At 37.2% G+C, this 72,089-nt stretch overlaps 1 protein-coding gene across 17 annotated transcripts; it reads left to right on the forward strand.

Moving 5' to 3' along the window:
- The first annotated feature begins 4,252 nt into the window (after nucleotides 1-4,252).
- Nucleotides 4,253-33,644, forward strand: cg (zinc finger transcription protein combgap). 17 transcript variants are annotated; one of them, XR_012408540.1, is made up of 13 exons: nucleotides 4,267-5,157; nucleotides 19,587-19,717; nucleotides 19,786-19,862; nucleotides 19,939-20,157; nucleotides 20,459-20,595; nucleotides 24,107-24,209; nucleotides 24,605-24,929; nucleotides 25,028-25,192; nucleotides 26,530-26,704; nucleotides 26,790-26,980; nucleotides 27,058-27,825; nucleotides 30,589-32,321; nucleotides 32,555-33,644. XR_012408540.1 is itself a non-coding variant. In XM_073956805.1 (13 exons), the coding sequence occupies exons 2-13, from the start codon at nucleotides 5,026-5,028 to the stop codon at nucleotides 30,877-30,879; spliced, it is 2,631 nt and encodes an 876-aa protein (XP_073812906.1). In that variant the 5' UTR covers nucleotides 4,267-4,499; nucleotides 4,663-5,025; the 3' UTR covers nucleotides 30,880-31,288. The 17 variants fall into 17 exon arrangements, 11 of the variants coding, with proteins under 11 accessions (XP_073812906.1, XP_073812903.1, XP_073812910.1 ...); XM_073956805.1 differs by lacking the exon at nucleotides 32,555-33,644 and having other exon boundaries at nucleotides 4,267-4,499; nucleotides 4,663-5,157; nucleotides 19,587-19,723; nucleotides 27,058-27,715; nucleotides 30,568-31,288; XR_012408538.1 differs by having other exon boundaries at nucleotides 4,269-5,157; nucleotides 20,435-20,595.
- The last annotated feature ends 38,445 nt before the right edge of the window (nucleotides 33,645-72,089 follow it).

Below are 72,089 nucleotides of genomic sequence, written 5' to 3' on the forward strand. Positions count from 1 at the left end.
TTTTTTTGTATAACGTACTATTTGTTTTGTATGATGAATTTTATTAATATCGATTTTAATTTAATAGTGTAAGCGCTCTATAATATGTTTGTTATCGTTTTTAAAAGATTGGTATGTTCCAGTACTGCACATTTCTACACATTTTTACTATTTTTTTCGATAACATAAAGGAAAAATCGGTTATCGGAGTAAAAATGTGTGGAAATGTGTAGTACGGGAACAGACCAGTAGTGGGATTCTGTAACTCATTTTTGCTGTTATCGATAATTTTCGGTAAAATTAAAATGCTTATAATTTCGATAATTATCGAAAATTTTCGGTAAGTTAACGATGAATAAAAAGTAGTCGCTAGCCTCTACCGACACAAACAGTAATGCCAACTTTTCATTATGTTTTTAGTCATAATTTTGCGATTTAATTTTACCGATTTTTGTCGGTAACAGCAAAAATGAGTTACAGAATCCCACTACAGATGTGTTCAGTCTTGGTAGAATAAAGTAAAGGTAGGCCACAGCTAACAGCTGGTTACAATTTTTTTCTTTTTAAGGTCTAATCTGTCAAAAGCGGGGTTGACATTTTGTACTGTTTTTGACATTATGCAGATGCATCGCTGAACTGTTCCAACAAAAAATTCTGCTGTAACACTATATCCAAGGCCTACATAAGGTCGGCCAATAGGCCCAGCTGATTGTTATGTTTGATGTCAAAAACATTATTGTGATTTAAAATACAAAGAAACTAAAATCACAATAATGTAAAATCTATTATGTTTGTTGTCAAATGCTGTTAACAGTACTCTGAATGGCCGCTCTTAAAATTGAAAAAAAGTACAAAAAATGTGTGGCAAAATAAAATTGTTGATTTTTTTTAGCAAAACTTACGAATCAACCATTTATCTAATATTGATATAAATTCAAATTTGTTCCAGAAGTACGGGAATGTAAAAATTACAATTTTTGTAAAAATTCTTTTGACATTTATCTGCAAATCGGATGCCAGTAATCACGATGTCAGGTTAGCCAAACTTGTCAAGTAGAAAATAAGTGAATGACATTTTTCACTGTCCTTAGTTTGGGAAGAACTTTTACTATTTTTGGAACACTTTTCCTACAGCAATATTCTGGAGCCTAGCTAAGGAAATTTTTTACTCTATTTGGCACTTTTAACATATAAAAAGTGAAGATCTAAGTTCCATATGTTTTTGTAAAACGGGATTGCTATGCAGATACATCTACCATTATTATTGTACCATGTCATTTGACGTTTTAAGCCAAGGCTGCAGGGTTGCATTTTTCAGTGAGCTGATTCTGTCACGGAATTAAGCTCTTAACACACATCCAACGTTTGAGTAAAGTTGGACGTCATTTCTGATAGAAGAATAAAGAAAAATTCAATCTATGTTGCACTTGCTCCTTTATTCTTCTATAAGAAATGACGTCCAACTTTGCTGAAATGTTGGATGTGTTTAGGGCTTGAGAAACATTGTATACATTTTATCTAGGCGTATACACCAGGCAGTTTGTCTTCAAATACAACTCTGATTTACTAACACATACATACATATGTCGTTTGTCTCCCAGCTGTCCATCATTTTTTCACAGACAGTAAGGAAGACAAATTTTTGGCATTTTTGTAAAAATAAGTGAGATAATAATTGAAACGTGTTGAAAACAAAATAACATGAACAAAAAGAAAATATGTGAACGGAAAACAAAAAGATGTCGATGATTTTCATTCAAAATTTTATAACTGTTTTTGCAGTTGTCTGTACGCCTACGTCACACAGTAGAGCTGGCAAACCATCGATATTCCCAACATTAGATATTTTCGATATAATGTTTTAAAATATCGATTGATATCGATATTATCGTTAAGTTGTCATCGCCATTAATTTGGAGATGAAAATGGCGGAAATGTCAATGATTTTGTTGAAATTATGCAAAAGTAGTTCACAGAAATATAAAGGATAATAAACAACTGTTTTTATTTTATAAAAAATTTAAAAAATACATTTTATTTTACCGAAAAATGTGTACGTGTGACTACGGACTTACTTTCTTACACACACATAACCGAAAAGCAGCCAAATTTCTATTTATTTCAATGGATTTCAGGTTTGGGGTTTTTATTCCGATAATATCGATAGGCAAAACTATCTATTGATATTGAATTTTTAAATAATAATCGATATTATCGATAGTACCATCGATTTTTTGCCAGCTCTATCACACAGGCAAGTTGTGGGATTTTGACAATCAATACATGAAGTCAACTGTCCTGTCATTTGTAACTAGGCGTTTACACAAGGCAGACTGTCTGCAAATACAACTCTGATTTACTAACACATATGGTCTGTTCCCGTACTACACATTTCTACACATTTTTACTCCGATAACCGATTTTTCCTTTATGTTATCGAAAAAAATAGTAAAAATGTGTAGAAATGTGCAGTACTGGAACAGACCAATACATTGATTTGTCGGCTGTCTCCCAGTTGTCCATAATTTGTTCATAGACAGTCGGGTTAACACATTTTTGTAAAAATAAGTGAGATAATAGTTGAAATGTGTTGAAAACCAAAGAATATGTACAAAAACAAAATATGTAAATGGAAACCAAAAAAAAATTATGATATTCATTCATAATTTTACAACGGTTTTTGCAGTTGTCCGGACGCCTACGTCACACAGGAAAGTTATGTGTTTTTGGCAATCAATACATGAACTCAACTGTCCTGTCATTTGTAAACGCAGGGTAAACGCAGGGTATAAATAGGTTGGAAAATGCAATTATATTAAAGTCAATTTACATCTAACATTTTGTATAAAGCATGCGTCATTTAAGTTATTAATTCCATAGAATATCTGTAAAAAATTGTGTAAATTCCCAAAACAATTGTTTTAAGGGCAAGAGTAACTAGGCGTTTACACACAGACAGTATTGGCAAGACAATAGCAAAGTTACAAACCATTTTCACCAATACATTAATATTTTTCTCTATACATATTTAAAATTATAAATGTATTTGTGAAAAAGGTTAGTATTTTTGCTATTGTCTTGCCAATACTCGCATTTGTAAACGCAGGGTAAGATGCGTTTTACTGTAGTTTTTCGTTTTTTACCCTGCGTTTACACATGACAGGACAGTTGAGTACATATATTGATTGTCAAAAACCGAAAACTTGCCTGTGTGACGTAGGCGTCCAGACAATTGCAAAAACAGCTGCAAAATTATGAATGAAAATTATCGATTTCTTTTTGTTTGCGGTTCCCATATATTGTTATTGTTAATGTCTTTTATTTTCAACACATTTTAATTATTATCTCACTTATTTTTACAAAAAAAAATCTGTCAAAATATGATGGACAGCTGGGAGACAGCCGACAAATGTATGTATGTGTTAAGGTGAGAACACAATCAATCGTAGCTTGCTTTGCATGCTACAAAAAATGTCAAATTATAAAGGAATACCAAAGCCTGTTTGCAAATCCGCCTGCGTTCCCCTCTGGCAGGCTCTGGAATTCCTTTATAATTTGACATTTGGAAAGCACGCAAAGCAAGCTACGATTGATTCTGTTCTGGCCTTTAGGAAATCAGAGTTGTATTTCAAGACAGTTTACTGGTGTAAACGTCTAGTTAGCATAACCCTGTGTTTACACGTGACAGGACAGTTGAGTTCATGTATTGATTGTCAAAAACCCAAAACTTGCCTGTGTGACGTAGACGTCCTGACAACTGCTAAAACAATTTTAAAATTATGAATGAAAATCGTCGATTTCTTTTTGTTTTCCGTTCATATATTTGTTTTCTTCATGTTCTTTTGTATTCAACACATTTCAATTATCTCACTTATTTTTACAAGAATATCAAAAATTCGTTAACCCAACTGCCTGTGAAAAATATGGACAGCAGGGAGACAGCCGACAAATTTATTTATTTAGAAAGTGGTAAAAGTCGTAAATGATTTTCATATAAATTTTGTGTACGGGAACGCAAAATGTGTAAAAGTGGTAAAAATTGTAAAAACTTTTTAGTTCTGGAACAGAGGTTTTGTATGTTAGTAAATCAGAGTTGTATTTGCAGATAGTCTGTATTGTGTAAACGCCTAGTAAAGTTTTATTATTTTTTACTTGTGATTGCAACCTTTTAAAAAAGAGTTCCATGGCAAAAACTCGCAATGTCATTATCAACGCCGTCACATAAACAGCTCCGCCGTGTATTGACGCCGTTACATTCAATTCGTTCAACTTTGCCTCGTTTTTGCTGTATGTGTGAACGTGTGTGTGTATGACTTTAAACTAAAATGGCGACGTCAGTAGAGTGATGGAATTGAGGAATTTTTTCAATTGTGTTGATTCTTTTTTATATTCATATTATATATACATATATTGGTGGATATTTTAACCCAATTACAACAATAAAGTGCAGTTTTGAAAACACAAACAAATAATCTAGTGGAAAATGTTAAACAATTTTCGCAAATTGCATCAAATAAAAAGTGAAAATACAAAACAACCTCTCATCTTGATTCGATGAACGAAAAAAAGAACGTCGCAGTGGAAAAAAGTGAAAAAGTTACGAAAAAAATAAAAATGGCGCCTGCTGCGATGATGTCTTGACTTTCTTTTTTATAATTTTTGATTTGTTAATATTTCGCATAGTATACGTCGTTAATTGGAATCGTTGATAATTTGCTAAAATATAAGTTACTATTCCTCTAAGGAATATGGAGTAGAAAAAGTGAAGAAGAATTAAAAGTTATTATTGAAAAAAATATTGTAAAATACGCCAAGCAGGAGCAACATTTAATTCGACGAAGCATACCACGATAGAAGAGGAGGCACACCAAGAAAAAACAGAAGAAGAGAATTTGTTGCCGTTTCCATTTGCCTGCCTGCCCATCACAACAGAGTTTTTATTCGTTTTTTGGATTTCATTCATACGTGTTCGTGCGTGTGTTTTTATTTTTTATATTCTTCATTACTGATTTTACACGACGAACGACGGAGAAGGAGGCCTTGAGGATGTGTGCTGCTCAAAGTAACCCGACACAAAGTTTTGGTCCTTATACATGGGGATTTGCTGCCGATAATACTCGAGCGGATTCCGTATTGGAGATATCCCCGAATATCAACTATACCGTGAGCAGTGAATCTGTAAGTTCCATTCCAACACAGTTCATATAATAGTAATCTAGGGTTCAAATTGGAGCGATAGTGTGCCTAATTTCGACGTGTGATTTTAGCTAGAACTCAGAACACTGGGTTCTACTTTACAATTCATTCGTTTTCAATTTTTGTTGAGTATTATTTTTGCTTGCTTAACACAATACAAAACAAAAATGTAAATACAACACATAAAAATTTTTTTATATGACTGTACTTGTGATTGTCGTGGTAGTTCTCGTTAGCCGTGGTCGTCATAGTCGTTGTCGTCGTCGTTGCTTTGCCAGTGTGTGGTGCTGTTGTTGTTGTTGGAAGTGTTGTTGCTGCCAGTTTAGAGACACACAGAAAAGAGCCAGCAGAAGTTAACACAACAGACAATACAACGACAACGACGAGTACGAACGGCAGAAAGACTGACAAACAGGCAGACAGACAAGCATGCAAAGCAAACCACCAAACATCAAGAAAGCGCGCGCGTGATGATGTATGGCTGTATTGTTGTTGTTATTGGTTTCCTTCCCCGCATTCAGAGACACACACACGCAGCAACTAATATACAGTCAAAGTAATCATGATTATGTAGTATGAAATGTTTTGACTGTTTTTTGGGTTTTTGGACTGTTCAACGGAATGGGAGGGGGTGGCGATGTATTGGAAGAAGGGTTATGCTATGATTTTCTTGGTTAGAATACATCACATCGCATGGTGGTAGTGCGCGCGCCAGACTGTTGTTTATGCCACCAATATTGTGACGCCGTGCGTCGTACGTAGTACACCACTTCGATACATGTTGATGCACAATGTATGTATTTTTTAATTGTTTTGCTTTTTGTTTTGTTGTTGTGTGTTATTTGTTGATAAATACAACAAACGACACAGACACAATTGTACACAAACTTTTAACACACATTTTTGCAAAAAAAAAAAGATTCAGCCTGCGAAGTGTATAGAAAATAGAGGAAAACAAATAACAATATGCTTGTTCTTCTTCTTCATGTCCACATGCATAGGTGTCTAATGGGAAAATACTATTTGTTTGTTGTCAAATACCAAAACATCAGTGAGAATTTCTGTCCAATGTTTTTATGGGATGAAAATGAAGAAGAAAAAGGCGCAACTTTTGTCAATTGGACAATTCGAAGTTTGGTTAAATGGCAAGATCTGAAAAAGGTGGATTTGGTGTTTTCTGAACAAAGTTTTAAATGAAATTAAAGGTAGGGATTTTAAAGCCTATCTTTTGGAATACAGTTCTGGGTTTTCTCCATGCATGTGAATGACCTTCATATTTGTTTAATATGCCTAATAATACGCCAGAAACCACCCTCTATATTTTTGAGTCCATATAGAACTACGTTGAAATCTTTATTAACATGCCAAGCGGGAGAGCAAGCCTCTCAGTTTTCGACAAGGGTATTCATGCCTGAAATATGCAAGAAGTAGATATGGGTTCGTTTTGGAAAGGAAATGCGTTTTGATAAACAAAAGTAATTAAACTAAACTCGAATCTTTAATCAATAGGATTTTTATTGTTAGTTGAATATATGCATATAGGTACAACGATTTATAGGCACTTATTTGGCGTACCATGAACAATACATTGTTAATCGGAATTGGAAATAAGCCGGCCACTATAAAAAATTGCTGGTTGTTAAAGTCCAGTCATTTTAGATCTGTACTTAAATATTTTTACATTTTACAGAGATACTATTATTTCTTTGGCTGATGTTTTTGTAAAAAGTTTTATTCTTGGAAAATTGTATAGTTATTTAATTCCAAACTTTCCTATAGTCCGACTTGACTAGCAACCCTACATTTTGTTCGCTCAACCGCCGGCCTAACTGCAGATTAAATTCCGACCCAAGGAATCCAAACACGAAAAATGACTTGAAATTGGAAAGAATAAATACTAAAATATTAAATATTAAAATGGTAATTTTGTAAGCGTAGCTTATGTAGAAATCGGTCTTTATAGGTATAACCCTAACTGCTTTTAATAGCAAGGACGCGATACAATTTTCCATATTTCCCTGATAGTCTGGTTGTCTTTCAAAGCTTTGAGATAAAATAATAGGAACGGGCTCGGGAAGTATGGACTTTCGAACCAAAAATGTATATCTCTCTAATAAGGTCCATAGGGTCTACCAATGATGTACACTGCACCCCGGTTAACTACCTCCATTAAAATTCCAAAAGAATAAGGCAGTTATGCGGGAAAGGCAGTTACGAAAATCCCGCATAGCTACCTCATATGAGCAGTTATAAAAATGTCATCTCAACCTTACGAAAATGGCAACAATTAGAATATAATCGTCAAGAAACAAAACGATGTATAGTAGAATAGTTAATTTCAAGTCTAAAAATATTAAGTTGTATTATTTAACCAATAAGAAATTTAGTCATCAGTGAGCATAACATAGCACTGGACATCTTCATCACAATTCAGGTACAACAGTGTGGGTAATAAACCGATAAAAGTATTATTAAATGTTCCTTTTGGAGAAAATATTTGACGGGCAAATATCCGAATTGGGTACTTATAGAAAAGTAGTTAACCGGGACAGTTTGAACTCATTTATATGAAAAAACTTTGGGGATTTAGGTTGTGAGGCAATTAAACGGGAAAGGTAGTTAAGCAGAGGGGTAGATAAACGGGGTGAAGTGTATATGACAAACAGATCCCCGACTCAAGCTGAATAAAGCCTTGAGGTCGTTTAGGTTAGGTTTAAGGATGCGCGGCCATAATTCATCATAGCCGCTTCACTCGTAGACCATAGGTCCATTGTGTTCATCCTGAAAGTAGAAAGAAATTGAGGGATAGACACGAAGGTTTAGTAGTAGGAGAAGATAGTGAGGTAGATAGCGTAAATTGTACAGATTGAAGAGAATAAAAAATTGAAAATTTGTAATATTTTTTGTATCATAACACCCATGGGTATTGCACTATTTTCCCAAAGCCATTTGCACGACTTTAAAAAACGGACAAGGGCTGCAGGATCTTCTGATGAGACTCCAGTGAGGGAAGATATTTCGTAGTCACCCAATAGCCTCTGCCTAGTATTACTTAGCAATGACATAGCGACATCGCATATTTTCCTAAGGTTCTCGTGTCGTTTTGAAGTTATTACCACAATTTTTCGCACTTGGGGAAATTCTTCAAGGCAGTGTTCTCGTGGTATAAGTCTTCAAAAAAATTTCTTATGACATCATCTGAAAGTGTTATCTCAGACATTTAGCGGTGATAATGAACGCTGAACCTCCTTTACATGAGGTATTAAGGAAATTTAGGCATTACGTTTAATGATTTGGCCACTTTTGAAACCTTTACAGAACCTTGCTACTATAAATGTCACCACGAAATCGAAGATTCAACGTTGAAAATATGTTTTCAGAACTTTGGATCTTCCATCATTGAAGTAAAAACAAAGTTCCTATAATTATTAATTGTCAATAGCGTAATAAGCAAAATTTATGTTAAAAAATTAATAGCTAATCACCGAGAAGAAATCAATGTATTATTAAATCTTAGAAGGACAGGAATCTTATTACCAAACATGGATCAAGCTCGAATACGCCATGGCTATGTTGTATGTATTCTATGTTCTATGTATTATGTTTTCAACTCTTTCCCATGGACAGGAAAGATCTTTTAATTTTTATTTGTCTCTATATTAGCGGCACTAAGCCGCGGATCTTATGGATGGGAGCAAATCCTGGCTATGCGAAGAAAATTATTGTAAACTTTTAAAGCAAATAGCGGCCCTTCCACAGGAAATTTGAAAATTTCTTCTACATAGAGGAGCAATCTCCGCTACGCCAATGTAACTGTCAGTAAAAGTTTCTAGACGATCTGAGTAAACCCATTTCAAGCCAAAGAACCCCTAAACTCTACTTAAGCCAGGAAACTTTAAAACTTTGATGGCCAAATAGGAACACAAATAACTAACAATTAAAATAACAAAATATGAAACTGTTTTTGAAAATGCTTCAACAATATTGTCAGCTAGCTCTGTGTAAAATTTCATTGAGCTTAGCCCATTTACTACATCGGAATTTTACTTTTTGTTAGTGAGTGTTTTTCACCACAGCCGAAAATGCAAAAAAGCTCTATTTCACTAAATTCGAATTGTTCTCAACTTTTATAAGAAATAATTCAAAAAATTTTTATTTCATTGAAAAGTAAACAAAATTTCGAAGCAAATAAGCTTTAGTTCATAGTTATTTGAAAAATGTACTCGGAATGGGGAATGATTGAAGTTAGGTAAATCCCTAAAGTGCCGACTATTGGTGCACTTACCCTATATCCGGAAGCATACTGACTTAGTAAATGTGGGGTATACGAGAAAAAAATTTAACAAATCGGCCCTACAATTATATGAGGGTAATATCAAAACATAGACCACCTACATACATATACTGTTATTTTTGGGAACATTTTTTGAATTGTCATATCGTTTGTATTTCATTCTCATAACATAACCTATCCAAAATTCATAAACAACGCAGATTAGTCAATCCATACATTAGCTTGAGTGGGTGTTAACTGTGTTTTGTAGAGTGTGGTTTTTATTTGAATTTTTATACAAAAACTGACTCGGCAGCACCGATATTTCCCTGAGGAGTTTTCAACATCCACAAAGATCCTGTTAAATTATGATATTTTTGACACTTCCAATAATAATTGATATTATCGTAGGGAGTTTGCACTCAGAAGGTCTGCGGTTCAATCCCTGACCAGAACACCAAAATCGACGGTGACAAATCACCTCAGTGTTATGTTGGAGTGCATTTCATGAGTATTACAGCCATGAGAAACTTCTCTACAAGTGGTAACGTAAGACACTCGCTACGGACTCGGCCATAGAAAGTAGGTGCCATATCATTGAGCTAATATGAATCGGCGTGCACTCATTGATATGAGAGAAGTCTCCGTTGTCCCTCCAGAAATGTTATGGCAACATATGTATGTATTATCGTCAATTTAGAAATTTAAATTACAAACAACAGCCGTTTTGAATTATTCTAACCAATTAAACATAAAGCAGAACAACTAGTATGGAAATATCTATTCATTTTACCTAATATACTATACCCTGCATCAACCTTATCCATATTCATGTAATTCAAATGCTGTTGGCGGTTGGTACATTATGCTTATTACGGCACTGGTGAATGCTTCAGTCAAAAACCAAACTTTCCGAGAAAAGCAATGTTTTCATATAAAAAGAATACTTTGTGATCACCAACAGCTTCCTGAGGAGAACATTTGAGCGGTGGTCGTAAACTACACTAGACATACAATTGAATTAATTCTAAAATCATGTGAAACTTATACGTTCTTAGTACACGGGTACATATGACGTTGTCCGGACATGACTTCCGTTATTGTTACAGTGACCAACCGTATATAGTATAGTACTCTATTTTAGATGTCCGTACTCTATTTTTATGGTACTCTATTTGCCCTCTATTTTCATCGCAAGTACTCCATGTCCTCTATTTTTGATTTGTTTTACAAATACATGTGAATACATAGACAATACAATGTAATTGTTGAAGCAGCTGGATGAGCCGGGAGTCGAGTATCTCACCAAAGTCTTCAACTTGTCGCTAGCCACCCTCGTTGTTCCCGAAGTCTGGAAAATGGGCAGGGTGGTCCCACTACGGAAGCCAGGCAAGGATGCCAGCAAAAGTGAATCGTACAGACCGATTTCGCTTTTGTCGCCCGTAGCAAAGACACTTGAGGCCTTGATCCTCCCCAGTATCAGAAATAGCTATCAAGTTGCCGATCATCAACATGGATTCCGTAAGCAGCACAGCACGACAACAGCGCTGCACGCCATTACCACATATATCTGTAAAGGACTCAACCAGAGACGGCCGTGCGATAGAACAGTGATGGTGGCTCTTGACTTATCAAAAGCCTTTGATACAGTCAGGCACTCCACGCTGTTTGAGGACATTGAGCAGACAACCCTCCGGCCAAGCTTGAAACGTTGGATAGTCAACTATATGTGTGGACGCCAGTCGTACGTGGAATTCAGGAATAAGAAGTCCAAACCCCGTAGAGTGAAACAGGGAGTTCCCCAAGGTGGGGTGATATCTCCGGAACTGTTTAACCTCTACCTCTCCTGTATTCCACCCCCTCCAGACGGCATTGAGATCGTGACGTATGCGGATGATTGCACGATCTTGGCGTCGGGTACACCTATCCTGATGACATCTGTGAGAGACTGAACAACTATTTAACTGATCTTACCACCTTTTTCCATTCGAGGAATATGCAGATTTCCCCCACAAAATCTACAGCCACTCTGTTCACCACATGGACAGCGCAGTTTGGACGTGAGTTGAATGTCGTGGTCGACGGTAGCAGAATTCCGACCACAAACTGCCCTAAAATTTTAGGGGTCACATTCGACACTACATTCAAGTCGTGCGCACACGCCACAGCTATCTGCGACAAGTTGAAAAGTAGGAACAAGGTCCTCAAGTCCCTGGCCGGCAGCACTTGGGGTGCAGATAAAGAAACCTTGTTGACCACATATAACGCGATAGGTCGGTCTGTGGTAAGCTATGCGGCTCCAGTCTGGTCCCCGAGATTGTGTGATTCGAACTGGAAAAAGATTCAAACTTGCCAAAATGCAGCCCTGAGAACAGCGACAGGGTGCCTCCTCAAATCTTCAGTGGACCATCTACATGAGGAGGCAAAAATTCTTCCTGTAAAGCAACACAATGAGATGCTTTCGTTGCAGTACCTGCTTGGATGTTATCGTGTGAGCCATCCCAATCACCATCTTGTGGGTAGGCCCGGCCCATTCAGGGAGATCAGGAAGGATATCCATGCTCTAGAGGGAGAGGTCCAACGATACAGGAGAGAACCCCTAGATCAACAAGCATATCAAGCAGGATTGAATAGCATTCACACGGACGCAGTTGCCAAGGCCTTAAGCAATTATAGTGTGAATAAAGTACTTGGAGTACATCCTCCATCTATCGCAGCTGAGGAGCGTCAGCTGCCACGACAAACTAGAGTTTTGGCCCAACTACGCTCGGGATATTGCAGTCGCCTAAATTCTTATTGGGCGGAAATCGATCGCACCGTGCAAGACATCTGCCCAGTATGCGGCATGGGCCCGCACGACACACAACACCTTTTTAACTGCCCCGCCAAACCTACCCATCTAACTCCAGTGGATCTATGGCTACATCCCATCGAAGCAGCCACTTTTCTTGAACTGGAGATAGACCCAGAGCCAGATTGAACAGAGGAACGAACAAATAAACATAACAAAAACACTGTTACAACAACAACATACAATGTAATCAGAAAACCCTAGGCACCCAGCTAGCATTTGGCAGATTGCTTTTTCAAAAACCACATTGCGGAGTCTTTTTGGAGTCCTTTTGGTGATCAAAAACTGATTAAGTCGCTTGTATGATCAGAAAGCGACTCGATTTGATTAGCAGTGGTGTTCCCCAAGGATCTGTCTTGGGACCACTTCTTTTTATAATGTATATTAATGACATACCTAATTGTATAACTACTGATAACTGTTTTCCCTTTTTTTATGCGGATGACATGCACTTGTTTTTTAGAAACAACGTTATTACTGACTTAGAATCTGATATTAATTACACATTAGAGTCTATAAGCCGTTGGCTGGCCTCGAATAATTTCACAGTTAATGTAGGAAAATCGAAATCTATGCTATTTAAGCCTATGAGAAGTGCATCTCCAGATATTTACTTATGCATGAACGGATCTAATATAGAACTTCTGGATGAAATGAAGTGTTTAGGCTGTATTCTTGATGATAGACTTAACTTTTCCAACCATATTCAATTTCTTTATTCTGGTGTAGTATCCACCTTGCGCAAGCTGTACTGTAGCAATTTGTATTTGCCGCAATTTATTCGGAAACGTCTTGCATTTGCTTTGCTTATGTCTCGTGTGTCATATTGTATTGAGATAGTTTCTGGCACTTGCCAGGACAATTTATGAAAGATTGAGAGGTTGTATAACATGATTTTGCGTTTTGTTTTTAAGTTAAAGCGTTATGATCATGTCTCCAGCTACTCACTGCATTTTTTGGGAGTTCCCTTTAACATATATATTGAACAACGTTTATTGAAAATGTTTTATTCTATAGCCCGCACTAATTGCCCTGAGTTGTTGCGCATCAAGTTCATTTTTTCGCGTTCAAATCGCCAAACACAACTTATATTTCCTCACTTTTATTCCATGATTTTCGAGCGGTCGTTCATTGTAAGGGTAGCACGGATATGGAACCAACTTCCCGTGCTATTACGTACTTTCGCAATTCCTGTCCATATATTTGCAAGAAAATATGCTGAATTTGCCCTTAATCGAATTTAATTTGCTGTTTGATTAATAGTGTTACCAGAGTAGTTCTTATAATATAAGATAAAATTCATTGAATTTTTTATTACGTTGTAATAATCATTCTGATATTACTTATGCATTTGGGGAACCACTATTTATGCCTTTTGCATTGTTTTTAGGTTTATAATTAATTTTGTATTACGAATTTAATATTGTTATAGTAGTTGCTATTTAAATGGTTAAGTATATTGTAATGTAAATTATGTTGGCTATGTTTAGCTTATGCATTACTATGTATGAAATAAATGAAATGAAATGAAAAAAATTGACTCCCTGTAATGATTAAAAAGAGTTCAATTTAAAATACAACAACAAATGGGTAGCAATCACAAATAAATCATTGAGGCGTTTAAAATGTGACTACTTTTTCGTTATTTTTTGTCACATTTTGATCTTCATGAAGATTGAAAAATGCTTAATAAAAAAGGGTCATGCAGGTGTTTGAAAAATGATTATAATTACATATGTATCTTCAGATAATATTTTGAACAGTTAGGTGATTAAAAACTGATTGTTTTCTTTTATTTTGTTTGGTTGTAAATAATTCTCATATACACTTTCTACAAAAATGTAACGTATAATATTAAGAGTATTAAGAGGTTTTGCCAAGTGAAATGAAGAAGCGCGCAACATAAAGGATAATTAAAAGAAATAACAAAGCAGAAAAGACAACAAAACAAAGGAAAGAAACAAAAACAAAAAAGAATAAAAGAAAATTCCTTTAATTTATTTCGTCTAATAAAAAGACTCATAAATTACTCCCTAAAGACTCATAAACGATTATAAACATGACTCCAAAAGACTCGAAAAAGAGTCCTAAATTATCAACAAATCAGCGATAAATTATTGAAATACGACTCGAAAAAGACTTTCTATGCCATCAGAAAATGACTCGAAACTAACGCAGAGGAAGACTCATTTGTGATTTGTTTAGAAGAGTCGCCTGAGGTTACGTTTTCCTCCCAACAAAGGAGTCATTTATGATCAGAAAATGAGCTCATATTCCAGCTTTTTAATCGTGCAGTCGGATCAAAAAAGACTCGAATTTGATTAAAATTTTCAAAAAATGCTGGCTGGGCAGAAATAAAAACAAAAAATTGTATTGATTAAAATGATTTCAAATCACTGATGATTTTCTGTTGGTTTTAAAATTTTGGCCTAATAATGAAAAGTCGAACAATTATCATCATAAATAGTTTTGTTATTTTCTAAGGTATTCTTCAGTTTGATTTACACATTCTGCATGCGCTCAAACAAATTGTTGAAGCACTTTTTCCACTATCATTGAACACCCCAAAACGTGGATTTTGAACGTTTCAACAGCATGTTCTGGCGATTCCTGCTTAGTTTCTGGCTTAAACGCATAGATCCATGAATCTTCACCTGCGACGATCTATTAAAAGTTTTTTGAAGCACTGCGTTCGTATTTTTTCGACATTTCATGCACCAATCGACAAGGAATCTAACAATAACAAACCTATTTACGGTCAGGTGTTCATGCTGGAGAAAGAAATGTCCATGGATCTCTATCATGGAGATTTTGCACTATCAGTTCAAGCATGATTACCTTTAGTATCTTATCGTAGTCGACCACTATTGAGCCCATTAAATCAGTGGAAGCTATAGGAAGTAGCTTCATCGTCATACAAAGATTTAATATCATAGATGCAGTCTTGCTGTGATATTTCACGACGAAAGTTGTAAAAAATGATCGGACGAAAATGTTCACAAGTAAATTCCATTTTTTGACAACTTGATTTTTCACATCGCAACACATGGTGGCATGTCAAACCGCATTGAGTACGTTTTTGGTAAAAAGAGTTAAACTTTCCAGTTCTAATGCCTAGGCCAGAAACTTATGCAGTAGTCCTCGTATATGTACTCTTTTTATCCAAAAACATTGGTCACCGTAATTGATGAAGATAGATTCTTCACTCGCTTTAGAAATAGACATCCAGTTGCCGATCATCGCAATTAAAGGAAATTCGTGAGAAATAAAGGCTATGCAATTTTTTGAAATAATACTCCCTTACATTCAATTTAAGGTGGAAAAAGGATATTGCATTTTTTATTGATGTGTGTGTTTTTCCGTTGGCTACCTGTTTGGGATGATTTTTTACAGAAACCACATTTATGAGCGGTAATTTTTTGAATCATTTGAAATTTTTACAATGCACACGTGCCAACTCAGGTATCTAGCCACCATAAATAAGCCCATTTATAAGTACCTGTCAGTAAAATATTGAAAAATACGTAGTATAAATAGGTGTTAATTGATCGATTTGTCTCATTCAAAAAGTGCCGATAACCCCGAAAAGAACATTTTTAAGTGAATAGTGAAAGTGGATTAAAAAAGTGTATTATAAGATGTCTTTCAAGAAAAGCGCTTCTAACGCGGAGCAGAACAAGGAAATCTGGACAAAGAACCTAGTCCAGATTCAAGCGCCAACAAGAAGAGGCAAAGTTGCTATTGTAGAAGCACCATTGAGTGAAGTCAGTCACATTCCCTTGAAAAACCAAGTCATCGGACGCTTAAAATTTCTTGAGACCACTGCCAAACAACGGAGAAAGAGGATTGGTCTAATTGCCATAGAACTTAAAGACCTATGGAGTAAAAAATTGAACTTCCCGCATATATCTGATCAACGCATTTCTGCAAAACTAACAAAACTTCTGGAAGACTACGAGCGTTGCAGAAAAAAACAAAGCTTTGATTCATTGAAGGAACTGTTTGACATAACCAAGGTAAAAGGCGATTGGATGTGCAAGGAGTATGAGAACCTCTACAAACAGCAAATTGAGAGCAAAGGTCGCCTTGATTATTCTAGCGGGAAATATGAAGGTGCCAATACCATCATCCAGCCATCCAAGCGAAAGAGGGCAATTTAAGCGACTGATGGCTCCACACTTACCAGCTCAGTGAACTCACTAGGTGGCAGTACTTATATTTCTTGGGAGAATGGCAATGCAGCATCAACAGCAAGCAAAAGGAAGCAAAAGTAAAAAGGACAACCAACCTCACACAGTGATTCACCCTCTCCAATGACAACGTGAATATTTAATTTCCATCTATGCAATGTCACATAAATATTTTTTAAGTTTTAAAGCTTGTGTTCAATTATATATCTGCTTACAGCAGCGACTCCATTGTCAAAAATCCTAATAAATAAAAATGTTCAAATAATTTTGTGAGGCTTTTTATCTATTTTGCCTAATCTTAGCTAAAACTCGTCAAAATATGATACATGGATACGAGGTTGTTAAAAAATCATAAACCTAGTGACCAACCCCAGTGACACCAGAGTCAGGGAGCTAACACTGGAGGTTAACAGGTTGGTAAGTGAACATAAGCGGAACAAGTGGTTAAATCATGTGAAGAGTTACAACATTCGAGCCGCAATAAATTAATTGTAGGCATCGATTAAGACACTCTCGACCCTGGAGAGAAGAAAGATAGGACCTCAGTTGACTTATTCAAAGAGGTGCGCAAGTTGTATTAAGTGACAGTTTGTCGAGCACGCCGGTAGTTACAGGGCGATGATAAGAGTTCTACGTCGCATCAGATATCTTCCTACCGAGGATAAAACACCACAATTTACAATTATAAATGATGCAGAACGTCGGCCCCTGATGCAATCTCCATGGTAATGCAGAAGCAGCTGGATGAGCCGGGAGTCGCATATCTCACAAAAGTTCTCAACTTATCGCTAGCCACCCACATTGTTCCCAAAGTCTGGAAAATGGGCAAGGTTGTCCCGCTACAAAAGTCAGGCAATGATGCCAGCAAAGGTGAATTATACATGCAAATTGCCGGTCCGTAAGCAGCACAACACGACAACAGCGCTGTACACCATCTCCACACATATTATTCGAGTATCCAACCAGAGCAAACCGTGTGGTAGAACAGTGATTATGGCGCTCGACCTGTCAAAAGCATTTAATACTGTAAAGCACGCCAAGGTTGAAACTTTGGATAATCAATAACATGTGTGGACGCCGATCGTCAGTGGAATTTAGGATTAAGAAACCGAAGCCACGTAGATTGAAATAAGGAGTTTCCCCAAGGAGGGGTGATATCTCGGGAACTATTTAACCTCCATATCTCCTGTATTCCGCTCCATGATGATTGTACGATATTGGCGTCAGGTATCTTCCCTGATGTCATTTGTGAAGGGCTGGAAACCTATTTGACTGGTCCTACCACCTTCCTACCACCAAGGAATATGCAAACAGGGCTATCATGAATATTTCCGTCAATTTAAAATGGTGAAATTCTTAAAAAATCAATATTTTTAAGCTTGGAAAACTACCAAATCGCCTAATTATGGTATATTCTCGTCTAATCGACAAAAATATTCCCTTTGAAATTGGGAAAAGGGAACAAATTCCGCATGGAATTTTTATTCATGATTGCCCTGAAATATTCGCCACTAAATCTAGGGCCACTATGTGCACCACATAGACGGCAGAGATGAGTATTAATTTGATTGTCATGTTCGATGGCACCAGAATTCCGACCACCAACTACCCCAACATACTAGGGTTCCCGTTCGACACAATGTTCACGTCGTCCGCGCATGCCAAAGCTATCTGCGATATGCTGAGATGTAGGAACAAGGTCGGACCTCAAGTCCCTAGACGCAGCACTCGTTGACCACATATAACGCGATAAGTCGGTCTGTGGTAAGCTCAATATAAGTGCAACTCAATTGAAAAAATATTCAAACCTGTCAGAATGCCGCTCTGAGGACTGCAACAGGGTGCCTCCTCATGTCTTCAGTGGACCATCTAAATGAGGAGAAAAAGATTCTTCAGTACAGCAACATAATGGAATGCTTTCGTTGTAGTACTTGCTCGGGTGTTACCCTGAGAGCATTCCCAATCACCATGTCTATGGCACGATGGCATTCCCCCAGATGCAGTCGCAGATGTCATAAATCGTGTGCATGTGGTCCTAGGAGATCATTCCCGATCTATCGCAGATAAGGAGTGTTAGCTGCCACGACAAATAAGAATATTTTTGGCTCAACTACGCTAGGGATGGTGCAGACGTCTAAATTCCTATAGGGTAAGCATCGATGATATCGTGCAAAAAAACCAGCCCATCATGCGGCACGGGCCCGCACGACACACTGCACCATTCCAAGTGCCCTGCCAAACCTACTCAACGAACTATAGCAGCTTTGTGACTATAACCCACCGCAGCAACCACATTTCTAGAACTGGAGATATACCCAGATTAAGCGAAAAAAAAAACGAACTTGCAAACATATACAGTTGCAACAACAACTAAAACCCAATAGCAATCGAAGACTGCGGAGTATTTTTGATGATTACTTCCAAAAACTTTGTAGGGACAAACAAGCAATGCAACCAAGGCTACTGTGGGTAATACCTGTAACGCGCAATCTTCGAACTGAAGATCTCTTACACTTAACAGCAATCGAAACACGCAAGGGTAGTTTTAAAGAAGAAGTCTCATCGATTTTTGAAAAGAGTGTGACATCAAAGAGTTGTTTACTGCTCTGCAAACAGGCGAGATAGAACCACTACGAATACTTCAAATCCAAAGAGGGCTCCTTATTTCACTCTACGGAGATTGTACATGGACTTGTCCCGATTTAAATTTGCTTGCAACAACTAAATATTACATTACGATAGACTATTACCTTGTCTATAACCTCGATTGATGTTGAAAGTCACGGGGGGAGAGGTTCCTACCTATTCTCACTTTTATTTGTGAATCAATTAGAATTAACCTACATGGTCATATTAATTTTGCTGGAATACCAATCTCATATAGCGTATAACAAACACCTTTAATATTATTAGGCCGCCGAAGAAGGTATTTACTCGAAGGACAGGTGGATTTGTTTTTCAAAGGTCCTCTTCAGGTTTTGGCATAATGTGAATAAGTTCATTGCTTCGCAATCGCTTCCAATAATTTAGTTTTCATTATCCTTTTTTTTTAGAAATATAAACCATTTACCACATAATTTTTCCTTTTGTATTTCAGATGCCATATTTGTTATCAACAGATGGATCGTTAACAGTTCAGAAAGATGTAAAAGCGGGCTTGACCCCAAGTAAAGGCCTAGTGCGGCGTATGGTGCTTGTAAATGATCCCTTTTCTCCAAGTGGGCAAAGGTACGGGTAATAAACTTCTATACTTTCCTTTTGTTTTAAAATATTAATCCGTTTCTTCTATTTTCCAGGGTAATAACTAGTGGAAATTCAACAGTTGTCAAGAAACCAGAGCAACAAGTACTCAGTTTAAATTGTGACAAAAATTGTAAGTAATCCTATCACATGGTGTCCATATTTTCATTTGTAATATTAACTTCATTCTCAACTTCTACTTTTTGCAGATCTTTTGGTGGATCAAACCGATCAAACACATCTCAGCAATGGTATTGTGGATTCGAAAGCACAAACAATATTAACATCAGCGGGTAAAACACATTTTAGCCCTATTGGTCCATTGCACCTAACGGCCGAGGAGTGCAATGAGATTTTAATGAAGCGTGCCTTGGCCGCTTCACATCCTCAGTCGATATCAGCGAATGATGGTCATGCGACCTCAGCAAGTAAGGCTTAAACCTGAAATCGTTTTTTCAGTTATTTTCTTCTTTTTATTTTATGTTTTATTAAAATATTAACAATATTTTATTATTTATAGAAAATATTAGTTTTATTTATGTAAAATAGTTATTTCTGGATTATTATATTTTTATTCGTAGTTTTATATTTGTTTATTCCTTTATAATTTGTTATCATTTGAAATTTTAATTATGTATTTTTTTTCGTTTTCGTTTCGTTTCCGTTTAATTTTTCTTTTAAAAAATATTGGCCATGCAATGTTAGGTGACATTTTGCCTGGTATTTCAGTGCAAGTACAGAAAGTTATACAAGGTCTGGAAGAAAATGATGAATCACAAGGTGACACACCAAATCTTAAATTGGAACCGGGTACATTGGAACTATCACCGAAAACCGAATTACAAGAATCAATGCATTTTAGTGATGTAAGTTCGCGTTTGATTTTAAATGAAAAAAAAAAAAATACACTATAGAATATATGGATGCATGTGAGTGATGCGGGCAATTTTTGTATGATGAATGTGTACTTTGATAAAACCAATCTAGCCCGCATGTTATACGACATCAAACATTATTAGTACAGTTGCAAAATAGTGACTTACATACATACATATGTTCCCACAACATCCCTGAAGGGACAAGGGAGACTTCTCTCATATCAATGAGTGCACGCCGATTCATATTGGCTCAATCATATGGGACCTACTTTTTATTGGCGAGTCCGAACGGCGTGTCTTACGACACCACTTGTAGAGAAGTTTTTCAAGGCTTAAATACTCAGGAAATGTCGCCAGCATTACTGAGGGGGAATTGAAATATTGACTTAGTACAGTTGTAAATTATTGACACCATGCTTCAATTTTGAGAAATACAGTGTCGTCTCACTGGACGGAAGATCCTTATAAATAAATTTAAAACACTTTGATTAGTTATCCTTCAGAAGATTCCGCAAATGGTCAAATTTGTTTTCTTTTCATACCGAAATCATTGTCAAGGTTTCAGAGAATGAATTAATCGAGCAAACAACTGCCTAAACCATGTTTGCTGTGTTCGAATGTCAGAAAACTAAAAATATTCAGTCCAATCTTATTTTAGTCGTTAGTTACAAAGAAGCTTGGGATATTGACATTCCATTCTAATGCTGGTAAGAGCAATGACAATTTTTACACGTCTTTCCGCGTGTTTTTGGTCGAATAAGAACAGCTTCCACATTCTTTTAACAGAAATTTCGAAGTCCACCTATCACAACAAGTCTCAAGAACAAATCCCTTATTGTGGAATAAGGAGACCTCTGTAGCTTCCTAGTATTCGTACTCGCTTCACACCGCCTGGTTGCGAAGCAGTACTCCTCTCTTTAATGTCGATAAAACTTCGTATTAATTCTCTACTGTTTTCATTAAAAGGGGGACTTTCTCATCGGTGCAGAAATAGCGGAAGATCTATATTCGATTCTTTGAGTTTTTAACAATTTATTTCGTGGTCTTGGCATTCTGCTTAAGAGATTGCACTGATAAAGATGCTTTCGAAACCATTATTCTTCAAAACTACCCCTGCATGTTCCGATTGCTGTGGAGTGTTGGAGATCTTGGTGCCGAAGATTGAGATTTGCTGACGTTAGCCAAGTTACATGCCTTGGTTACATGCGAGCTAGATTATTTTTTTGACAATTTAAAAAGAAAACCATATCAAGTTTTTTTCTTCGTAGGTTTATGAACAATATGACCTCCCCTGGTTTAGAAAATTAGCTTCCACTTATGCCCGAGCTTTATTTTGTTTTCCCGGACATCCTTCTCAGTTTTCGTATCCGCCATATGGTCATTAGGATGACTCTTATGGTAACACCCGAGCAAGTTTTCCAACGAAAGCATGCGATTGTGTTCCTCAAGTAGATGGCGCACTGAAGACACTGTTGAAGTTCTCAGAGCGGCATTCTGACAGGTTTGAAATTTTTCCATCGTGTTGCACTTATATTCGTGGACCATACTGGCACCGAGCTATAACGTGCAAAGTGCTACCGGCTTGTGGACTTGAGGACCTTCTTTTTTACATCTCAGCTTGTCGCAGATAGCTCTAGAAGTTTGGGGTAGTTTGTGGTCGGTATTCTGCTAGCATCGGCCATGACATTCAACTCTGTACTCAGCTCTGCCGTCCATGTGGCGAACAGAGTGACCGTAGATATAGTGGCGGATATTTGCATATTCCTCGCATGGAAAAAGGTGGTATGATCAGTCAAATAGGAGTTCAGCCTTTCACAAAGATATTCGGGAGGATACCTGACGCCAACAATATGCAATCATCTCAATACCATCCCTGTTTCGCACTACTTCTTGAACTTTTTGTTCATGAATTCAACGCACGACTGGTGTCCACACCTATAATTGATTATCCAACGTTTCAAACTTGGTCGGAGGGTATTCTGCTCGATGTCCTCAAACAGCATGGCGAGATTGACATTTTTTAATACTTTTGATAAGTCAAGCACCACCATCTCTGTTCTATCACACGGTTTGTTCTGGCTGAGCCCTCGACTAATATGTGTGCAGATGGCGTGCAGCGGTGTTGTCGTGCTGTGTTGTTTATGTTGATGATCGGCAATGGGATAGTTATTTCTGACGCTGGGAGGACTAAAGACACAAGGGCTACTGGTTTCTGTAGCGGGGCCACCCTGCTCATTTTCAAGACTTCGGGAACGATGTGAGTTGCTTGTGACAGGTTGAGAACGTTAGTGTGATACTCGACTCTCGGCACATCCAGCTGTTTCAGCATTACCATGGAGATTTCATCAGGGTCCAATGCTTTGGATGATTTAGCGTTACTGATGACATTCGCAATATCATCCATCTACCGCAGAAGGTATTGTCCCAATATCTGCTGATGCAGAGGTCACCTATATTTTTCATATTCTTGGCATATTATTGTCGCTATGCCTGGAAACTGTCTCGTCAATGCGTCTATGGCCAACTTAGACAGTTATTGGAGGTCGCCTTGGTTTGAAGCGACTGTCCTGTTAAAGTAAAACAATATGCGTTATTGATATTGTACTGCGAAAGGGCTTAAGAGGGAAAAGACACCATGACAAGAACTTGACACAAATCCTATGATCGTCGAGGCGCATATGCATAACCGAAGCTCCGTTCAAATATAGTGGGAAGCCTGGTTGCAAACCGAAAGCTGATGGATATGGGGTGGTTCCTTTAGTATGCGCGTCCACGTTCCGCGTATCCCTTAATTTAGTCTCAATTTGCCTCATTTAAAATACCAGAATGCCAAACTCATTAGACCTGCTGACAGACTTATATGAACTCGTTTTTGAAATAAAAATCTGATGGTCTGATTAAGCTTATTTACAAATGTCAAACTAATTTATGAGGATTCGAATGTCATATCCGTGAAGGATGCACAACAAGATGTCCTTAATGCATTCTCAACGTTATCTAGACAGATTAACTCAAACCACCAGTCACGTCTGGAAATGCCTACTTGATATAGTGACAAAGAAGTAGAACTATGGAAGACAGACCTTTCGCTCACGATAGAATGATAAGTCGTCGAGAACCATCGGTGGATATTCTCGTCATCGAGGCCGTTTTTGTTACAACTGAAATTTGTTCCGAATTGATGACACTACGCAGAAGAATATCTGCTAGTCTAGATTGATCTAGATTGGTCATTAATGCCTGTAATTGGAGGTTGGAGTAGAACCACATCAACAGCATACGAATAGAATAGAAAAATGGAACGGTCAAGATTGGTTTTATTGAAAATACTCTCATTCCACACACACACAATTTGTCCATATTGTGGTGTAATTTTTTATTGAGTGTCTTATTTTGTTTATTATTTAATTTAATCAAAACCGTAACTAATTTGTCAATTTCCGTCTATTTATTTCTATGGTTTTTTCTGTTTCCGTTTTCTTTTTTTCTGTTCCTGTAGAATGATACCACAATAAAGAAGGAGCGCCCTTACAGTTGTGAGGAGTGCGGAAAATCATTTTTACTGAAACATCATTTAACCACTCACGCTAGAGTGCATACAGGTGAGTTATTGAGCGCACCAGAAAATCTCCCCAGAAACACAACATCCTTCCCTGTAGTAAAACAAAAAATAATAATAATAAATTAGACGTTCAGAAAAGTCAAGGGGCACAATAGCTGTAGTTTTTTTTTAAGAAAAAAAGACCCAAATAGGAATCTAATATTCAATAAGTTTTCAAAACTCTATTTTTACTTTAATTGCATTTTAATTTTATTTAATTTAAAAAACAAAATACTAACTCCGATTTCTCTCTCGGTTTTGTACGTATTCATTTGAAGAAATCATTTTAAGCCTGAACGCCTAGGTTTCCATATGCCATCACCACACCAAATGATTCTATTGTTTTACTAATTCTGTATATCTTTTTCTCTCCTTGTTACTTTTATTATTCTATAGGCGAACGTCCCCATGTTTGTTCACATTGTGGCAAGAGTTTTGCCCACAAACACTGCTTAAACACACATTTACTGTTACACTCCACCGATCGCCCCTACCAGTGTACAGAGTGTAAGAAGAGTTTTACATTGAAACATCACTTGTTAACACATTCACGTGTTCATTCGCGTGATCGGCCGTTTATTTGCCAGGAATGTGGTCGTACATTTCCCCTCAAACGTCATTTGGTTACACACAGTAAATTCCATGCCGGCGAACGGCCGTATGTGTGTGAAGAATGTGGCGAAAGTTTTGCCCAGGAAAATCATCTTATTATGCATTCACGGTAAGCGTTTCATTTGAGATATACGTGTTTTCACTGTGATGTTTTGATTTGAGATGTTAATTTTATTTAAAAAAAAATCTTTTTCTTTCTTCTTTCAGTTTCCATGGTTCTGTAAATCCCTTTGTATGCCAGGATTGTGGTGTAACATTTCCTCGAAAATTTCAATTGGTCAATCATGCCCGTATACATGGAAAAGTACCGCATTCATGTACGGTATGTGGCAAGGAATTTTTACAGAAGCGTACTTTGGTGGCACATATGCGGTAAGTTGGTTATTACAAATTTAATGTGAAATACTATTTAAAGCCATGGGAATGGGTTATTATGGGGGAATTGGTTTCTCTTTAACGGGGGCCCCCAACTCTGTTGAGAATTAAGCGATGTTGTGGTTTAAAGAAAACGATAATTAATTTAAAAACTGAGAATACAATGTCTCTCTGACGGTCTGCGATCATCAGTCATTGTCAGTTTTGTGGGTGACTGTCATGAGTAGACTGGCTGGGATTATTGAATCTAAAATGTCCCCAGACCGTTGATCTGCAGCTGATGGGTTTCATTGAAGACTGTACTTTGTACTCGACCATCACCTTTACCACCTGTAGACCGTACTTTGTGGATATATGGGAAACCCTTAGTTTTCTCGTTCAGACCTTATTGCTAACCACGTCGTCATAGAGGATGATTTACGCATATGACCTATGTATATGCAACCAGTGACAATCGTTCGTATACTCTTCAGAGTCGGCTCTGACAATGATTGGAAACAGAAGTTCATCTGGGACAAAAATCCGAGATGACCTGGTTTTTGAGCGTCTCTTTCTTTGGAGCCTATTTCGGCCTTCTGCTTTTCGAGCCACGCAGTATGGGTGTGAAAACAGGAAGTAGACAAGCAAGCAGTATGCAGCTCCATAAATATGTTTGGAGTGGTTTGAGCTTTCTCTGAGAATCGTGTTCGCTTCTTGTATATTTGCAAGGTTATGTCTTCAGACAGTTTGTTCGCATGTTCATCCGTACGCCTTCTTCCTTTCTCCTCCAATCTCTTTGCTAAAAGAGGAAGAGAGGTATTATTACTCTTGGGTACAGTTACCACAGACCTATTTTCACTCCTCCAGGGTTATAGCCAGTCGTTAGAGATTTCATTATCGTGATATTCGATAAGGGCAAAGGCCTTCTTGACGACGGCATGGGAGCGATTGACGTATTGGATCCTCTATGTTTCGAACATTGCAGGATGCAGACCTTGCTGTAGCTTTGGTTACCTCTAACCTGATTTCTTCTCGACCAATCCCCGACTAGTATGCACACTTTTTCCTCGAAATGTTCACAATCTCTTCCGACAATTTGGACATCACGTGGTTTGTTTCTCAAGCTGTACCCGCGTTTGATTTCCTGGGTAGGACCAATAGGTGAGAATCTTTCAACAGAGTTAGATTATCCTCTCTGTGTCCCTATCTTAAATACTGCCCCGAAGCGGTGTTCCCACTTCGTCCCTATCATCATTTTAGAGATTTTCAATTCCTATTTACTCCAAGTGATTTCTAAACATTTTTCCAAGCTATCTGTGCAATTAGTTAAAATTTCATATTCTCTTTTATTTTAGCGTTCACACGGGTGATCAACCACATCCATGCATTAGTTGTGGTGAAGGATTTATGACACGACCCGATTTGAATCAACACATACGCAGTGTACATGGCGGTGTTAATCCAAATTCATCAAATACGCCGTCCAATAATGCTGTTATAACATCTCAACAACAAACTCAAACTATACAAGTAAGTTCAAAACGAAACAACAACAATAACACTTGGAAAAATATTTTTGAATTATTAAAACTCTTGTTTCCTTTTTCCTCCTTAGCAAATACACCAAACACAAGCCCAAACTACACACCAGCAACAACAACAGCAACAGCAGCAGCAACAACAGCAGCAGACGCATCAGGTGCAAAATAGTCACCCACAAACCGTAACCGTGGTTAGTAATCCCAACAATTCAGCATTGCTAACAGTAACCAATGATGCAAATAATAGGCCACAATTTGGTTGCCGGTAAGTTATCATCGCCTAAACACCATACAACATTTGTACAATATTTAACACATCAAAATGTATTTTTATTTTCCCAGGGAATGCGGAAGTGCCTTCAATAGTCGCGAAGCTTTAGCCCTTCACCTGCGTTTACATACCGGCGACAAAAGTCTTATGACCGATTTGTGTGCTTTAACCGCTGCCTTGCCAACCCATCTCCTTAGCACGGGCAGTCTTAATCCTGGAACAGCTACTGTAGTATCAGCAAATCCCAATATCATAGCCCAAAACCAAATGCCAGTTCAAATCATATCATCAACGGGTCAAGTTGTTTCACAGACAACACTGGTGCAGGCCGCCGCTACGACTCATCCGCAAAGTTTAGTTGCCACAATGCCATTGCAGGCGCATCATCAACAGCAACAACAGGCAACGCAACATTTACAAAATGGTAATCCTGCAGGCCATCCTCAACAGCAACAGCAGCAACAACAACAGCAACAACCACAACAGCAACAACAACAGCAGCAGCAACAACAAACACCCACCAAACCCAAGTCTCATTTCTGTGCCAGCTGTGGTAAAGGTTTTGCCGCCAAACATGGTCTAATGCAACATAATCGACGCCATCCGAACGGCGGCTGTACCGTGCGCACTCATGTCTGCGAATGTGGCAAAGCCTTCTTCCAGAAGAATCACCTAATGCTACATCAACGCCAGCACTTGGAAACGAAACCACCCATTACACAGCAACAGGTGTGTTGAACCTCTCACTCCTCACAATCATTTTCTCAAACAAAACAGACAAACTCTCTAAATATGAGTTTAAATCTTTCCAAATAAATCAATGGTTGTAGTTGTGCAACGTAAGTGTTGAAGATGTTTACCAAATAATAATTAATAATATTTTGTTTTTGAAAGAAGATGAAGAAGAAGCATACCCCACCATGTTGGTGCTCTTTCTATAAACATATCCCCTCCTCCGTTTGTCCCTCCATCTCTTGAGAAAAGCAAAAACAAACAAATTGATATTATTGGTCTCAATACCATTTATACTTTTTGTTTTGTAATAACCAATTTTTGATGTTTCGTAATGTTATGTTTCTTTTTGTTATTAGTCTTTGCATACATATACAAACATATACCCTCCTCTCAACAAAACACACCCTTCTTCTTTAATTAACACATCTCCCCCCTCCCTACACATACACAACCAATTCCACTCAATTCCCAAACATTTTTTGTGAAGTCTTTTTAAAGTAGCAACATTTTGGTTTTTGTTATTAGTTTTTTTAATTGTTTTATTTAAATCTATGTTTTAATTTTATTCAATTGAATCACAGTGGTTCAGATGCGAGTACAAGTTTTCAATATGGTGTTGGTTTTTATGTAAACTTTATTACCTTTTTTATACACATTACACAATTAGTTTGGCTGGCATAAGAAAGAACGGGGTTTATTTATAAAACGGTTAAAGGGAGGGATAATATTTTCCATTGTCAAAGGGTAAAGTAGAACATATTGTTATTGCCCTTTTAAAAAATGTGTTCTTGGTGATCTTCCATGTATTGAAAATACATTTTTTGTCTTATATAATTTTTTTAATTTTACCAAAGATCTATAGTCGTGGAATAGGCAGGGTTCTTTTAATTGGCGATTTTTATAAGTCATTGTATAGACCCACAAACTTCTGACATTGTCGCCTGCAATAGCGTCCTTTTTCCAAAGGTCATGGATTTGTAGCGCCTGAAGTTCCCATCAAGAGTTTGCCAGTTAGGAGAAAGGAATTCAGTGAGATTTTTTATTTATTTATTTATTTATTTTTTTTTTTCAAAAATGGTTTCATATATCTTCGTGAGTCTAAATGTCATCCAATAAAACGTAGTCTGAAGTATTATTGTTCTGTTTATAACCTCAGCCTTTAGGGTAACCAGGTTACATACACTTGCATACGACTAAAATTCTGCCTCATCGAAAAAATGATGTTTAGACGAAATCCGTTTCAGACAATTTTGTGGTGATTTAGCCATGTCCGCCAGTCTGTCTGTTTGGCTGGTGCCAAACCGATTTGGTTCAAATGTAGGGTATCGTAATATTATGTCCATATTCCTTCCGGTACCTCCCCCAAAAAATATCAACAAATTTAGCTAAAATCGTGCGCACGATAGCCCTCTCTCTCGGAGGGAGTAACCGAATTGCATAATATAACTTTGAATATGTAATGTTACAACCAGTATTAGATCAGGTTTGAATATTGACTAAATCGGCATACTCCTTCGTGTACCTTCCACACCAAGATTGGAAAAAGTGCAGTTTATTTTTTTTTTTGAGATAATGGCCCCAAAGCTCCAAAAAAGCATGCCGGCACCAACTTAACTGGGTAGTACATAAGATAACCCTCGAAGGGAAACCCGATTTGGTCCAAACGTTGTAAATCGTATTACATATTTCTTCCAGACTTGCATTTTGTCTGAATATTAACTACATGGCACTACTGTTCCGGGTACCTCACACACAAAATGTGGAAAGAGTGCAGCATAACGACTCGTCTGGGATCGTTTTGAATTTTTTGTTTTTCTATTTCATTCACCCTCGTAGAAGCTTAACTAAAAACGAAGGCAATCCTGGACCAAAGAAAAGCGCCAAGCCAATTCTGTCCGTCATTACAATCACCACCAATTGAAAATAACTGGATTCGATAGAACTCTCGAACGGATAAAGGAGTAACTGATTTGGTTCAAACTTTGCTCATCGTAATAATTCTCCCAAATTAGATCAAGTTCCTTTTGGAAAAAATTCGCTTAGATGCAGTATAAGGGCAATTCTCTGGTTGTTTTGAAATTTTATGTGCATTTATTCTTGTGGGTCCAGCTATAGTTGTATACATTTTTTGAGACATTTTATACATATAGTAACCAACTAAAATGGCATGTGCGAACTTCAAATCTTAATAGAAGTAACTGTCATTGGTTGCCCAAATTATGAAGTTTAATGGTGGCTTTATCATGGGTACATTCTTTCGTGTACCTCTTCTAAAAAAGATAATAATTTTGCTCTAAATTCCCAAAAATCAAACAATCATCAACCATCAGCACTTTTTAGTAAATAAATAGGAAATTAGGGTCCACTCCATTAGGTAAAAGTAGTATACAAAAGGTATAGAAGTGCAGTAATGCGAAATATTTCAGAGGAAAATATAAAAAATCTACACTAAATAATCAATACTTGCGTTTTTTTGGTTTTTAAGTCACAACCTTGGTTTGGTGGAGGTTATGTAGCATTCGTACTTGTCCTATTTTTTTTTATTGCTAAGATATTACAAAAACAATACACATGCACACACAACACAACCACCTTTATTTACTTTTAATTTAAGTTCTTCTGTGTCTATTATCTGTCATAAATAATTTGGTACGTTTATTTAATTTCACCTTCATACTCCATCTCTTCATCCTATATCTATCTATATTCCTTCTTTCCACATTATCTATTGTTAACTCTTCGATGAGTTACTCCTTCAAAATTCTTTTTCATTTTTCATTATGAATTTATTAATTTTTTTGAAAAAATGAGACGCAAAGTCTTGTTGACTACAACAATACAAGCAGCTTGATTTTCTTCTTCGACAGGATCCCAACGTCGTACAACAACATGTGCAACAACAGCAGCAGCAGCAACAACAACAGCAGCAGCAACAACAACAGCAGCAACAACAACAACAACAGCAGCAACAACAACAGCAGGCACAACAACAATTGGCCCAGCAACAGCAACAAAATGCTCAACAACAACAAATGAGTACAAGAGAAGTTATGATTGGTAATCAAGCCGTTCATGTGCAAGTATTACAGGGAACGAATACAGCACAAGTTATCAAATATGAAATCAATATACCCCAGGAAAATCAAAACATGGAATAACAAATCGTCGATGAGCAATGCCATCATCAGCGCCATCATTCTCCGCAACAAACCATGAGGAATGAGAATGGAACCATCCCAAGCAACATGTGTTAAACCCACGCTACTACTACTACTTCTTCGTTACTACTACAACATCATCATCGTCATCATCATCACCATCATCATCCGAGAGAACAAATAAAGCAAGCATTTACCAAAACAAAGTAAGAATGGTAAGAAATTTTCTTCAAGGAAGCAGGAAATCTTTTTAAGAAATCATTTCTTTCCCGCTAATCATACCGTAAAAATATTTACAACGACCCGTTCCTCATTTGTTGTTATATTTGGCCTTGTTTATGATGACAGTTGCGCAAGGCCCTCAGACAGAGTAGGAGAAGAAAGAGAGGGGTTTATGTTTCATATTTGTTTTTTTTTTTTGTAAACAATTTTTACTTTATTTCACGTTTCTTATTAACAAATTTGAATTTGTTATTAATTTTTTTCTTGAAACAAAGAACCCCACACACCCACCCATGATGCATTCGTAATTAACACATACACACAGCAGGGGATGCAAAAGTCTAGGGCTATGGAAGAAATGTATTGTATTTTATTCAAAATGTTGAGGCGCTGTAAAATTGTGCAAAAACCTGACCTTGAATCATCTGTAACTTATCAATTTGAATCCACCTGAAAACTTCAAATTCTCTGTTCGGATCATTCTAAAATTAATTTGTTTTAATAGAAGTATAAACGAAGAAAATTCCAGGTATGATGAATTCAACGATTTGTCTTCAATTTGAGCCTGGCATTCAAACTTCTTCAATCCTCCCTTGCCACAAAATTGTACCGTCTTAATGATAAAAATATTTCCGAAACTGCAAGAGACCTTGACAAAGTACGCTATTAAGGATCCTTCACAAAGTGATAGAAAAGTCCGATGGAAACGTTAGCTGTGAAATCGATCAGAATTTTCTGTTTTTAACCAAACCCAAATTATGACAAATTTATAGATAGTCTTACCTTTCTCATAAGTGGTAATATTTTAATTTTTTTTGTATATTTTACTCGCAAAAGTTCGCATTTTGTAAATTAGACTTCCCCAGATTGTGATGTATTTCTGACTACGTCGGTGGCCGAAAGGTTTGGTTAAGTAGTAGGATGGGCCTGTGCCAGATGTTGTAAGACAACTACATCACTTGGAGACGAACGCTCCATGGTATTTATTCTGAAAAAATACGAAGAAAAAACTGCACAAGGAACAGTAGGGTTATTACGGGAAAACCAAAGAGACCTGATCAGATCCATTCCATAGCCATTTATGACTTCTGAAGTATTGGACCTCATATTCAATAAACACTCGGTATTTTCTAACTATAAGTTAGGAAACCGACAAAAATCCTTAAACACTTTCATTCTTATTTTCACAGGATATGAAGAAGAATTATTGTGCAGAGAAGGTAAGAAGCACATAAACAAGAAGATTAGGAACAGAGACGAAGAAAAAGTGTCGAAACATTTTAATGTTCAAGCTAGGGTCTTGCTTACATTCTCTAGACTGTGGAAGTATTGGACCTCATATTCAATAAACACTCGGTATTTTCTAACTATAAGTTAGGAAACCGACAAAAATCCTTAAACACTTTCATTCTTATTTTCACAGGATATGAAGAAGAATTATTGTGCAGAGAAGGTAAGAAGCACATAAACAAGAAGATTAGGAACAGAGACGAAGAAAAAGTGTCGAAACATTTTAATGTTCAAGCTAGGGTCTTGCTTACATTCTCTAGACTGTGGAATAGCTCTGATTCCATAACAATGATTCCTTTGAGTAGAGATAGGATAGACCTTGTATCTCAATGTCACCATACATTTATTCTGTATCTTCTTAATATCCATAGAAGAAGCTAAGATAGAAGATAGAGAGTAAGAGTGGAACTTGAACTTTAAGAAGAGAATCTATCAACCTTATTCCATATCCATTTAAGGTTACTGGGACATGGATGGTAGGTTAGATGGTTGAGAGATAGAAATATGTTTGGATCTCATCAAACGGTCTTTGACTTCTATCCCTAGCCTAGAAAACCAAACACCGCCTACAGTTGTTGCTAACCCCCATTTGATAAGAGGTATGTACATTTTAAAACGTCCCATTTTGTCTGGTGGACGGCCCCATCCGAAATCACAATTACTGTCTCAGATTTATTAAGACGCACTATGAACGAAGTTCTGCGTCCTTTCGTGTCATCACACCATTGTCTCTATAGCTTTCTCAAAGTAGAAGTTTTCCAAAGTTGGTGATTTACATCAATCCTTCCCACTTAAATTAGAAAATGGCCTGTCAGAAACTTTGACGTAAATGATGTACTTTTCCAACGTATAACAGATACGTCGTAATGTTACGTGTATTATGGATTCCTCAGAGTCGCTCCACTCTATAGTTATTGTAGATAAAATTTATATTTTCCCAAAAAATTGCTTAATGTAAATATGGACTAAGTTTAAAGGATAATGGCAAAAAGCTGTTAGTGAAAACAATTGCGGTTTGCAGTTTCTATCCCCCTTCTCAATCTGGCCCAAACTGTCACTGTCCGACATGAACTGGATTTTTATTGTATATAATTTGCAATCAAATAGTAATAATAGGGATAGAAGAGTAAGTCGGGTTTTTTCGATTAAACGTTTTTTGCTTTGAAAAGTTTAAACACCACTATAATAAGTTTTCTCAATGTTTGAATTTTACAAAGAGATTCATAGCCTTCGGGTTATTTTACAGTCAAAAATTACCATTAAAATGAAAACTCAGTAATAAATTTAAAATCAAATTAAAATTTATATTATTGAAACCTTCAAGTTTGTTTATGTCGCATTTTAAAATCCATCCAATAGCAAAAGGGAATATAATAATAATCCTAAATCGACTTTTTTCACGGAGATAGGTTTTCATGATAGGTTTTCGGTTTTTCCACCAACAATTTTTTCATAGGACACGTTTCGGAATGATGAGCTTTGTGGGCAACAATATTTTTTAAAAAGTAGGCGAAGCCGATTTTAGTGCGCTTTGAGTTGTCGCAATAAATTTTACGGATTTGTCCAAATCGTAAAGTAGACTTTTTCGGTAGTTCAAGACGTGGCTCATTGGAATGTTGTGACGAAAGCATTATAAGCTTTAAATCTTACAGCCATGTTCGTTATGTCTAGAGAAACTCTCTCCAAATAATGTAAAAACGAATCTTGACACTTTTTAATCGGTAATTATGAAAAATCGTAAACTTTTAGGTTTTTGTCAGTTTATTTATCTGGGATGGAACTTTTCCTAATGGTGCGTGAGACAAATATGATCACTTCTATGTATTCCTCTTAATAATCCTCACAAGATGATTCTTTGGTTTTGGGATTATTATTTAAAATTTTAAAAAAATCTAGCAGCAGCATTTCTGTGTTATGCCTCGCCGGACTTTTTCACAGCCCCCACAAGTGTGCTGGTGTTAATTACTATATAGGCGATTACCTATCATATAGTTGACTTCGTCATCGTTGTTGTTGTTTTTGTCTAAGTTTTTTTTGTTATATATATACATATTATATATATTCATATAAAATAATATAAATATTTTTTTAAATTTATTGACACACACACATATTTTTTACAAAACTTACAGATAAAAGTCTATAAAACCCCCCTACATCATCGTCCCCCTCTCTAGTTATTAACATTTATTTTTTAAATTACACTTTAATGAAAAAGCAAAAAATAATTAAAATCGTATATATTTTTAATTTATAAATAAGTAGAATTAAAACAAACAAAAGAAAACCCCAACAACAAAAGTACATTACCTAGGTTTAAAACACAATGCAGTTACATAAATATTTTTTGTTTATTTTTCTATTATTTAGAATATTCTCTTTATCAACTTATCTTTCTTTCTTTTATTATTTTTTTTTTATTAATTGTAGTTTGTATATAGTTATTAAATATATTATTTTTTAATATTAAAGATAAACAACAAAAATAACATAACTAAAAAAAAAACAATGAAACACTTGAAATACTGGTACAGATTTTTGTGAGAAATGTTTTTGTTTTAATCCCTTTGCCATCCCCCAACCCCAAAGAAAAAAAGGAAATTCGCACGAATTAAGAAAATGTCCTGAGTGAACTCAGAAAATCCAACTAACAACAAATAGTGGCATAGATGAAAAAAAAAAATATCTAAAACATAATAAAACTGAGAAAAAAATAAAATCTTTTTTTAAAGATTTTTGTTTTATAACAGGAAAAAAAATGCAGCAAAAAATCACATGTTCAAGCACCCCGCCTGGTAGAAGAACTAAAAACAATTTTTTATTACACCTACACCGCCGTCTGCAGTAGTAAATTTGACATTGACATGGAAAACAAAGTGAAACACGCCTAAACACCAACTCTCCCCCTTAAAGCTGTGATGTGTGGAATGAAGAAAAAAATCATTAATTTTTTATTTTGGATTTATGAATGAATTTTTCATTTTTATCCTATGCTCATGGATATGCATCTTGTCGCGATCTAAAAAAGTTTATTTCTTGAAGTTTTGAATTTATAATATAATGAATGTGATGAATGCTTTTGATTCGTGACAACTGAAATAGGGTGATTTGTTGTGGATTGTACATACAAGTTTTTATAATTAAAATATGTTTGTAATGCGAGCAATGAAATTGACTATATCAAGTTGGTTACTAGCTTTGGTTGTTCATCTGTATAAAAATTTCGATATTGATTGATTTACAAGGCTTATTCACGGTGCTCTTGAAACAATTTTAAACGGAAGGTGCTTACACCTTGAAAGTTTTTGCGGATTCTGAAACTACAATGTTCATAGATGAGAAAAATCCAAAAACAAAAAAAATCGCCGGAGCGCTTTTTAAATAAATCGCGATTTAAGTTAACATTTTTAAGGGTTGTTTAGGTTTTCATGATTTTGTTTAGAAACCGCAAGCCCTATCAAAATGGTACTAAAGAAAATATTGTAGCTATGAAAATTCTCTACAAGATCGACTTTAAGGTATTTTCGTAGTTTTTACCATTTTTTGAGTTATAGAAGTTCAAATTGGGACAATGCACTGACTGTATTGCCCCCTTACAAAACAATGTCATGAAGGGTGCGCCTTAACTAACTTTTGATGAAAACCGCTTACACAGGGAAAGTTTTTGTGAATTCTAAAACAGCAGTGTTCATAGATGAGAAAAATCCAAAAACAAGAAAAAATCGCTGTAGGGATTTTTGAATAAATCGCGGTCAAAATTCACATTTTTAGGTGGTTTTTTGGTTTTCACGATTTTGCTTGGAAACCGCAAGTCCAATCGAAATGGAGCTAAAGAAATATTGTAGCTGTGAAAATTCTCTATAGGATTGACGTTTATCATTTGTTCCCAGCCTGTACCATTTTTGAGATAATGAAGCTCAGCTTACATTTTTAGGTTTTTTTTGTTAGGGTTTCGCGATTTTGCTTGAATACGGTAAGTCTTATCGATATGGGACTTGAGAAAATCTTAAAGCTGTGAAAATTCTCTACAAGACTGGCTTAAGTAACTTATCCTAAGTTGTAACATGTTTTTAGATGTATAAGTTTAAGTTGGGAATTTGCAGTCATGACATTGTTTTATAAGGGGACGATACAAAATTTAATTGAATTTGAATTGTCCCAATTTGAACTTCTATATCTCAAAAACGGTAAAACCGTCGAGAATACCATAAAGGTCAATCTTGTAGAGAATTTTTATAGCTACAACATTTTCTTTAGTCCCCTTTTGACAGAACTTGCGGTTTCTAAGCAAAATCGTGAAAACCTAAACAACCCCTAAAAATGTCAACTTAAATCGCGATTTATTTAAAAAGCGCTCCGGCGATTTTTTTGTTTTTTGATTTTTCTCATCTATAAACATTGTAGTTTCAGAATCCGCAAAAACTTCCAAGGTGTAAGCACCTTCCATTTAAAATTGTTTCAAGAGCGCCGTGTATTATGTGTTGCATCTAAACTTGAAGTTTCAATGGATTAAGGGGTTCTAATGGAATAGTTCGAACATTTTTTAGTTTCTGGAGAAATATACCGTCAAATTCTAATATTGATTGGTAGGGCAGTTTTCACATTTACACTTTCGCACTAATATTATTCCAATGAAAACTTTTCTATTTCTCCTTCTCTGAATGGGATGATCAAAATGCTTGAGGCGTGAAGTGAGAGATGAAGTGTGTCTCAGAACATACCCGAATGCTTCTAGAGCCCAAGTATGTTTGTAAGAAATCCGTCTTAGACCATTTCGAGTCGATTTAGCAATGTCCGTCTATCTGGGCGGCTGGAGCGCATGCATGATAACTCTCGAACGGATCAACCGATTCGGTCCAAAATGTGGCTTTAGTAATATTTTGTCTAAACTTAGTTTAAGTTTGATGATGGACCATATCGGTCCACTACTTCGGGTACCTCCCTACAAAAAATTTTAAAACATTTCTCTAAAATATGTACAATAACTCTCGGAGGCAATGACCGATTTGGTCCATACTTTGGATATTGTAATATTTCAACCACTTCGGGTACGTTCCACAAAAAAAATTTAGAAAAGTGCAGTTTAGGGACTTGTCTCGAATTGTTTTGATTTTTTGCAACAACTTGTGTTCGCTGCCCCCTTACGACGGTACAATTTTTTTTCAGGGGAAAGTCCATACTTCCCTTGAAAATGGTCCGAAAGTTGTAAAAAACCCCTACGGCCACCTTGTGTTGCGACTGGTGCGTACATCAACTTTCGCTGTGACTATTTCGACGAAACATAGATCATGTTGGAATATGGACTTATTGTCTCGAATTGTTTTGATATTTTTGCAATAACTTGTGTTCGCTCCCCCCTTACGACGGTACAATTTTTTTCAGGGGAAAGTCCATACTTCCCTTGAAAACGGTCCGAAAGTTGTAAAAAACCCCTACGGCCACCTTGTGTTGCGGCTGGTGCGTACATCAGCTTTCGCTGTGACTATTTCGACGAAACATAGATCATGTTGGAATATGGACTAATTCGGGTAATTCACACACAAAATTTCCGAGAAGTGCAGCTGCCCCCTTTACGACGGTACAAGTTTTTTCAGTGGTAGGTCCATACTTCCCTAGAAAATGGCCCGAAAGCTGTAAGAAAAACCCTACGGCCACCTTGTGTAGTGGCTGGTGAGCACGACAACTTTCGCACAGGATACTCCGTTGGTTCGAACTGTGAATATTGTAATATTGCTGCGAATTTTAGATAAAGTTCGAATATGATGTTTATCGGTCCACTCCTTTCGGTACCTCCCCCAAAAACGTACAACAAATTTTGCTAAAATGTTACGTGTGATATATCTTAAACGGAGCAACCGATTTGGTCCAAACTTGGGATTTCGTAAAAATTTCCCCAAACTTAGTTTAAGTTCGAAAATGGGTCATATCGATCCACCCTTTGGAGTACCTACTTCACAAGATTATTAATTCACACAGGCTGAGGGTATATCTCTGTCGGCAAAGCCGACTGATACTTTTTTCCTTGTTTTTTTAAAATCTGTCAACTTTTCCTAAATGAGGACATTTTTGCAAAATTGTTTGCTAAGGAGCCGTGGTTCATCATTTCATGAGAGAAGTCATCCCCTATTATATCCTCTTTCCTAAGCTAAGGTTCTTGATCTCCCAGAGTTCCCAAACATTCAGCCTATACGAGTGTACAGCCCATGCTATGCTATAATGAGATTCCGTTCTAATGGGTGCCAACTATACCTTGTGGTTCAAACATCTCCCGCAGAGCTAGTTTTTCTATACCCATAGCTCAACGTTCCTTGAATGAGAAACAATTTGTTTTTGTTATAAAATTTTTGTTTAGGAGATAATCTATAGCTCTAATTTACCGTGGTAAGAACTAGATGCAACTTTTAATACTGATGACCAGAAGGTAGCCTTACATTTTGGTATTGGGAAATCTTCTTTATTCTATCTTCTGCGATTTTCGTGGGCAATTGATTTTTCAGATATGTCCAACCGTCCGTGTATTTGCCTTTGGAATCTCGTTTGCAACTATACAGTTTAACAGTACCGAAGCCAGGAAAGACCGTAACAAAGAGAACAAATGTTTTCATATGTTGTTGTCTAACTGCTTGTTTGACCTACCAGTATACTAATACATTTGCAATACTTGTGGTTTCTAGAATACATTAGCAATTTTGTCGTTCTTTTCTTGGTAACCTTTCTACTTCTCCAATCTGGCTAATAATGATATGCGATAATATCCATTATTTGACCTATTTTTCGAAGAACTAAAGAGTTTTTTGTATTCTCCTTCTTTGTGACGAATGGTATGCCATCCAAAGTAATTTCCAAAATGTGATTTGCTTTATGTAAAAACAGGTATAATGTTCCAATACGCCACTGTTCAAAGTGTATTCAAGATATCTTATTCCAAAATTATGCCTTTGTGTAACCTGCTTTCTTGTTTTATAACTTAGCGGCTAAAATCTGGAAAGGGAACATCCGTTTTGATCTCTTCTTGTTTGTGAAGAATTTTTCCAGTACCCAGCTACACCACTAATCTTCAATATATTTTCGATATCGCTGCCATTACCCTCCTAACTCACAACTTTTCAAGATTTAAACTTCAATTGTGTCTTATTTAGTCATCAAGTGTAAACATTGTCATCATCATCATTGATAGAAATATTGGAAATATTTTGCCACCATTTAATTTTTGCTATATACAAAATGTGTAATTTATTTAGTTGTTTAAGCCATTCTTCTCAACTTCTTTAATATGCAAATTTTTTTTTACCATACGACCCCCTTTTACCAACTACAACCACATACTACCACCACACCCACAACCGTATACTTATATTTTAAAATGTTATTATTTATAAATAATATACATATTATATATAAATATGTCTCTATATATATCATACATTGTAAATTTTAGGTCTAATGTTATGGAAAAGAAACAAGAAAAAAAAACAAAAGAAAAATCCACAAAAAAAAGAACACAAACAAAAAATAATAAGTTTTACACCTATTTGCATTATTTCCAATTAAGTTTTGATTTATCAAACCAAACCTCTTTTACAACAAATTAAAATTAGTTTTTTTAGTAGATTATTTCTTACAAAACAAGAGAATCATACAATACCCCCCTTTTAAAAAAACATTTGCAAACAAATCACAAAAATTTCGAATTCTTCCCAATATTTTTTTGAAAAAATTAAAATTTAAATTTATAAAAACAAAAGGAAAACAAACAAAATGTATGCAGTGATGTGTTGGTCGCATCTAAAACTACAACCTCTCTTTTAAGCTATAAAAATCTACAGATAAAGAAGAAGATGAAGAAAAACAATTGTGTAAAAGAAAAACAAACAACAACAAAATATAAGAAAAAATTATTGTAAAAAAATATTTGAATTTCTTGTTTTAATTTTTTCACATTTATGTAGCAAACCACAAAAGCCGCAAACATGCATATTTTATAATTGACAGCGAGGAATGCAAATAAGGGAGAAGGGGTAGCATTACTTTTTGGATTTCTGTTGCTAGCCGTTGGACAATGTACTTGATCACGATAAGCAAAACTCCCACGATAACAACCGCAGTCGATATAAGCTTTAAGGCTTCAAGTCAACATTTTAATTGAAAAAAAACTTTGAAATTAATTATTCAAATTAAAAGATCTATTCAATTGACATTAAGAAGTAGACTTGAGAACAAAAAAGATTATATACAAATCACTCTTTTTTTCCAAAATGTCAATATCCATTTTTATGAAAATATGAATTGTCTTTATCCAGACGAAGAAACGAGCTGAGACCGACCAGTCCTACGTGGAATTCAAACACCTTTTAAAGGCGAAACTTGGTCTATTCGATGAAGTGATTACAATTATTTCCGAAATGGTCCTATCGCTTCCCAAACAACAATATTGATATGTGTTTATACAATTGAATCATGACGATACATCATTTAGAGATGAAAGGTTATTATACGGAATAGTAAGATACAGTTTTCATAACTTATTTATTTCATTCTAGCAAACCCAAAGAAAGGGAGCAACGGTTGCTTGCTTGTCTATATGATAGGTTGGTTGATCAACGTGGTGACTACATTACCACTGTAGCCTCAATAGTATTTGCTATTGTTCTTTGAAAAAATTTTGATTAAATTCCACGAACATCACCGAATGGACAATGTGAGACTTCGTCATACCAATGATTGTAGCCAGATTCCATTTTTAGTTTGGTTGGGATCTACATTTTATAGACTCTACGAATGATACGGAAAATCAACATAAAGTTATAACCATCGTAGACATGATTTTATCTTGCTCGGGACTCAAACTCATACTTGTTAAAGTGTTAAAGACCAGCCAGACCTACCGCTGATATTTCGTTTAGGTTGTGTACGTACAAAGCTGGATCAGTAGTGCGATTTTGAGTTACCGACAAATATCGGTAAAATTAAAATGCTTATAAATTCGGTAATTAACGATATTTTTCGGTAAGTCAGCGACGAAAAGAAAGTAATCGTAAAGTTCTACCGATAGCAACAGTGTTGTCAACTTTTATTTGAGCTTTTCATTCATAATTTTGCGTTTTAATTTTACCGATATTTGTCGGTAACTCAATAAATAGGTTAGTAGAGAATCGCATTATAGGAAGAGCCGCCAATCCCACGGCGGCGGGTTCTTTCGTACCGGATTGACCCGGAGCACCATAGTGTTTCGGCCAGCGGCTGCCAACCCAGCATCAAAACTATGCTTCTTCGTAGGTTTCTATGCTGCTACAACAACAACAACAGGAAGAGCCGCATATATGTTTGGTTTTTTTTTTGTACAAGGCTTATGGCTTCATACATGCACTTTGTCGCGATCAAAAGGCAATATCCGTTCCAGACAATTTGGAGTCGATCTATCCATGTCCGTTAGTTAGATTTGGTCGAATACTTCGTGTATATCGCTCACAAAGTTTAAAAAATTTCGCTTAAAAAAGGAGGTCCTTTATCCCTTCGGGGACGTTGTGGGAACATATGTATGTATAGAATGAACACAGTGGACCACAAGATTTCCGAGTGAAATAACTGACAACTACGAATGCCGATGGAAACATCCAAACATCTTCATCTCCGCATAGCTTGCAGTATTCAGAAATTCCATCTCTTTCTTATTTGCAAGACACAGATCACCGGTCAAATTATCAGCCCTATTCTGAACGCTTGGGAGTTGGGAATTTTTTCCCATTCCCACGTTTTCCATATTCTAAACGACGTGGGAAGAGCAAACCATGGGAGCTGAAATTTCGAAATTCGAAATTAGTTACACCAAATTATTATAGCATACTTTTGGGAGCTGTAATTTTGTTTTGTAATACAAAATGCCTATTTGCATTGAATTCGCGGTTTTTGAATTAGATTAGCAAAAGCACAACTCACTTAATTCAACAACCGTGCATGGGAACTGTTTCCCATGGGAATGTTCAGAATAGGGCTGTATATTTCTTTTCATATTGCTTATCAGTTCTGCAGCTTTTTTTTATTTATCGCTTAAGTACCACAAACAATGTTCTATAGCCTATTGGTATATCTAAGAAATCGATCGATATGTGTGGAGATGACGTGCAGTGCTTTTTGTGTACTGTGGTGCATACGCAAAAAATGAATACTGGGCAGTAAAAAACTGCGAAAGTGATGTCGCCAAACGCAAATGAAGTCTTATCTTTCTTCCTTGGCGACAGTTCATTTGTCCGAATCCAAGTTTGCAACACTTCATAAGATCATTCCAGCAAAAGTTTTCATTTTTCCGACTATGGCTCTCTCCACTCATTTTCATTCACCGGTGTGCAATGGTAAGCACACCCGCCTTGCACGCTGAACACCCGGGTTCGATTCCAAGGCAAGACAGCATAAAAACACCTCTGCGACGGATAAGATCGTAACGTATGCGGATGATTGATGGTACCATCTTGCCGTCAGTTACCTTCCCTGATATCATTTGTGAAAGGCTGAACTATTTCACTTATTTTACCACATTTTTTCACTCGATCACACCGCCACTAAATCTACGTCCACCCTGTACGCCACATAGACTGCAGAGGTGAGAACATATTTGAATGGTCGATGGTAGCAGAATTCCGATCGCAAATTATCTCAACGTTCTAGGAGTCAGATCTGACAGCAAGTTCAGGTTGTCAGCGCATTCCACAGCTTTCTGCGACAAGCTGAGATGTAGGAACAAAGTCCTCAAGTCCCTATTCGGCAGCACATGGGGTGCTGATAAGAAACTTTGTAGACCACATATAACGCCATAGGTCGGTCTGTTGTAAGCTATGCGGCGGCAGTTTTGTCCGCAAATATAGATGCAATGTAATGAAAAAATATTTAAACATGAAAAAATGAAAAAATATTTAAACCTGTCAGAACGTCGCCTTGAAAACTGCAACAGGCTTCCTCCTCATGTCTTCAGTGGGCCATCTACATGAGGACACAAAGATTCGTCCAGTACAACAAACATAATGGCAAGCTTTCGTTGCAGTTGTTGCTCGGGTGTAGTAGTGGAATTCTGTAACTAATTTTTCGAGTTACCGACAAATATCGGTAAAATTAAGGGGTCGATTATGCATTTCCACTAAACTTGAGTTGCGTTGTCAATTGCCAGCACGACTGAGATGAAACGTTGTATTATTGATGTCAACCCAACTGGGTGGCCGATAAACGTGTTATCAATCAGTGTATTTCAAACTTATGAACTCTATATTCCAAAACACACAATTCGCAAAAAAAAAAACTATTTTAAAAAGATAAGTTGAGTGGAATTGTTTTTTGACGATGAAGAAAATGTACAGGACATTGCATTTATTAAAAGAAGTTTGAGGGACAAGTCGAATCCATTGGAATCTTTCCTTTACCGACAGTATTCAGAAACTTGTGAAAAATTTACCACAGATAGTGCTTTTCGTCCCGATTCCAACGACGTATTCTGGGAAAATGTATACTTCCCGAGATATGGGCCTGTGATTGTGAAATTCACCTTTTAATGGCCGGCTACTTAGAGAAAAATAATAAATTAAAAGAAATTTGTGTTCCCGTTCCCGAGATTGGCACCTGTCCATAGTAGAAAGTCTGGAAGCCGAAGGCCGGCTATTAAAAGAAACTCACGATTAAAAAAATCGAACTGTCGGTAAAGGAAATTTGTTCCGGATGCCTTTGTTTACATTGTGGAAACGTTAAAGGATTATTTTTAAAAGTGTGCGCTGCGTTGTGATTTTTTGCCCAAGAGAAGTTTCCAAAAGTCCCATGACAATGATTACAATTGCATCAAACGTATTGAAGGGAGTTGTCCACTTGATAGAGGACAAATTGTGTCAAAACTGAATCATTTCGAAGTTGACAGAGGGAAAAAATAATTTCTATTCAAAAAAGGAACTCCCTGGTGTAGTCGGCTGTACAGATGGAACCCATGTTCACATTGGATTAATATTTCAAGCTGTTGTTTTGTTATTTTCACCATATTTTTGATATGCAAAATTAATTAATCATGCAAATAATCAACAATTGTTAAGAAAATGTTTTTTCCTTTGAATTTTACTTCTGTTTCTTCGAAAATATTAACTGCGACTGGAAATAACTGGTTGCTGAAAAATAGCCGGTTCGTCAACTGAGATTCGCAACTTCAGTTGAAGGTTGCCATACATAAAGTAATTTTGACAACTGGCAACTCCACTCAACGATAATTGCTATCGATAATCGACCCCTAAAACGCAAAATTATTAATGAAAATATCAAATAAAAGTTAACCACACTCCTGTTATCGGTAGATGTTTGCGACTGCTTTTTATTTGTCGCTAATTTACCGAAAAACATCGGTAATTACCGAAATTATAAACATTTTAATTTTACCGACAATTGTCGGTAACTCAAAAAATGAATAACAGAATTCCACTGCAGTAAGGATTTTAATGATCTAGAAAGAGAGGTCAAACATTACAAGAGAGAACCTCTAGATAAACAAGGCTCTCAAGAAGGTTTAAATAGCAACATCCCCACTAATCGCAGCTGTGGAGCGTCAGCTGCCATGACAAAGGGAGACCTTGCGATCCATTGTGTTCGTCCTGAGAAGTGATACTAGAGACTGAGATGGAGATTGAAAGGATATAGAAGATTTTAGGTATAGAGAAGAGATTGTCATATTACGGTGCAGTATTTCATTATCACTGAAATCGCTTCAGACCTTTGGCGAGGAGCGACAGAATAGATGTTCGATGGTCTCTGTCTCCTCCTCATCCTCACAAACCTACAGTAGTCAACAGTATCATCTCTTTCCCATTTGCAGGTCATTGATCTTATTCTGCAGTGATCCATGATTATTCCCATCGTTAATTTCAGGTCAAATTTCTTCAAGGAAAGCACAGATATGATCCTTCTCTTGGAGATGTTATTTCATTTTCTTTGATGTTGCAATGCCCAGGGATCCACCACAAGGTAACGATTGATTTTAGCGCTTCCAAAGCACGTATTGATATATCTTCTATGCAGTGACGAATATAATCGTAATTCCAAACATTTGTGGCTAAGAAACCGGAAGGAGGAGGAAGAGGTTTGGAAGAAATATTACGATGTGCAAATTTTGTCACAAATCGGGTATTTAATTCGGATTTTTTTGTGTTCAGCAGTCAGTTTATTTTGGCAAATAACGAAGAAGATAAAATTTTATATATAAGGTGATTCGATATAATACCTTTCGCAAATTTTTGATCTATTTTTATCCAATCTTAAATAAGAACTCATCGGAATATTAAACTGGAATACGAGATTGTTTAAAAGTCTATTGTGTAAAAGTCATCACCCTAATTATACCCTCAGCATTTATGCTAACGTGGGTATATACACTTTCATACGGGCAAAATGTGCCTCATCGAAATAATGGTTTTAGAACCCAAGTATTTTTGGACGAAATGTGTTTCAGACAATTTGGAGTCGATTGAGCAATGTCCGTCCGTCTGTCTGTCTGTTTGTCTGGCTGGCTGGCTGGAGCGCACGATAACTCTCGAACGGATTAACCGATTCGGTTCAAATTTTGGCTTTCGTAATATTTTGCCCAAACTTAGTTTAAGTTCGAAGATGGGTTATATCGGTCCACTCCTTCCGGTACCTCCCCCACAAAAGTTCGAAAATGTTCGGAAAATTTGTGTGCACGATAACTCTTGAAGGGATTAACCGATTCGGTTCAAATTTTGGCTTTCGTAATATTTTGCCCAAACTTAGTAAGTTCGAAGATGGGTTATATCGGTCCACTCCTTCCGGTACCTCCCCCACAAAAGCTCGAAAATGTTGGGAAAATTTGTGTGCACGATAACTCTTGAAGGGAATAACTGATTTGGTCCATACTTTGCCCATCGTGAAAGGTGTACCATACTTGGATAAGGTTTCAATATGGACTCAATCGGTCCACTCCTTCGGGTACCTCCCACATAAAATTTCGGAAAAGTTCAGTTTAGGACCAAAAAAAAAACAATCCTATGATACCTTGTAAGGTGTTTGGAGCGCAACATAAATCTCGAACGGATCTGTCGATTCGGTCCAAAATTTGGCCTTAGTAGTATTTTGTCCAAACATAGTTTAAGTTCGAAGATAAGCCATATCGGTTCACTCCTTCAGGTACCTCCCCCACAAAAGTTCAAAAATTGTTCGTACGGTAACTCTTAAAGTGAGTGGCCAAATTGGTCTATACTTTACACATCCTAATATATCTACCAGATATAGATCAGGTTAAAATATGGACTATATTTGTCCAATCCATCCGGAACCTCCCACACACAATTTCGGATAAGATCACTTTAAGACCTGATCCATTCCTTTTAGTATCTCAACGGCAAAATTTTTGATCTTTAATCCTAATCAACATTTTTGTCGTTTCAAACGCCCAAAATTTTTAAAACCCCCTAAAAACACGTATTTTGGGAAAAATTGTGTCAATATACACAGGCTGAGGGTACATCTCTGTCGGCAAAGCTGACTGATACATTTTTACTTGTTTTATTTTCAACATTAAAAAAATTAAAAAATTATTTAAAAATTTAAAAAATAAAAATCGAACTGAGCACTTTTGGAACAATATTCTTAAAATTTGTTGCATCCAATGTCTAGAGCATTGCACGAAATATGTATTGTCAGGGAAGGCAGAGAAACATGTGGTCTTGGCTTATATTGGGTATATGTAAAAATAATATAATAATTTGGATATATCGGCTAGTCCTCAACACTTTGGTGGATTTTGGTCCCCACAATTTTCTATCAAGCACGCATTGGAATCGGTTTTTGGTTGCTTTGGACATGCATTAAAACTACTATTCCTTAATTCTGTTATTTCATATTTTTTGTTTCGTTTGGTTAATGGTTTAACAATTAAAAACCTCTCTTTTTACCAATTCCCCCTCGATTGCTTAGCAAAGAAACGTTTTTAGATTTCAAAATCGGCGTTTCTTCTCCTTTAATAAAAAACTATAAGGAAACACAAAAACATATACAAGTCTTTTAAAAAGAACACAACACCCCCTACACAGGTACTATAAAACATAACACGAAATTTAAATATTAGGCAAAAAACAAAGAAGAAAAAAACTTAGTTTTACAACAGCAACAACAAAATGTTATACATATTTATATATAAATAGTATATATACATAATTAAGAACCTATATTAAAAAAAAAAAAACAAGTTATAAGTTTCAACTAAACAAAAAAATGTGACACAGTCAGACATTAATAAACACAAGAAGAAAAGTAAATTCAAACTGAACACACACACACTCAAAGATTAAAATTATAAATCAATAAAATAATAGAAAATAAATATCACAGGAAAAATAAAATATGGTCTGTTCCAGTACTGCTAGAATCTACTAATTTTTATTATTTTTTTCGATAACATAAAGGAAAAAATGTTATCGTAGTAAAAAATAGCTACTTGCAGGTTCTGGAACAGAGCAATAGTTATTAAAAAATGGAGCTAGTAAGAATAATTGTGCCTAATGAAGCACACAAAAATACACTACGAGTACTCCCTCTCACAATCCCCCCCCCCCCCCCCCCCCCCCAAAACCCAAGCCACAATAAAACATCGTTATATACTAAATACACCATACATACCATGTAAATTATCACATAAAGGAAATATTGTGTGGAAATCCTTTAAACACACAAGAGGAAGAAAAAGAAGGAGTAAAGTTTATTAAGAAAGTAAGGATACATTATATATAAAAAATAAATATATTAAATATATACAAATAAAAAAACCAACGTTGTGTATAAATATTTAGTTTTTTTAGTTAAGCTACTATATAAATAATATATAAATAAAATAAACATTTTAAAAAATGCAAAAGAATGAAAAAAAAACAACCGAATAAAAATATATTTTAATATAAGCTCAACTGAAAAGAAGAAAAAAAAATAAATTTGAAAAAAAATCAATAAAAAAATATGAAAATGTAGAAGAATTTTTAAAATTGTTTTTTTTTTTTTTTGATTTTGAGCAATACCCAGGGGTAAAATGGGAGAAAGAATTATGTGAAGACAACTAAAATCTAAGTGCCCTCAGCAGCCTATGGTTTATGTGGTGGCTATAATAGGGTAACGACTTTTTGACGTTTTTTCTCAAAAATGATTTCCTGTAGTGAGAATGAATGAACTTTTGCCTACTAATGCCTAAAATAAAATTCCTTCCATTTTATTATAAAAAAAGGTTCCGCACAAACCACTTTGAAAAACATTTTTGTAATATTTGCTCTGTTCCGGAACCTGCAAGAAGCTACTATTTTTTACTACGATAACATTTTTCCATTATGTTATCAAAAAAAAAAAAAAAAAAAAAAAAAAAAATAGTAAAAATTAGTAGATTCTTGCAGTACTGGAACAGACCAACTATGAAATAAAAAAAATCAAAAAAGTTATTTCCTGTTGAATGACCTTTAACCTGTTAATGACTAACATAACTTTTATTTCATATAAATATTATCCCGCGGGAGTTTGTTAGTTCTGCTACCGGGCGCGTCCCCACCGGCGGATAGTGGGAGGAGGATGGTCGTACCACTCTGTCCAATATCTATTGCATGGTGGGTCTGGGGCAGAGGGGTGGGATTATCCACCTCTGGAAACCTTGAGTTTCCCGCGGACAAAAAACTGACTATAGGGGTGTTCCCCTAAAACAAAAATGGAAGGAAAAAAAGAAGAAAAAGTTACGGTGCAGGGCCTAATAAACCCAGTGCCGGCGGGGACCAGTGATCTGCCTACGAGTCACACCCCGTCGATATCATGCGATCGTGAGCAATCTCCCATAGATGTGGGTGCCTTGGCATCTGTGGTCGAAGGTAATGCTACAAGCACACAACCTAGTGTAAAAACGGAGGAGGATAAAGGGCAGCACAGGGGGAGGATTAACTTAACCCAACTATCTGATGATGGTAGCGACCCTGATTCCGAATCCGATAGCTGCGGCAAAACAAACACCACCGTTGTGGAAAATCCCATGAAAGAGGAAGTCCACAAGATGGTAGAGGAAGTGAGCGAGAGCATCGCAAAGCTCACGACGAAAAGAGTGCAGTGGTCTGGGGCCCAAAGGAAGAAATATAAGAGGAACCAGGCTAAACTAAAGAAGGAACAACAGCTGGCTGCTTCAAAGGTTACCACAGACAGTCCCTCCACTTCTTCGGAAGCGGCGAAGAGGACAAGGTCTCCTGAGGAGCAGAACGTGGCAAAACCCAGTATGAAGAAAAAGAGCTTCCCACCTTCAATTGCCCAGGACAAACCTCGTCAGGACAAAAGCCAAGGAGACTGCCAAAAGGATCCTTCAAATGATACTGAAGAGGCGAGTTCTGACAAAAAGAAGGTGAGCGCGACGTCGGAATCTTCTGCGGTGGCCAAGGACTCGGTAAAGAAGCCTACTACCACCTAGAAGAGGAAGATAGACGCTGAAACCGGAACGGAGCCGCCATCGACTTACGCCAAGGTAGCCAAGAGATACTACAAGGACGAGCTGTGCTACGCATTAATCGATACTAGTAAAGGATCTGGAAGGCTACACATAGAGTACTTATCGGAGATCGAGAAATCGATCAACAATAAAATATTGGAACAAATAATGCAAGGACGAGTCTCAATAAAAATAAACTGCTGTGAGCCAAGGGGGGACCTCCTATTGTACCACCTGGACTCACACGCAAATTCTGCAGCTCTCGGGGAGGTAGTCAGCAGTATAGCAACTCCATGGGAAGGTGGCAGACTAAAACTGGTGAGGAAAGACGAAATTCCTCATTTAACCAAAGCATCGGTGTACGTCAAGGGGTATGGCTGCAAGCTCGAGACGGAGCGCATGCTCGAGATCTTTGGCGTACAAAACGAGGCCCTAAAGGTGGAAAGATGGGAGGTCTTCCACAGGGAGGAGAAGGAATACGGCACTCTCCTTGTGATGGGGATCGACGATCTCTCGCTAGCTGGGCTCGTCAAAACCAAGGGCAAGGCATTCTTCGTCTCGAACCCTGTCTTCTTCAAAATTGGAAAGACAAGAGTTGGTGAGGAGGAGATTGCCAAACCAAACAACCAAGAGGTCAACCTACCAAAAGGCTTAAAGGAGGGAGGAGCAGACGAAATTAGCGACTCCCAAGAACCAACCTACTGGAGGACCAATGATTGAGCTCATCCAGATCAACCTCCATCGGAGCGAAACGGCAACACTAGCCCTGATGGACAAAATAACTAAAGGTAATATACATATTGGTTTAATCCAAGAACCTTGGACCATAAAAAACAAGGTTTCTGGACTTAACCATATAAATTATCAACTTTTTTACGCAAATAAGGGATCCCGACCGAGGACCTGCATTATATGCCACAAAAACTTATGCTTTCTTTTTTCTCCAGAGTTGTCGGACGTCACAGTATTGAAGCAGGGGAATGGTAACATATACCTAGCATCATTATACCTGCCGTTCGACTCCCCGACATTACCACCTTCGTCGGAATTGCAGCAACTGGTGAGAAGGATAAAGCAAACAGGTAACGAAGTACTAGTAGGTAGCGATGCTAACTCTCACCACATCTAACACTAACAAAAGGGGTCAAGCCCTTATAGATTACTTAAATACTAACGACCTGATTACACTTAACACCGGGAATACGCCAACCTTTGTTAATATAATTAGGGAGGAAGTACTAGATATAACGATATGTTCAGAAAATTTAATAAACGAGGTACACGAGTGGAGGGTCCTGGAGGAACACTCCTTCTCAGACCATAAGTATATTAGATTTAAAATAGCTAGGCCATCGCCTAACCCGATAACCTTCCGAAACAAATCCAAAACAAATCGGACTATGTTCGGAAAACGAGTAAAAGAAAGACTTGGGCAACCAGATGAGGAATGCCTAAGTAAGGAGGACATAGAGAGAGATGTCCTAAAGTTAACTGAGGCACTAGTAAAGTCTTTCGAGGAAAGTTGTCCCCTTCGAGAGAGGAAATCCGCCTACGAAATACCATGGGTGACAGGGGAAATTCGGAATAAAGGCAAGGAGGTCCGCAGACTTTATAATAGGGCCAAACGTAAAAAAACAGCTGTATTCTGGGACAACTATCAGGCAAAATTAAAGGAATACAACAAAATAACAAGAAACCCCAAACGAAACTCCGGAAGAGGCACCAAAGATCGACAGCTTAATGGTCCAACAAGCCATTTTAAGCTTTTCACCATATAAAGCAACTGGACCAGACCAGATCTTCCCGGCTTTACTACAGAGGGAAGTGGACTTTATTGCGTCCAAACTGGTCGAGATCTTCAATGCATGCTTAAAACTTGCAAACACTCCTATAGCCTGGCAGGAGGCAAGGGTAGTCTTTATACCCAAACCTGGCAAGGCAAGTTATGCAACAACAAAATCTTATCGACCGATAAGTTTAACTTCATTGTTACTCAAAACAATGGAACGGACAGTCGATACTTTCACCTCTGTTGTGGGTTACCACCATAAACAGTCTCTTGAGGACCCTAACCGTAGAAGGATTTGACCCAGTCTGCTACGCAGACGACGTTATAATACTTCTGAGGGGAAAGAATCCGAATCAACTCTGTCGAAGAGCAGAAACGGCTCTAAAAATTGCTTTTAACTGGGCCAGGCCGAGAGGTCTGAACGTCAACCCGGAAAAAAACAGAATTATGTCTATTCACTAGGAAAACGAAAATGTGACACTACGAGGAACCAGTTTTTCTAGATAAGACAATAAATATCTCTTGTACAGTTAAATATCTAGGAATAATTCTGGATAGGAAACTTAAATGGAAAGACCATATACAAGAAAGGGCCAACAAGGCCCAAATATGTTGGTCAACCTGCAGAAGGGCGATAGGCTCAAAATAGGGGTTCAATCCTAGACCAATTCTAACGTACACGTCTGTGGTATGGTGGACAGCCATGGACAAAAAATGCAACGTGGAAATATTACAAAAGGTCCAAAGAATATGCTGCCTAAGCATTAGCGGAGCAATGAGGACCACACCGACTAGAGCATTAGAAACAATTTTGTTTGTACACCGAATAGATATTCAGGTAAGGTATGAGGCAGCCATCGCAGCTGCAAGGCTAAAGTCGATGAGCGAGTGAATCGAAAAGAGCCACCAAATATACCACCAAAACATATTAAAGGTCACAACGGGTGAATCTATAAATCAGGTAGTATCGGACCGTATACCTGAAACTAGTGAAGTAGCCTTGTGTGAAGTGTCAATACCTGACAGAGACATGTGGATCGGGGGAGGTCTAGCACAGATTCCCGCTGGAAGCTGTGGGTTTACGGATGGGGCTGTGCTAGGGGGGAGAACCGGATTGGGTCTTTATATAATGGAACCGGAAACGGAAATCTCCCTCCGTCTGCCGGATCATAACACGATCCTGCAGGCGGAACTCCGGGCGATAACAGAGTGTCTGCTTTGGTTTGATACTCACACAAGGCCTACCACTGTAAATATCCTTACGGATAGCAAAGCAGCCATTAGAGCTATGTCAACCAAGACAGTGAAATCTAGAACTGTCTTGGAATGTATTAAATCTATAAATAATTACTCCCAACACGGTAAGGTAAACATATGGGTACCAGCGCATACCGGGATTAGGGGTAATGAAATAGCAAACTCCTTGGCAACACAAGCCAAGGAGCAACCCACGGTAAGTCTAGAAAACGCTAAGCCGTTTAAAGCTACGCGACTAGAACTAAAGACATGGTCAAAAAATGCACATGTATCCCTCTGGAGTAGTGAAGAGAAGGGGAAAAAACACAAAAATCCTATGGGGAAACCCAGACGAGGACAAAACAAAAGAATTACTTTTACTAAGTAAAAAAGATATTAGTAGACTGACAGGAATCCTTACATGTCACCTAGGTCTAAAAGCGCAACTGCCCAAAATAGGTTGTGCAGAAAACAGTGAATGCAGAGCATGCGGAGAGGACGACGAAACGTGGGAACATTGCCTCTGCCATTGTCAAGCCTTCACAAATCTGAGAACCCACTTACTAGGGAAAGACATTATACCAGGACTCGACCAAATTAGGACAATCGACTTTAAAAAGATCTGAGACTATATAAATAGGACAGAGATCCTAGACTAAGTCAAAAAAAGATAATCCTCCATAACCCAAAATTAGAGCGCACAACAGGCCTACTTATGGCTTAAGTGTATGTCCACATGGGCATGTGGTGATCTAGTATCACCCCTCTTATCAACCTAACCTAACCCTAACCTATAAATATTATAAAAGGTCCCGCACAAACCGCTTTTAATTTTTGCGATATATGAAATAATGTTATACATAAAATAATATAAAATGATATATATGTAATAATATGACGATAAAATAGTGAGAAACCAACGGTTGTCATTTCGGTTATGTCGTGTGCATCTATACCTTGTTTTCAGTTAAATATCTGCTAATATGACTTCAAAAAATTTTCAAAAGTTTTGAAAGTTCTTTTTGTGCGGAATTTTGTTTATAGAATCACTTTATAATTAAGATTTGATGTAATCTTATGTAGAAACTCATCACACCATGATACAGGGATAATATACCGTTTTGAAACCCAAATGACTTGATGACTGCTATTCTGTTATAATCTATTAGCAATTATAGCCTGCCTGAAGAATTGAGAAATCTCAGAAGGTTTCTCAGACCTGGGGCCTAATTACGGTATTCGATTCGATCGAGTATTTGTTCGTGAATGAAAAAAATGGAACTATGAAAACCTATTCGAATTCAACAAATGTTTACATTTTTTACAGTGTTTTGCACTCTCCACCATAATATGGAGGGTATAATTAAATTTGTCATTCCGTTTGTAACACATCGAAATATTCATCGGAGACCCTATAAAGTGTATATATTCTTGAACAGGGTAAAATTCTATGCCGATATAACCATGTCCGTCTGTCCGTCCGTCTGTTGAAATCAAGATACAGCTCGCAATTTTTAAGATAGAGCTTTGTAATTTGGTATAGAAGTTTCTATTACTCCTAGGATGTTTGCTATTTCAAATGGGCTATATCGGTCCACGTTTTGATATAGCCCCCATAGAACGGTACCACCCGATTTTCGGTATTTTGAAGGTTTTAGCTTCATTATCAAACTTAAATGGCTGAAATTTGGTACTTAGTCTTCGATGGGGGTAAAAAACTTTCCCCCAGAATTTTTTGGTATAAGTCCACGCCTTCATATAGCCCACATAGAACGGTACTCCCGATTTTCGGTATTTTGAAGGTTGTGGCCTCAATATTCCTTCGAAATGGGCGAAATTTGGTATTTAGTCTTCGTTGGGGGTACGAAACTTTCCCCCAGAACTTTGTCGGTACAGGTCCACGCCTTCATATAGCCCCCATAGAACGGTACCTCCCGTTTTTCGGTATTTTGAAGGTTATGGTCACAACAAACCATTAAAATGGCTGAAACTTGGTATTTAGTCTTCGTTGGGGGTATTCAACTTTCCCCTCTAAAATTTTCAGTATAGGTCCACGCCTTCATATACATAGTTCTCATAGAACGGTACCTCCGATTTTCGGTATTTTGAAGGCTGTGCCACAATAATCCGCTGAAATGACTGCAATTTGGCATTTTGTCTTCGTTGTGGGTATAAAACTTTCCACCTGAAATTTGTCTTCCTATATCCCCCAATAGAAGCGTACCTCATGATTTTCGGTATTTTGAAGGTTTTAGCCACATTATCTTACCGAAACATCGGAAGTTTGGTATTTAGTCTTCTTTGAGTCTAACAACTTTCCGCCAGAAACTTGTCGGTATAGATCGAAGTTTTGATATAGCCCCCATAGAACGGTACCTTCCGCACTTCAGTATTTTGAATTTGCTGAAATTCGGTATTTAGTCTTTTTCATAAGCGAAAGGAAACCAAACCATTTTACTCCAATGCAACTAGTGGTGGAGGGTATAACAAGGTATAACTTAACGCCATTCTTACTTGTTCATTAATAATTTTGTTTTTACAGTGTTTTATTTATCTTGCATTGGTGTCTGTTTAGTTCAAATCTAGTAACTCATTTTCCGCACAGTTTCAATTGACCAATCGAACTGAAACTTTGCACACTTTTCAGATTTGGATGACAGTACATGAATATGAAACCAAAACCAATATGGGCCCATTTTTTTCCTTCAGCCCCCATATAGCGCTACCACCCGATTTCAGGTATTTTAATGATTTTATCTTAATTTTTTGGTCGAGTTAGCTGAAACTTGACATTTGGAGTTCCTAAGGGTACAGAAACATCGCCACCAAAATTTATGGAGATAGGTCAAGGTTTTGGTACAGCCCATATATAGCGGTATAACCCAATTTCAGGTATTTTGATGTTTATACCCTCAGCATTTATGCTAACGAGGATATATACACTTTCATACGGGTGTGTTTCATCAAAATAATGGTTTTAGAACCCAAGTACGTTTGGACGAAATGTGTTTCAGACAATTTGGAGTCGATTTAACAATGTCCGTCCGTCTGTCTGGCTGGTGAGCACGATAACTCTCAAACGGTTCATCCGTTTGGTTCAAAATTTGGCGTTAGTAATATGTATTTTGTCCAAACTTAGTTTAACTTCGCATATAGACCATATCGGTTCACTCCTCCTCCAGCTACCGCCCCCACAAAAGTTTAAAATGTTCGGTTTTGGTCCATACTTTGCACATCGTGAAATTTCTACCAGATATAGATAAGATTCCAATATGGACTCTATCGGCCAACTGCTTCGGATACCTCCCACACAAAATTTCGTAAAAGTTCAGATTAGGATCTGCTTTCGAATTGCTTTGATTTTTGTTGTAACAACTAGTATTCGCTGCCCCCATTACAACGGTACAATCTTTATCAAGGGCAAGTCCATACTTCCTGAGAAAATAGTCCTAAAGGTTTAAAAACCCTCTATGGCACCATATGTAGTGTTTAGAGCGCATGATAACTCTCCAACGGATCAGCCGAGTCGGTCTAAAATTTGGCGTCCATAATATTTTGTCCAAACTTAGTTTAAGTTCGAAGATAGACCATGTTGGTCCACTCCTTCAAGTACCTCCCCCACAAATGTTTGAAAATGAATGAATTGAATGGACTATACAGGTCCACTCCTTCGAGTACCTCACACACAAAATTTGTGATTAGTGCAGTTTAAGGCCTCCTCTCGATTTTTGGTGTGACAACTTACGATGGTGCAAGATTTCCATACTTCCTGAGAAAATAACCCGAAAGTTGTAAAAATCCATATGACACCATGTGTAGTGGCTGGAGCGCACAATAGTACTCGAACTGATCAACGGATTTCGTCTAAAATACGGCGTTCGAATATTTTGTCCAAACTTAGATGAAGTTCGAAAATGGGCAATATAGGTACAGAGCAGGAACAGAGGAGATGCTCAACCGTTCCCTCCTCTTCTTCGTTTCCGCAGCTATGGTCGCAATGAGAAAGATTTAGGCAATTTGCATGATTGCCAATAGCCCAGTAACCGGTTAACACTGCAATAAGTCTGGCCAGATTTTGTCGGTTTTGACTGATCAGGAACATTGTGCGTTTGGCGTTTTTGTGTGGTCATGTAGATTTTTATATCCTCCACCTTAATATGAATGGTATAATTAAATTTTTCATTCCGTTTGTAACACATCTGTCCACGTTTTTATATAGGCCCCATAGAAGAAGAGATATTCGGTAATTTAAAGATCACATTTTCTCACCGAAATGTCTGAAATTTATTCAGTGTTTAGTCTTCTTTGGGGCTACAATAATTTCCCCCAGAAATTTGTCAGTATAGGTCCACGTTTTGATATGGACCCCATGGAACATTACCTCCCGATTTTCGGTATTTTGGAGGTTTTAGCCAAATTGTATTCTTACTGAAATGGCTAAACGACTGAAGCTAGAAACTGCTACAAAATTTTCTCCCAGAAAGGTAAAGGTTACACTTTTGATATAGGCCGCGTAGAACGGTACCGCTCGATTTTCGGTATTTTGAAGCTTTGATGAACGTGTGAAGGAAATATTACAATTTCCAAAGTTTCAAATCGAATTATAAGTTGAATACGTTATCGTGCTCATCAGACAATTTAGTTTGTGCCGGCAAGTTTTTTGAGCTTTGGAGGTATTACCTCAGAAACTATGGACTTGCTGAACATGGCTAAATCGACTTTAAATTGTCTGAAACGGATTAGATTCAAAACAGAATTTTAATGGGACACATTAATGATCGTGACAAAGTGTAGCATAAAGCAGTGGGTATTACAAGGAGGTAACCCCTTAAGTATAATGGAAGATGGTCGGGCGATGTCCGAAACTGCCACAGATTTTACATTTTTATCAATTGTAAGCTTTTTTCTAATTTTCAAAAAAAAATTTAAATTTGATACAGACCCTTCTAAAAAATAATTAACAGTTTCAATTAAATTGAAATTCGTGCGTTTTCAACTTATTCTATTTTCGTACGTAGATATATCAGCAATTGAATACGCCACACAAAATAGCCATTTGTAATTATTGCTCGTAAACCAGTTCTGAAATGTTTTTTTTTTTTAATTGTTGGCCTTTGGATGGTCATTTAGAGTAGGCTTTGCTTTGGGTCTAGCGATTTCATTGGGATAATCTCTTCTGCGTTTTATGTAAAACATCAATCAATGAAAGTTGAATCATAAGGAAGTGAATTAAAAATAACGAGTTAAAACTAATTTTAAATTAGTGATGTACATCCGTAGTCGAACAGAGAAACATTTCATTAGGACAGATTCAGGGAGAGTATATACTCGTATGATGAACTCTATGGTCAATGAACCAGGTGAACTATATAAAGCGACCTTATCCCTTATAAATCCAACCTTACGCTAAGTACTGAAAACTCAAGGAAAACAGGACGATGCTTACCAATTTTTAGCCGACGACAAGGCTATTTATACTCTCAGCATTTAACGAGGGTATATACACTTTCATACGGGCAAAATGTGCCTCATCGAAATAATGGTTTCAGACCCCAAGTATGTTTGGACGAAATGTGTTTCAGATAATTTGGAGTTGATTTAGCCATGTCCGTCCGTCTGTCTGTCTGTTTGACTGGCTGGTGCGCACGATAACTCTCGAACGGGGCAACCGATTAGGTTCAAAATTTGGCTTTCGTAATATTTTGCCCAAACTTAGTTTAAGTTCGAAGATGGATTATATCGGTCCACTCCTTCCGCTACCTCCCCCACAAAAGTTCGAAAATGTTCGGAAAATTTGTCCGCACGATAGCTCTTGAAGGGAGTAACCGATTTGGCCCACACTTTGTACATCGTGAAAGTTCTACCAGACTTAGATGAGGTTTAAATATGGACTCAATCGGTCCACTCCTTCGGGTACCTCCCACATAAAATTTCGGAAAAGTTCAGTTTAGGACCTGCTCTCGAATCGCTTTGATTTTTGTTGTAACAACTTGTATTCGCTGTCCCCCATACGACGGTAGAAGTTTCATAAGTCCATACTTCCTTAGAAAATAGCCTGAAAGGTGCAAAAAACCGCTATGACACCGTGTGTAGTGGTTGGAGCGCAAGATAAATCTCGAACGGATCTGCCAATTCGGTCCAAAATTTGGCCTTCGTAATATTTTGTCCAAACATAGTTTAAGTTCGAGGATAAACCATGTCGGTCCACTCCTTCAGGTACCTCCCTCACAAAAGTTCAACATTTGTGTTAATTCCTAATCCACATTTTTGTCGGCAAGTTGAATGGGCCACAAAATTCTGAAGAGACGCTAAATACATTCTATCTGTCCGTGGATGAATGTTTCAATTCACATAGGCTGAGGGTATATCTCTGTCGGCAAAGCCGACTGACACTTTTTTACTTGTTTTTGTCAAAATTATTCATTTTCTGAGATTCTGGGAAAGTAAAGATGAAGGAGTCCATAGTTAATGAAATATTGGGTCATACTAACGACATAACTTGTGGTTTTACATGGCTGGAAATACTCAGGAAATGAAACCAATATTACACTAATGAGTTAAAAAAATAATTCATTTTATTTTATGCCTTACAAAGGTGAAGGTCATTTCATAGTGATATTTGAATGAATTATCTTTTGAGTTGAGCAGTTATGACCTAAGAGGTACATTGAAAAATTATTATTCTACGTTCCAGGCTGGGATTCGAACCTGGTTCTCCGACAACCACCGTTACCGGTGTCTAAGCCACCATTAACTTGTCAAAACTTTCGATGAAAAATATTGATGATAAAATCTTCTGATACAGAAGGACAAATACAAATAAAGGTGGAAAAATGCTGCCATAGTATTTGTGATGAGCATTGAAAAATGGGGTTACCAACCAAGTCGGACTATAGGAAAGGTTTGAAATTAAATAACTGGCATTAATTCCTATATACAATTTTCGAATGATTTATGTACATATAAATACTAGTTTCCAAGTTTAGCCTTCGGCCACCCACTAAAATAACATTCTAATATGATGACCTGACTTAACCAGCCGTGAAACGTAGCATAATTGTTGAATGGTTGCCGTGATAAAACTCCCAAGTACATCGGAGATGACTTTTCGTATAGAAAAGTTCATCGGAGATGACTTTTCGTATAGAAAAGTTCATCGGAGATGACTTTTCGTATAGAAAAGTTCATCGGAGATGACTTTTCGTATAGAAAAGTTCATCGGAGATGACTTTTCGTATAGAAAAGTTCATCGGAGATGACTTTTCGTATAGAAAAGTTCATCGGAGATGACTTTTCGTATAGAAAAGTTCATCGGAGATGACTTTTCGTATAGAAAAGTTCATCGGAGATGACTTTTCGTATAGAAAAGTTCATCGGAGATGACTTTTCGTATAGAAAAGTTCATCGGAGATGACTTTTCGTATAGAAAAGTTCATCGGAGATGACTTTTCGTATAGAAAAGTTCATCGGAGATGACTTTTCGTATAGAAAAGTTCATCGGAGATGACTTTTCGTATAGAAAAGTTCATCGGAGATGACTTTTCGTATAGAAAAGTTCATCGGAGATGACTTTTCGTATAGAAAAGTTCATCGGAGATGACTTTTCGTATAGAAAAGTTCATCGGAGATGACTTTTCGTATAGAAAAGTTCATCGGAGATGACTTTTCCTATCGAAAAGTTCATCGGGGATAACTTTTCCCATAGAAAAGTTTATCGGAGATGACTAGGAAATAGGAAACTATAGAAAAGTTCATCGGAGATGACTTTTCCTATAGAAAAGTTCATCGGAGATGACTTTTCCTATAGAAAAGTTCATCGGAGATGACTTTTCCTATAGAAAAGTTCATCGGAGATGACTTTTCCTATAGAAAAGTTAATCGGAGATGACTTTTCCTATAGAAAAGTTCATCGGAGATGACTTTTCCTATAGAAAAGTTCATCGGAGATGACTTTTTCTATAGAAAAGTTCATCGGAGATGACTTTTCCTATAGAAAAGTTCATCGGAGATGACTTTTCCTATAGAAAAGTTCATCGGAGATGACTTTTCCTATAGAAAAGTTCATCGGAGATGACTTTTCCTATAGAAAAGTTCATCGGAGATGACTTTTCCTATAGAAAAGTTCATCGGAGATGACTTTTCCTATAGAAAAGTTCATCGGAGATGACTTTTCCTATAGAAAAGTTCATCGGAGATGACTTTTCCTATAGAAAAGTTCATCGGAGATGACTTTTCCTATAGAAAAGTTCATCGGAGATGACTTTTCCTATAGAAAAGTTCATCGGAGATGACTTTTCCTATAGAAAAGTTCATCGGAGATGACTTTTCCTATAGAAAAGTTCATCGGAGATGACTTTTCCTATAGAAAAGTTCATCGGAGATGATGGACCAAATCGGTCACTCCCATCAAGTGTTATCGTGCGCACAATTTTTCCGAACATCTTTGAATTTTTGTGGGGGAGGTATCTTCGAATTTAAACTAAGTTTGGATAAAATATTACTAAGACCAAGTTTAGGACCGAATCGGCAGATACGTTCGAGAGTTATCTTGCGCTCCAACCATTATACACGGTGTCATAGGGGTTTTTTGCACCTTTCAGGCTATTTTCTAAAGAAGTATGGACTTGCCCCTGATGAAACTTGTATCGTCGTATAGGGGAAAGTGAATACAAGCTGTTACTAAAAAATCAAAGTGATTCGAGAGCAGGTCCTAAACTGAACTTTTCCGAAAATTTGTGGGGGAGGCACCCGAAGGAGTGTACCGATTGAGTCCATATTGGAACCTCATCTAAGTCTGGTAGAAATTGTACGATGTGCAAAGTATGGACCAAATCGGTTACTCCCTTTAAGAGTTATCGTGCGCACAAATTTTCCGAACATTTTCGGTCTATACTGGTCTGAATCTATCCTCCATACCAAAATTTCGTGACGATCTGTCTATAATTGCGGCCTGTAGTTTGATAACAATTAATGGACGGATGGATATACATCTCAAAATCGCTTTATCTGGTCGAGATGTGAATTTTGGTATACCACATAGGGGGTCTACGACGAATATTTCGCGGTATTACATGCATTTTCGGAAAAACAAACGTATAATACCCTTTCCATATTGTGTTGCAGGGTATAAAAAAGTTCAAAGTTCATCATTTGGAAAATCATGTCAAAGCTCGTTGAAACTCAAACCCCTGTAGTGCGATTCTCTAACTCATTTTTTGAGTTACCGACAATTGTCGGTAAAATTAAAATGCTTATAATTTCGGTAATACCGATGTTTTTCGGTAAGTTAGCGACAAATAAAATTTAGTCGTAAAGTTCTACCGATATCAAGAGTCTTGTCAACTTTTATTTGAACTTTTCATTCCAAATTTTCCGTTATAATTTTATCGATTTTTGTCGGCAACTCAAAAAATGTGTTAGAGAATCGCACTACAGGTCTAATCGGTGCAGTATTTGTAATACTGTGCCAACTCATAATTAAAAAAAAGCAAAAGTGAGACGTGAGTTCTCTATACATTTCGCATACATACTACAAACATATGTACATACATATGTATTTATTTGCAAATTGCCCTTTTTAAGAGGAACCTACTTGCAATTGTTATAAACATTTTTTAAATCTATGTTCAACAATAAATCGTGATGTCAATTTTAATTGAACGAAACGTAATGAAATCGAATGGATAGGACATTAGTTAAATATTATAAATATTAAAATATTATTGCGACAGCAAGATTTCCGATGAATCAATACACCAAAAATAAGTAAAATTAATACTTTCGAACAATGAATAAAAAATGTGTTTTGAGTTATTTATTCAAACAAGCGACGGACATTCTTTACCAGATGAAATTTATAAAGAAAGAAAAAAAAAATAGCAAAGATGCTACTCGATGACGAATAAAATTTTCAAATTAATTCAATGATGATCATGACCATGATGAGTATGACGATCATCACTTTCATCATTGTCGCTGCCGTCGTCGTCGTTGTCATCATCATCATCATCGTGGTTGTCTTGACAATCAAGCTAATAATCAACGACGACATTTCATTAACAGCAATTGGCCGGCCAAACAATAGCGTCAACCCTCCCACAATTGGATCCCCCTTGATTTCTTAGGCATGTGTATCTGTGAGTGTCGTTGATTTTTATTCTGTGCCGTTCATTCGTTCGGGTCCATTAATTGATTATTTTATGTAGATCTGGCTCAATGGGAGTGCTAATAATTGCAATTAAGTTTATAAAGTGTTTTGTGGTTTTGGAATGGAATATGTAAAACGATGTTTTCTTACTTTAGAGATTTTCTTATCTTTTTAAGTCGTTTCTAACAACTTTGCAACTTGAACAACAATTAAGTAAGTTAATTATAGTTCAGTAAAATGTTTTGCATTTCCGACAACAAAATGAGAATATGCTAATTAAATTTCAATAAGCACTTGTCTGAGAATCGGTATACATACATATATATTTATTGAGATTCGATTTGTGATTGACATATTGTACGTGATGTTGGTATGGCATGTTTATGCATTGAAAATAATGAAGGAGATAAGGGTAGCAAATGTTTGGGTATGGTTCAAAGGTATCTCGTTGAAATATTGGACTTACACCTACATTGACATTGCTAAGGTTGCTAACTGTCTATCCATCTATCCACTGGGAAAAATATGATCACAGAAAATACATATATATTTTGAAAGCAAAATATTGTTTCATAGTTGAACCAATAGTTATTGTTGCTGCAACCATATACTATTTTGCCTAAGACACCAAAATTTGCAACAGTATGTATTTCTATAAAGTTGAGTAATAACAAGTAAACAGGTATCAGTCGGCTTTGCCGACAGAGATATACCCTCAGGTCGTGTGGATTGAAATACTTCCCAGCCAATACCCCCCCCCCCCCCCCCCCCCAAAAAAAAAAAACATGTATTTAGGGGGTTTTAAAGCTCAAAAATTTGGAGGGATATCGATAGATAGGGGTGACGTAGGGGATGGAAGATACCAAGGAACGGTCCTGACCGGTTTTAACATGGCAAAGCCCAGGATTTCTTTCATCTCAAGTGGACACTGACCTCCCCGTGGTGTCACCTGGGGAACTGCCTTTAACACCCGTTAAAGGTAGTGAGCTAACATGTGCCACGCGTTCACCCATAAGAACGTTAAAAAACTTGGGTTTGGGCGTCGGGTTAGTAACCCTCCCCTAGAAAAAAACAGCCTACTATGAAAAAACGAAAGAAAAGAAAAACAAACCCCTCTAAAGTTGACGAACCCCGCAAACGTTTTAAGGACCATGATCTGCGAATCTGCACCTGGAATGTTCGCACTCTTTATAGAGAAGGTGCTGTCTTCGCATTGGCAGACGTACTTGGAAAGTACAAAGCCGATATTACTGCCATACAGGAAATACGATGGACTGGGAAAGATGTCACAACAACACCTAAAGGTGACGCACTGTATTATAGCTGCCATGACACAAAGCATGAGTTTGGTTGCGGTTTTGTAGTTGGTCGGAGGTTAAAACATCTGGTCTCCAGCTTCACCCCAGTGAATGAAAGACTTGCTACAATTCGATTTAAAGCAAAATTCTTCAACATCAGCTTTATCTGCGCTCATGCCCCAACCGAAGACAAGGACGAACAGACCAAAGATATATTCTACGAGCGCTTAGAAGAAACATATGACCGTTGTCCTGCCCATGACATTAAAATTGTTCTAGGCGATTTTAATGCCAAAATTGGAAAGGAGAATATCTTTGGACAAACAGTTGGGAAATTCAGTCTACATAGTGAAACATCAGACAATGGAATGAGGCTGATAGACTTCGCAGCGGCAAAAAACATGGTAGTTAGCAGTACCAGATTTAAGCATCTCGATATTCATAAGGGCACTTGGCTGTCTCCAGACCAAAGAACAATAAATCAAATTGATCACGTTGTGATAGATGGAAGACATTCATCGAGCGTGTTGGATGTACGATCGTTCCGAGGAGCAAACATAGATTCGGACCATTACCTCGTTGCAGCAAAGGTACGTACCCGTCTAAACGTTGCAAATAAAGCACGGACAGACACAACACGAAAGTTGGACATCGCCAAGCTGCAAACACAACAGATAGCCACAGCATATTCCACTCAACTGACCCAATTGCTTAATGATAGCGCTTCTCGTTCCGATAACATATCAGCACAATGGCAAAATATTGCCCACTCCATGCAAACAGCCGCAAAATCAGTACTTGGATTCCAGAGACCTCCACCAAAGAATCCGTGGTATGACCAGGAGTGCCGTGCTGCTACCGAAGAAAAAAATGCGGCATATAGGGCTACTTTACAATCAGTAGCAACGCGTAGCGCACGAGAGAGGTATCGGGAGAAAAGGAGAGAGGAGAAACGTCTTTTCCGCAGGAAAAAGAGAGAAATGGAAAAGAGGGAGTGTGAACAAATGGAGATGTACAGGAGACAGAACGAAGTCCGAAAATTCTACCAAAGAGTGAAGCATCAAACTGATGGCTTTGGTACAGGAATATCCTCCTGTAGAGATCAACAAGGTAATTTGGTAACTGATACAGATAGTGTGCTCAGGGTATGGAAAGAACATTTTTCCAAACTGTTGGTATCCGATAGCAGTGAAGACGGCGAAAATACCACAGATCCAATCCCAGATGATGGTATTGAATGTATACCGCCCAGCCAAGATGAGGTAAGGACAGCAATAAACCGGCTGAAGAATAATAAGGCGGCAGGAGCAGATGGCCTACCAGCCGAGCTGTTCAAAACCGGAGGCGACACGCTGATAAGGTGTATGCATTAGCTAGTTAGCACCATCTGGCATGAAGAACGCGTACCCGACGATTGGAACGTGAGCATCCTATGTCCAGTCCACAAGAAGGGTGATAAGACTGTGTGCTCCAATTATAGGGGCATAAGTCTGCTCCCTATTGCATATAAGATAGTATCTGGCATATTGTGTGAGAGACTAAAGCCTATGGTCAATGAAATTATTGGACCCTATCAGTGCGGCTTTAGACCTGGCAAATCCACCATTGACCAGATATTTACCTTGAGACAAATCCTGGAAAAGACCCAAGAAATGCAGATCGACACCTTCCATCTTTTCGTCGATTATAAAGCAGCATTCGACAGCCCTATACGTTCAAAGGTGTTCCAAGCCATGTCTGATTTTGGTATTCCTGCAAAGCTCATTCGACTTTGTAGAATGACATTAACTGAGACGAGATCCTCAGTTAAAATTGGAATGAACCTCTCCGAAGAGTTTACTACCAAAATAGGTTTCAGACAAGGAGACGGCCTGTCGTGTGATCTATTCAACATCCTGCTGGAAAAGGTCATACGGGACGCGAAGGTCAAAAGAAATGGAACGATATACACGAACAGCCACATGTTACTGGCTTATGCCGACGACATTGACATCATGGGTCGATCGGTAAAGGAAGTAACTGACACCTTTGCAAAAGTCGAAAGAGAATCTGCTAAAGTTGGTCTGGCAGTAAACGGCGTAAAGACCAAGTTGATGGTATCGACGCGTAATATGTCCATAAACACAGCACCATCTGTGAATGTTGGTACCTATAATTTTGAGGTAGTAAAGGACTTCGTCTACCTCGGCACCGCCATAAACACAACAAATAACATCAGTAGTGAAATACGAAGAAGAATAGTGTTGGCTAACAGATGCTACTTTGGGCTGAGTAAGCAGTTTAGGAATAAAGCCACCTCTCGTCAAACAAAAATAACACTGTACAAAACACTGATACTACCCGTGCTAATGTATGGTTCCGAAGCATGGGTACTTGCTCAAGCAGATAAGGCAGTGCTTTGTGTGTTTGAGAGAAAAATTCTTCGAAAGATCTACGGGCCAATCTGTGTTGACGGCGAATATCGGCGTCGTATGAACATCGAGCTGTATCAACTATACAATGACATCAATATAGTTGAACGAATCGAGATACAACGATTGCGATGTCTAGGCCATGTTATAAGAATGAGTGATGATGAACCCGCTAAAAAGGCGTATAAATACGGGCCGCATGGAGGTTCTCGCAGATCTGGAAGGCCAAAGCTTCGTTGGAGCGAACAAGTGAAACGAGATATCACAAAGCTACATATCCCAGATTGGGAAAATACAGCAGAAACAGAGAGGATTGGAGATTTTTTCTTAGTTCGGCTTATGGAACAAATGTTCTGTAAAAGGCCAGCTAAGTAAAGTAAGTATCGATAGATAGGGCTTTCTTATCACACTAGCCTACGAAAAACATAATATCGCTGTAAACAGGACCACTAGGAAACCCTTCGGTAAAAAATTCCAAAGCATCCTCGAACCACACAAAAATGTTGAACATAAGGATTGGACGGACAGGGCCCAAATTTGAACATAAACTAAGTTTCGACAATATTTAGAGATCCAAAGTTAGGACCAAATCGGTTGCTACGTCTATGAGAAATCGCGGTTACCATTTTAGCGAATATTTTAGAACTTTTGTGCGGGAGATACCGGGAGGATTCGGTTTTCATCTAATAATCGAAGAAATATTACAATATCCAAAGTGTGGACGAACGCAGTATTCGGTTCGAGCTCTCCAGCCACTACATATGGTACCATAGGGTTTTTTTTTACAAATTTCGGGCTGTTTTATCAAGAAGTATGGACTTGCCCCTGAAAAAACTTTCAACAAAAATCAAAGTAATTCGAGAGCTGGTCTTAAAGTGAATTTATTCAAAATTTTGTGTGGGAGGCACCCGAAGGAGTGGACAAATATAGTCCATATTCAAAATGCTCTATATCTGGTAGATATATTAGAATGAGTAAAGTATGGACCAAATCGGTCACTCCCATCAAGAGTTATTGTGCGCTCAATTTTTCCGAACATTTTTGAACTTTTGTGGGGGAGGTACCTGAAGGAGTGGACCGATATGGCTTACCTTTAAACTTAAACTATGTGTAGGCAAAATATTACGAAGGCCAAATTTTGGACCAAATCGGTTGATCCGTTCGAGAGTTATCTTGCGCCCCAACCACTACAAAAGGTGTCAGGGTTTTTTTGCTCCTTTCAGGCTATTTTCTCAGGAAGTAAGGACTTGCCCATGATGGAACTTATATCGTCGTATGTATGGCAGTGAATGCAAGTTGTTAGAGCAAAAATCAAAGCGATTCGAATGCAGCTCCTAAACTGAACTTTTCCGAAATTTTGTGTGGGAGGGACCCGAAAGAGTGGACCGATTGAGTCCATACATGACCCTCATCTAAGTCTGGTAGAAATTACTCGATTTGCAAAGTATGGACCAAATCGGTTATTCCCATCAAGAGTTATCGTGCACAAAAATATTCCGAACATTTTCGAACTTTTGTGGGGGAGGTACCGGAAGGAGTGAACCGATAAAACCCATTTGGACAAAATATTAAGAAATCCAAATTTTGGGCCGAATCGGTTGATCCGTTCGAGAGTTATCATGCGCTCCAGCCAGACAGACAGATAGACGGACGGACATGGCTAAATCAACTCCGAATTGTCTGAAACACATTTCGTCCAAACATACTTGGGGTCTAAAACCATTATTTCGATGAGGCAAATTTTGCCCGTATAAGTGCTGAGCAGGGTTTCGGAGTCGAGGTATTTTTGGCTCGACTTCGACTCCGACTCAGACGAGATTTTTTCACGACTCCGGCTCCGACTCCGACTCCGGGTCGACTCCGAGAGTAAATTCCCATACCACTAAAAATGAATAAAATGTGCACAAATTTTTAACTTTTTCATACATTTTGGCCTCTATAGGCTAATGTGTTAGTTTATCCATGCAAATTCATTCGAAAGGGCATTCGTTCGAATACATTCGAACATATCAATATATCATTGCAAAATAGCAAAGTTAGAAAGTTTTTGTCGGTTTTCCTTTTTTGCACGGGTATATTCTGGACGGAACTCTTCCGCGTGAGAAAATATGTGAAAATGAAGGAGCAAGACAAATCATAAGGACTACATGCAATAAAAATTATAAGCAATCCATGACCAAGTTTCAAACTGGATGTAAGCCAACATTTTAGTGTGCTTAGCCGTAAAAGGAGACCCCCAGTTGAAAAGCTCTATAAAAAACATTTTTCATGATTTTTTGAGAAAACTATGTAACTTTTTGGTAGATTTTTTTTCTTCATCTGAAAGAGAAAAATATTACCATCAACGAGACCCTGTTTTTATCAAAGCATTTTGCGGTGCCAACTCTAGCTCGAAAACTAATAAACAAATTGTCACATATTTTTGTGGCCGATTTGGAGAAAAACCCAGTTTATATGCTGCATGCAAAACAAAATAAATTTTTCCCATCCAACGCTCATTCTAAGGCAATATTGTTCCGATCGACTTATAAATCTGACCACATATACTATGCTATTTATACTTTCTACTTTTTTTCTGAAATTTATAAGTAGGAATCACCCCTTAAATTAAAATTCAGCGCTCACATTTTGATCTTTGGTGTGGAGTAGATAATTTTATTAAAATATTTGAGATATATTTTGTACACCACCCAGCACGCAGACAGATGGATGTTTTCTGGAACTGAAAAATTAGCACACTATGAGAGTTCGTGTATAAAAATATTCTATAAAATGTTGCTAGGAAAATTTTATGTAGGGTCGGTCCATTAGGACAAAAAATCGATATTGTCACGTTTTCATTGTCCTTTATCACTTTTACCCGATCCTTTCTCATGAAAACTCTATGACTATGTATATCATTGAATTTCGTATATGCTACTGATTGTGTAGAAAACTCGGATACACATGAACTATATCTGTTCCTGGCGGCCATATCCAGTTATTTGAATGTCTATACCTAAAGCCCTCATGAAAGTAGAAAGATTCGCCGTTTATCAGACTTCTGAGTTTTTTTCTTGAATATGGGAAACCTACATATAATTTTCGGTGGAACATTTTTGTAGAAAATTTCATTTTGTTTTACTTATTGAGTTCAAGAACAAAAAGGACATGGAAGGAACTGAGCTAGAAGGACAGCATATTCGACATAAAGGTTCCCCATTCTATTTAACTGGAAACATGTCATCTAAAAATGATGAAACAATATCTCCAAACAGAGATATAAAGCTATTTTCTCAATGATTGATGGGGGTCAATCAAGAAATTCATTATGCCATGACTCAACAATTTCAGCTATGGGATCCTTTGGGGTTCTCAATTGGGGCTTTCATTCCGAAAAGGAATTTTTCCTCCCCCATATCTTAACTTCCATTTTGTGTCACAGGACATTCAGTAAGATTTCCCATAGAGACCACAATGTCTTTAATAGAAGACAAGGATGATTTATCATAAAAAACAAGATGAGAATACCAATAGACCTTTGTGAGAAGACCAGTAAGACTTCTAACGAAAGAGGTTACAGGACCAATCTTAATTCGATTGTCATAGAACTTTACTTTTGCTTTAACTTAGTATAATATACCGTTTGCATATATGTTTTCTTATACCTTTCTTTTAAAATAAATAATGACTTTTAACAAAATGTTCTTGTTCCAAATTTAATGTTATATTGCTATAACGTGGAAAAAATTTTGCCCGGAGTCGGAGTCGAGTTATTTTTTTCGACTCAGACTCCGACTCCAGCAAAATTGCTCGACTCCGACTCCGAAACCCTGGTGTTGAGGGTATAAAAACTGTAGAATCACAAGTAAAAAGGTATCAGTCGGCTTTGCCGACAGAGATATACCCTGAGCCTATGTGAATTGAAACTCTCATCTACGGTCAGATCGAATGCATTTAGGGTCTTTTCAGTATTTTGCGGTCTTTTTGGACATTTTAATCTGCCGACGAAATTGTGGATTAGGATTAAAGTTCAAAAGTGTTGCACAGGAGGTACTTAAAGGAATGGACCTACATAGTCCAATATAAAAGTGGATCTTATTTTGGGAGTCATATCTTTTCGATAGATATCACGCCCACTAGTCATTTCAGTGGATACAACTTTTGTACCAATATGTCAGGAAGCACGGACTTGTCCACGGAAAACATAATATTAATTTTTCAATATAGACATGTAAATATAATTTTTTTCCTAATTTATAGTAGTAAGCAAAAATTATTTTTTAATGGAACGATTTTCAAAGTATTTTGTATTTTCTTCAATTGTGAAAATATTTGTTAAGAAAATCGCCTGATTTTCAAAAAATATTTTCGCCTACGACGCTGTTCGCTTTTCAGAAAGTATTTGAATATTTTTACAAAATTTTTTCGTCTTAAATTGTGAAAATATTTTTATAAAAAATCGCGAGATTTTAACAAAAACTTTTTATTTTATATTTTTTGTAAAAAAAAAATCGCGTGATTTTTTATATTTTGTTGTTGTTGTAGCAGCTTTGATGCTGGGTTGGCAGCCGCTGGCCGAAACACTATGGTTTCGGGTCAATCCGGTACGAAAGAACCCGCTGCCGCTTAAAATTCCCAGTGGTCACAAGATGTTTTGGACCTCCTGATTTTCTATATTTTGAAGATTTTAGCTACATTTTTTTTACCAAACTACCTGTAATTTAATATTTAAGGTTCCCAGGGGTCACAACTACCTTTTTAGAACGACTTTTTGAACGACATCTCATTCAGGCTCCGAACTAGACCTCACAACAAACCTACTCTGGCCTTAGTGTGAGGATATGTGGTGATTTTTGTATAGGCCCTAAGAATACCTGCAGGAACTCTATCGCTGTGGTGGCCCAACATGTACACAGATCGCACAAACCGCTGAAATGGAGCCGATTTTCGCATCTGGTGTGGGGTTAAATTTGTTCGCTGCTTTGGATGTACAAAATTTAATACATTTTTCATTTCCTCATGTGGACGGCTGTAAAAAAGATGCGGACGCCAGAAAGTTCCACCTGATGGTGTTCTAGGCCAAGACAATAATTACACTGTGCCACAAATTGGAACTCAAGGTCTGTGCGGTGGAAAATTCATTCTGGAGATGAAAGCCCTTAGTGGGTATATTAAGAACCCAAAAGGAAATTTTCCCCATAGGTCAAGATTCTGAGATATCGCCCGATGAATTTTTTGAATTTTCGCCTATGAAGCTTGAGAAAATAGCTTTATATCTCTGTTTGCCGTTATTGTAGCTTATTTGAGAGTACATGTCTTCAGTCAAATCGAAGGTCAAACTTCTGAGTTATAGCGAAATGGAATT

Source organism: Musca autumnalis, unplaced genomic scaffold (assembly GCF_047663935.1).
Source record: "Musca autumnalis isolate F117 unplaced genomic scaffold, ASM4766393v1 scaffold_5, whole genome shotgun sequence".
NCBI classification, from domain to species: Eukaryota; Metazoa; Arthropoda; class Insecta; order Diptera; family Muscidae; genus Musca; species Musca autumnalis.

Excerpts from the sequence above, each read along its gene's own strand:
- cg (XM_073956799.1), top strand. The coding sequence starts at position 5,026 with ATGTGTGCTGCTCAAAGTAACCCGACACAAAGTTTTGGTCCTTATACA. Across the intron at positions 26,705-26,789 it reads AACAAACTCAAACTATACAA|CAAATACACCAAACACAAGC; the intron begins GTAAGTTCAAAA and ends TTTCCTCCTTAG. Across the intron at positions 26,981-27,057 it reads AGGCCACAATTTGGTTGCCG|GGAATGCGGAAGTGCCTTCA; the intron begins GTAAGTTATCAT and ends TTATTTTCCCAG.